Source organism: Nesoenas mayeri, assembly GCF_963082525.1.
Source record: "Nesoenas mayeri genome assembly, chromosome: 14".
NCBI lineage: Eukaryota > Metazoa > Chordata > Aves > Columbiformes > Columbidae > Nesoenas > Nesoenas mayeri.
The window spans coordinates 12,433,954-12,497,739 of NC_137556.1; the positions used below are offsets into that span (position 1 = coordinate 12,433,954).

General features: G+C 36.3%; 1 protein-coding gene across 1 annotated transcript; it reads left to right on the forward strand.

Moving 5' to 3' along the window:
• Window positions 1–366: 366 nt before the first annotated feature.
• On the forward strand, window positions 367–40,000 carry GABRA1 (gamma-aminobutyric acid type A receptor subunit alpha1; the record flags this gene model as incomplete). The annotated part of the gene is made up of 10 exons (XM_080353458.1): window positions 367–424; window positions 2,805–2,892; window positions 6,601–6,713; window positions 16,436–16,503; window positions 21,676–21,896; window positions 23,490–23,572; window positions 28,202–28,345; window positions 33,383–33,535; window positions 36,050–36,252; window positions 39,692–40,000. 10 exons carry the CDS (start codon window positions 367–369, stop codon window positions 39,998–40,000), a joined length of 1,440 nt encoding a protein of 479 aa, XP_080209584.1.
• Between the last annotated feature and the right edge of the window lie 23,786 nt (window positions 40,001–63,786).

Sequence of the window (63,786 nt, forward strand, 5' to 3'; positions counted from 1 at the left end):
GTGCTGCATCCTCTAGATTTCTAGGTAGCCTTCATTCATATTTATGCCTTGGTTAAATATTTGATCAAAGGTTGAACGCTAACGTACATCGGTTATATTTTTAATGTACGACCCTTCAAATAGACTGTTTCGTAAACTGCAAGTGTCTAAAGATTCTCAGTGCAGCGTCCCCCCCCCCAGCCGTGCAGCTTCCCCCCCAAATAATAACGCTGCAGATTGTAGAAGGATTTGAGTCTGCAGCCAGAGAGAAAGGGATTAGGGCGAGAGCACTGGAAGTTAAATTGTGCTGCATATAAAAAATGGGCGGATTGGTCTCTAGATGAGAGCTTGGTACCACCTTCCTTTCTAAAATAAAATCTCTCTGGCATGAAGTCACAGCCTATTTCACATCCGGTTTACCCTGGGACGTATTACTACTGTCTTGGTAAAGAGAAAGCTTTTGTTGTATAGCTGCGGTCAGAATATTGGGAGGAGAAATTTGGGTGCTAAACCCGGAGGAGCGGAGCAGCGGCGGCACCGGCGATGGCCGAGGCGGAGTGAGCGGCGGAGCCGGAGCCGCGCAGCCTCCGCGCGGGCGGGCGGGCAGCACCGGCAGAGGCGGCAGCGGCGCCGCGGACCCGCGCCCGAGGGGCTCCCGGTAAGGGCGGCTGCTCGCTCGCACACCCGCGCACACCCCGCACACCCCGCACCCTTCTGGGCGCTCCCGGCTGCGGGCACCGCGTCCAGGCGCGCAGGCGGCTCCTCTCCCCTCGCTCCGCAGGTACCGCCGGGTCGGGCTGATTTTTTCCTATTTCTCCAGCTTGAAAATCCGCAGCGATCGATGGGCATTTAATTCATCTTATTTATTTATTTTTTAGCGTGGACTGATTTCTACCGGTCGCTTCGAAAAGGTTTTTTTTGTTTGGGGGCTTTTTCTTTTTTTCCTTTCTGAGGGAGGCGATGCGATGGGAGGGGTGGCTTTCTCAGGGTGAGGGGGAAATACAAAGTTGAAATGCCGGGAGGAAAACAAGTCTCGATTTACGCCTCGGAGATGGGCAAATCTCTCACCGGGGGTCAGAAATGCATCAGAATGCCCCCTTTCTTCCCCTCTCCCTTTTTTTTTTTTTGTCTTCCAGTGGGCGCTGCTGAAATTCTCCCACAAGTGTGGCTCTTTCTCCCATTTTGAATGGGAAAGCCAGAGCTGCTTTTTGACAGGCGGTGCGGGCTGGGGGAGGCCAGGGTCTGGGGGCTGCTGGTGTTTAACGTTCCTTGAAAGTCTTTGTTAACATCTGCTTTTTCCAGCTGCAAGAAACTTTCCTTCTCCAGGATTTATAGTGTCTGTACGGGTTTACTGAAGCGGGGGGTGGTATTGAGAGGGGGGCGGGCGTGGAGCTCAACAGATCAAGATAGTTCAGAACAATTCACTTTCGTTCTTTATCCCGAGGAGCCTTTTGCAAAGGCAGAAGTTGGCAGGGCCGGGAGAAGGTGATTTTTGAAGCCACAGAGGTTGCTTTCCCTTTGTAAGGGGGCTGATCACAGGGCAAGTTAAGATGCCGTCTCGTCCCTGAAGATATTTATCCACGCTTTTCCTGCCACATGCAGCTCCTTCCTATCCAGTTAGATTAGCTCAGCCCCACTCAATGCTTATCTACCGATCATTTGGCTATAAACACATTAATTATATCTCATGGCTTACATACCGCTTTGTAATGCTATTTTACTAATTCAAATTGTTCCCGAGAGTGTTCAGTGAATTGGGGTACAACAACATCTCCGTCTACAGTGCTTCATTTTCTTAGGCATTTAAAATAACTCCAATTCACTATTGGGGGAAAACATAGGCTTCGTATTTTGTTGCCTTTCTTTAATGTGATGAATACTAAAAAATTACTGTATTCCAGCACACAGTCTACAGATATGTAAAGGGACCTGCAGCATCTTCTGGGCTTACCGATTCCACAAATATCAGCTAACTTTGTATTTTATGGTTTATTAGAAAGCGAAAGAAACCTTCTGAGTTGTGCTGCTTTTTACTCAAAAGTAAACTGAGAGTAACTCGGTGAAGTCTGGAGGGAGAACAGGAGACATTTGGAGAGGAGAAGGATGCTAAGGCAAAAAACATTTCCTAGCAGCAGAGATTGGTAGAGATTTAGGAGATGGTATGTAGGTTGTCAGTACATGGTTTGATCATGCATTGTGCACTTTAGCCCAATAAAAATATTAGTGTACATATGTAGCAGCAGATCACCATCAGAATCTGATCATTTTACTCCTTCTCTGATGCTAATATTTCAGGGAAGAGGAGAATAGTAGTATCTGCAGAAGAAAGTTACTTCCACCACATCAAAGCAAAGCAGGGGCTGTGAGGGAAGCACCACTCTTCTCAGTCACACTACCACACGCCGGCACCTTTCAAGAGGTTTGGAAGGACTTGGGAAGGTTTAAGTCAAACAAAAAACAATTACACTCAGTTATCTGGAAATGTTACGGAGGTGCCTTGTCACATTTTCAGCACAGGAGGAAACTCAGTAAGAATTGCCACAGAGTTTGGAGACAGCAGCTTCAAGTCATAGTTAAAGTTCCAGAATAATGAAAAAAAGAATACACCCTTACCACAAAATGAATCCCACTTTAAGCCTCTATGTCTAGAAGTTAAACAGAAGAACAGCCAAGGCCATGCTCCCTTATTCAGACTGACATGAGCTATATTATTGTAAGGTCATTGCCTGACATCAAGTTGTTCTGCAAAAGTTTCAAAAATGAGACATTTTTTTCCACAGTACCTGTTTTAATGTAGGGGATGTTAAAGATTCTTTTTCTTCCAGTTTCAGAGCCCACCATGAAGAGACTCCTGGTGCTTTGTGACTGCCTCTGGGCCTGGAGCCTCCTTCTCAATGCATTGACTGAAAGAAGGTGGGGAGATATTCTTTTAATGCACCAACCATTTTAGGAACGTTTAATTTAATATAGCAGTGTAAGACAAATACTGCATAGACTGCACTACTACTATAAGTGTATTGAGGGAAGTTAATCCCTGTTCAAATCCCAGCTAAATCTAACTAAGGGAAAACGGAAAGAAAACCACAGTTTGTTTGCATAACACCTTTTTTCAATATTGTCAAGAAAAAAAAAAAGCCAAAGCTTCCTGAAACAAATTGAAACTCACCTATCTCTTAAACACCTGTGCAATCCTTTCTAGACTTATATAATGACTGCTCAGAATTACAAGTTTCTTTACAAGAAAAATGTGTAATTAAGTTTTTAAAAATCTCATTTAAGTGCTATTTAGTAACTTTATTGTCCCTGAAAGCAAAGGCAAAAACTACACTTCTTGGTTGGTTGGGATTGTATCCTAACTTAGTAGATGTTTTTCCAAATCTGAAGTAGACCTTCCTGGTGAAGGGGCTCTCCTTGGATGAAGGAGAATTTGTAAGCTCAGACCGCGTAATAGTTTATGTTTGAATGACCATGCTGCACTGAATGTTTATGGAACATATGTTGAAATCAAAATTTTAAAAAAGCATTAGTATTAAGAACAATTTCTAGTCATACAATACCTCATCTAACAACTAGTAGGTTAACTAAAGACTACAAAGCAGTTTGGAGCATACTTGAAGTACTCTCTGCAATTCAAAATTCAGTAAAGGTGTTTAAGAAGACTCACAGATGTATTTCTGTATTTTAAAAATATTGATGTCCTGCCAGTAATACTACCTAATGACCAAAGAGCAGCAGAGATTTTGTATTGTCAATAGTGATCCCTAAAACATGTTATTTGTGCCTTGATCTCCATAGTGTCTCCTTATGCATTCGCAGCTCTAGATAAACTTATCTTCTGGTTACTTTGGGCAAAGGTTCATCTGCAAAAGCATTTTCTCTAAAAAAAAAAAAAAAAAAGAAATAAGAATTAAAGCAGGTGATGAAAGTAACAGCTGCTCTATTGAATAAACATGATGTTTTAGAAGCAATACCTTATTTTGATAATATATTAAGAAAGGTGAGATTTGAAGTATTCATTAAGAGACTTATCTGGCCTAGCTAAAGAATTTTGTGAAAAACTATTATATGGATATGTGTACATATATATATATACGTACATATATTTGTTACACCTATAATTTATGCATGCGTGTTCTTAAAGTGAGAATTAAAACGCATTTGACTAGTGTTTAAAAATTATATGGTGTGTCACTATTATAATGACCTGTAGATGGAGTTAGTGCACAGTTTTTTATTATACTGTGGTTTAATATGAAAACACAGTCGCATACAGTCACTTTTTCCTCAAAATGTACACACCTTATATGAAATATATCTGTTTCTAAAGCCACTTTGTCATAGTAACTTCCCCTACCTTTTCTTTTGGAGTGCTGTTCATCATCTATGATAAAAAACAATTTATGAATTAGATAAAGTGCTTGTGATACAGAAAGGCACAGTCTTTCCATACCATTCTTCTTGTCATAAAAAAACCAGTACTAATACTATTTTAATATGTATATTTTGAATGAAAAATCACGACTGCTCTGGAGTTACAGTATACTTCATATGTACACAAATGTTCAGATTCTTCCTGTTGTGACCATATGTCAGTTAAAACCAGCCCTAACGGTGCTTTTTACCTCCGATAAAATGGTGGGAAGAATAGGTAAGGGTGCTGACAAATGCGACATCCAGAATGGAAGTGGTGAATTGTGTTGCATCCTTTCCCACTGCACTGCCACTGCTCCATCTTTCTGGCGCCTCATCTGCAAATATACTCATTTGTTTACCACTAAAATTTCTGAAGTATTTTTATATCCTGTCACCTTAATGCCGATGACCTTCTACTATCCTTGAGACATGTATGTACAGCAGCTTGTTTACTGACAATGAGTGTTAATATAAAATTTAATCCAGCGAAAAGTCCTGTATTGCAATTGTACATAAGGCGTACAAGCAATGATCCTTTGAAAGATAAAGCTCAATGAAGGCAGCAAGAGAACTTGTTATTTGGTAACATATAGGAAGCAAAAAAGAAAAAAATATTAATGTCTGTGACTTGACATTCAACTGCAGGTATGAAAAAGAAATATAAATCAACCTTTTTTGTCTAATTTAATGAAGGGTATACCTAGATGCTATTAATAGTATTTTTAAAACCTGTTAGAAATTTTGTCTTTTTCATTAGAAGGATTTATATGCTTTAAAGAAACCTTGAAAATTGTTTTCTACAAATTCACATCCTATTGAAATTAAACAAAAGTTAGAAAAACTTCTATGAGTACCAGTTCTGAAACACATTTAAATTTGTAGTGTTATGCATTCCAACCTGTACTGCAAAATAACTTGGAAGCATTTCCAAAGTACCTATAGTCAGGGTATCTTTCCTCCTTCTCTCTTTATTTGATACAAGTGGGGTACACAAAGGATGTCTGACTGATGCGGCTTACAGAAAATAATTTCTTAGGTATTTTAACAGAACCAGATCATTTTATGTAACTCAATATTCCTCATAAGATGGTCTTTGCTGGTTAGAGCAGGAACTGGCAGAGCTGTATGGATAACAAGCTACCCAATGGAAGAATCACGTTTGTGACTAGACCTGAGCCTAAGGGAAGTTTTTTGGCACTGCACTGTTTACCCAGTTCAGTAGCAACGTGTGTGACAAAATGGATTGGAAAGCAGCATTTTCGCTTTCAATCATGATGACTACACATGTTTATAATGGAAGTCTTCCCAGAAATGAATGAAAAAAACTATACTGATTAAGGGAATCATCTGTGATGGGGTATTTGATAAAGATTTCAGGTTTAAGAAAAATGTTGATTCTGATGTCACCTGCAGCAGAAAGAAACCACTAAGCCCAAGATTTTCATTCTCATTTGTACTGCTGAAACGAAGAGTTTGGTAGCTGAGTTCAAAGAGCTTAATTTCATCCTTGTCCAAGCAAAATTTCAGGATCTTTGGCCGAGTTAGAGATATGCATTAGGGATCTGTAAGTGAAGCTTTATAGACATGAAAGATTTCCGCATCAACAGATGGTTTCATTACATATTTGTAAGGAAAAGTTGGAGGTATTCTTCCAAATCTAATTGCTAAAGGAAAATGGGAAATAAAATTAGGCAAAATTATATATTTATCTATGAAAATGCACATGCACTTGATTTACGTCTATATTCATAAAAAAGACATCTCCGTATATTTTATCTTTGTTTTAGCATTTATTTTGAGTACTTAAGTGTCAGTGTTATAAATTATTGTATCTTTCATTGTGTGCAAACTCTTTATTATGAATTAAACACATTATCTTTTGCTGACAAATGAGCCCTTTACTGAGGAACACACATATTAGAACATCATAACCATTAACAAATAATGAGATCAACATTAAGGAATGAACACTCTATTTGCTCACTGTTTATAGAGAGGCACTGATTTTCTATGAAATTATAAAAAATGTACAATTTCAGAAGAAAATGTTTAAGTGAAAGGACCCTATAAAGCACTACTATCTCGTTTTATGGAGGAGATTTTGTGACCACAAACCAGTATAAGCAAGATTAACAGATTTTGGAATTACTGTTTTATAAGGTTATTAGTGGATTACTGTTTTTCAGTGTTAACTGTTCTGTATTTCAGCTATGGACAAACCTCATCACAAGATGAACTTAAAGACAACACCACAGTATTTACTAGAATATTGGATCGTCTGCTGGATGGTTATGATAATCGGCTGAGACCAGGACTAGGAGGTGTGTTGCATTATAATTTTCAAGGTTACATGTTAGATAAAAATAATTGAAAAGGTTGTTATTTTTCCATTATATACTTGATTTCATTCAATTTATATATACACATAAAATAACGCTGATAAGCAATAGCCTCTTTTTTCAACTATGCCATGCCATCTCTGTCTTTCACATACTCAGTCTTCTCACACTTATACCCAAAGGAAGAAGAAGATGGTTCACAATTCAAGAAGACCTCTGCATACACATTAAAACTTTAAATGTATGGAGAACAAAAGAAAATAAAATACGATCTATGACCTGACAAATGACAATTTATGACTCAGGCCTAAACAGCACATCTATGACTATCTTCATAAGAGGATTTGGTTTTAAAAGTGAAAGCATCAATCAACCTTAGTCATAAAAGTCTCAGAGAAGTTTATAAGACTTTTTTTCTACTTTGGTATGTCAGGATTTGTTTCTGTCACATTTGTTCTTCATAGCTTGAAAAAATATCTTTTATTCTTCTGTCCTTGGTACTGAATCCATGAAAAGGTATAAAACCACATAGCAATTAGATCTTTATAAACGTTATTACAAAGTCCAGCCTTTCTCAGCATCCCTACGTTCACTCTTTGATTTGTTTTGCTGTGACACAATCTCAAAAATGGATCTTAAAACCTTGTTGTTCACAAACATGAAAGTTGTAGATGTTCTAAACATACAAGCAGAAACCTGTTCTTTCCAGTGCATGGAAAGGCTGGATTTACTTATTTCAGATTTCTTTTGGACTCTTCAGGTAAAATAAAAGAAAAAAGCAACCCACCTCACAAGGTATAGTTCCAAACCATTTTCATATAATAGCTCTTAGAAGAACTGCATTATAAGAATAGGGTATTACATTAAGAATTCTTATACAATATCCTGCAGATGAAATGGAATGTAATTAAGAGTAAGCTTATTCTGTGGTTTGAGGCTATGCTCTTGCAACAGTTCTTGAATTGTGAGCCAACTTCTTCAATAGTTTGACTTCCCTGACTTCAAGGAATGGCTAAAGATAAAATTCTGTTTATAAAGTGTTAATTAACATGTTTAAAAAGGGGTGGTCTATAAATTTTTGTGTGCAATTTCAGATAATACACAACAAAATAAGAATTGCTTTCTACTTTTACCTACTGGTGCCATTGCCTGCTTATTTGTAAACCATTGGACTAGTGTAGAAATAAATATTCCTTAATCTTTGATTAATGAAACTGTACAGTTCAGTTAGCTACTATATCACAGTAAATAAGCATAGCAGATAAGGCAATAAATAAATGAAACTGTAAACTGTGTAGAGTCTGGTACATGTCTACAAGAAATATCTGAGCATATGATGATTTCTTATATGAGCTTTGTAGCTCTTATGACTTGTTTAACAGTTACTAGGAGACCAAACAAAGGGAAGGCTTTTCTCTCATTCTTTGGATTGCAATTTAGAGAACTAAGCGTATCAGCACAGAGCACTCCGTATGTGTGTTTATACATGGTTCTGGAGCCAGACTTGAAGGGTGTAGTGGGAGAACAGGTCTGCATACCTCATGAAAGGATCATCCAGGCCAGTTCAGATTTACTCCTGACAGAAAGATTGTTCAATGTAACTGCTTTCATAGGAGGAAATTACTCTCTCCACAAACTTTTATAGCCATTTGCATCACTACCAGTTAAAAGCAAAAACAAGTGGAGCATGGGAAATACGGGGTGGAGGGAAGGCAGGATTGGAGTAGTTTCTCTAACCAAGGCTTAGAGAAGTTTAAATAATCTTCGCATCCCTCCTTTTTTGAATTATATTGGATGTTCCTACCTGTAGACAAGAACCCTGAGTATCACACTTTCCCTGCTGCTCAGTACGTTATAATTTCACAGTGTCAGTTCAAGTGAATTTATCTGTTACATTTGTCAGCTTTGAATGCTATAACTAAGAGTACTAGGAATTTTAAAACATTCCACATCTGCTGAAATTGTGGGCAGTAACCTAATGTTTAAAATCGAATACATTAAGAAGTAGGTTTAACCTCTTAACTGTTGAATAACGCTTTATTCAGAAGACATAAATTATAGATTTCAGAAACTAGGCACAAATATCTAGGTCATTGTTTTCAGTTCTGATACCAATTTATAATAAATGGTTTGCTTAGGAATTTTGAAATTCACCTCTGGAAATCCTTCTTGCTGAGGTATTTAAATATGAGCTAAGAACCTCAAGAAGACTGAATTTTGACACATTTGATATAGATACTTTGTATAATGGGGAAATGTATTCTGAAATATTCCATATGTAAAAATATCCAGTGAGGAATCTAAATCAATATGTCAAATACAGCATGATTTTTGGAGCTGGAAGTTCAATAGCCTTCCATTATAGCATGATTTGTTGCTGGAAATTTTAAAATGTATATGACAGAGCAGTAGTTTGATTTTTCTTCCCAACATCAGTGATTGCTTCTTATTAAACATTTCAATCAGAACACAATTTTTATCTAGTTTAAAAAGAAAGTTAGGAAAGCTACAATATAATAGTATTTTAAAATACATATAATTAGGTCTAAAACATTCATTCCATATTAGTGGTGAGGTATCTATCAGAGAATTTAGGAGACTGGAAACCCTCATACATCTATGTTATGCTGACACATTTCATGCTGTTAGGCATGATGTAAATCTGTGTACCACTGATTACACTAAAGCACCCTTCCAATTATCCAAACCCATCTATCCTGTTCTTTCTATGCCTTCTGAGAAACAGTAGACGAAGTACAACTTTGCATGGTATAGTCAATTTCTGCTACAGAAATGGGCATATTGCAGAAAACTCCCTGCTTAGCCCTGGACGACCTCTCCTTCTGTAGTGCAGTTTTTCAAAGATATACACCTGCAGAAAACAGAACTCTACGCATGAGCAGAAACACAAAAGAGAACCAATTTCTCTCTTTCTCGCCTATGGAAGAAAAGGCAGCTGATAGAGTTTATTTAGCCAGTTTGTTTCTCCTTCATTGTGTTTATGTATATGCATGAAGAATTCAGTGACATAAAAGGTATGTTTACTGAAAAATTGTAACAAATTGTGAAACTGATTTTAATCTTACTCTGTTCGCTTATAGGAGTCATTTCCTCCTTTTTGAAATAAACATAATGACATTTCTCTTTCCCAAGTTTGTAATAAGTGTGGCAAACTGTTTCATTATTTAGTAGAAACATCCTAGTGAGGCAGATGAGGTGCCACAAAGCCAAGAACAAGCACCTGGAGAGATCTCATTACAAAGATACATTGTTGGAGCTATACTATGTATTCATTGGAAAGCCAGGTTAAAAGGTGGAGAATTGAGATAAAACGAAATTTAGAGGTCTTGAATTTTGAATTGCTCTTTGAAAATGCATGGAATCACTACTAGATTAATATTAAGTCCTCCCTTGCCTTTTTTGGATCTCCTTTTGAGGTATCACTTCAAAAGAAAAGCTAAAAGACACATATTCTCCATAACGAGTATGAGAAGCAAAATTACTATTCATCAGATTATCCAGTAATGCCATATCTGAAATGAAGTGAGCAGCTCTGAGCATTTTGTCATTAAATGAGGAAGGAAATAGTTCTCATCAACAAGAATATATATTAAAAAAAAAAAAAAATTGAGTAGGTGACCCAAAGAGAAAAATTATAGTGATTGAATATGCTCATTATTTTAAAAATAGCATTATGGCTAAAATTTATCAGAGTTTTTTCTAAAAGACAAACACAGCACTATGTTATGCATTGGTGCATTTGCACCTCTTATCAAGAATTATGGATATAAATTATGTTTTTAAATGTTTGCCTCCTTCATATGTGGGCATAGTCACTTAGTCAGACATGCTAGGAAATAGCATCTGTTGTACTCATCCATAAACATGGACAAATAACTACATTTACTGTTATTTATACCTGGAAAATGGAACTTTCAAAATGAACGTAAAACCATTCTGAATCACAGTAGAGGAGACCTATTAAATCTACTAGTGGATAATTTACAAAAAGCAAGGAAGAGGGATTGCAGAGAGTAACACATTGAAGCTGAAAAAGAGAAAATCATGTTAAACATTAAGCAAAAAATATAAACACTGAAGTCATTTAGGTAATAGCATAATTTTCTGTGGGAACTATCAGGATCCTAGAACTAGCAGTGATCAGAAATAGGCTAAATAATAAAGATCCTGTTCTTTTTTCAAATACACAATCCTGAACAAAATAAAGGATCAGATAGTGCTGGGAAGGAGTCAAATAAGGAGGAAAATTCACCTCAAAGTTTGGTGATATCTCCTAGTACATCACTATATCCAGAGCAAGACTTTAAAAGAATTGAAAAGCAATGAAAAATGGTGGAAAAAACAAGTTCCTCAGATAAATGACTTTGCCATTGCCTTTTTTCCTGGGTTGTCATCATGTGGGTGACAGAGGTGAGCCCTGGGATGCTGCCACGGCACAGAGAGGGCAGCTTGCATAGGGCAGCCTGGCTGGACCTGGTGCAGAGATTTGTTAACATGACATCAGGTGGCAGATACAGATTTTTTAAGACTATCACCTTTGCAGTGCACACATCCCCACTCTAAAACTAAAGGATAGCAGGTAGTCTGTGACCTTTTAACTTAGAATAATTGTATATGTGGTTTATCCCTTTGAAAGAGATTTTGTAGTAGAAAGGGGTTTTTTTAATACAGAACTAAGAAGGACAAGAGTGGATTTGATGATGAAGACCAGAATGTTCCTAACCAAAATCTGCTTTTATAGTTGGGTCCATTAGATCATCCCAAGAAAAATATTAACATTACTTCACTATTGAACAGACTTATGCTTGGTTTATGTTATCAGTAAAAGCTATTTGTTGATCTCTCCTGTGTGATGTTTGTTAAAATTGAGTGTGAATGTCCTTAAGGGAAATGTCAGTCTATTTCACGCCATTCATTACTTCCGCAGGATGATTATATTTAAAGTGATGGAAAATAAACCTGACAGTATTATGTTAATTGGGTTCTAAAATTCAGTTTTATTATAATATTATGTATAAATATATGATGAACATACCTCTTGGTGATTGAGGTCCCAGTGGAAATTGTTGTATTTGAATCCATATCAGAGTTAACTTGAAAGCTTAGAGAAAATATGGTTTTGGTCTGTGTGTGTCATAAAAATTGAGTTAAACCTAAACATTTCTACTCTAAATGAAGACAGTCCTATACCAGATCCCTACACAGAATTCTGTAAGTAAAGAAGGACTAGATGCTATACTTAAATCTCTACAAACTGAAAGGGCTGAGTTTGGTCTTTTTTTCCACACAGTAGACAACACATTGATGCAAAGGCAACTGTAAAAAGCCATAGAAGCCCCTAAGAAAATTGATTTTATACAACAGTAGGGAGGTAGGGAGGATATGAGCAGCATTGTGCTGTTAATTGGCATGGAGAGAGCTGCCACGACACCGCGTAGCTCTCCGGAAACCCTTCCTGGCAGCACATACAGATGGGTAATCACAAGACAGGTCGCTTTTCACCCTTTTGGTCCCTACTTTTACAAAAACAACAGCATAACATTCTTATGAGTGTATTTGTTGTGCTTCTTCAATCAAAATACTTCATAGGATGCAGAGTGATTAGTCTGTATTACTTTTTTTTAGTAATACTAGTGTAAGCTATACAGGCATCTAAATTCTTTCATTCAAAACTATAGGAAAAGTCGTCTCCATTTTAATAATTACAGCACATACTGACACAAGACATGCAGAAGGAGCAAGTGCATTACCAAAAAAAAAAAGATAAAACTAATTTAAACCACCAAAATATGCACTTCAAATAAGCCTTGTGCTCAAATACCAGCAGGTCAGAAAGGGAAACAGTTAACATATAGTTTCCTATAATAAATAGGCTTATTTCCTGCTGTTTAAATAAATCTGTTTCTGTATTTCTTATTTGGTTCTCAATTTGTAATCCAATCACAATTCTAGCAATAATGAGCTCCCTGGGAGTTTAAATCAAAATATTTATTGTTATTAATTTTGAGAGTTTAGGTTAGCCTAGCATCATTAGCAAAACACAGTAGTTGTAAACAGCAAAATTACAGTAGTTGCCATTGACTGGTGCTTTCACAGCCTGATGTGGATCGATTGCCTGAGGCCGTGCTCCAGAGTGTCCAGGTGTGCCACTCAGTTGCTATTTTGCTGATCAGTAAGCACTTGGACTCTATGGGTGCCTTACAGTAAAACTAGTAAGTCATTAATAGTATCTTTGGGTTTGTTTTGTGTTTACTGGAATTGTTCTATATTTTACAGATATCCCTATATTACTTTGTGAGATAGATGTTACAGCCAAGAGACACGGTTAGCCTGTCTTTACAACTGATGGATTTAGCTTCAGCAGTCTGATCAGCTCCTTAACCTGAGCTTGTTTTGTTCAATAACTTAGAATTTTCTGTAGTTCTTAGAGACATTGTGGAGGTTTTGAATATAGCTCAGGATCTGGGGTTCCTGAAAAACGCATTCTGAGCATTTGAAGCACAGTTTAAGCTTTCTCATGGCAATCAAGCTGCAAACTGAACATGGTTAACCTTGATTCTAAATATATATCCCAACTGTATGAGTAAACACATGTCCTATGCAGGAGTGACTCACAACTTCTGAAGCTCTTAACAAAGCACAGTTGAATCATCTAATTAGTAAAACAGTAAACAAAATCTCAAAACTTCCATATGGCTTTGGAGGGACTAAGCTTTTTCTGTGTGTTCAATCACACTTTTTTTCATTGCTTTTGAAAATGAGGTACATATCAAAGAAAAAATAAATCATTTGGTGGTGTGTACAGTGGTTTTATTTGAATTTGAAGAGACCTGGGATTAGGTGTTCTGCAAATGTGCAATCAGTATGAAGATAACACAATCTCTTATGAGTGCACAATCTGACTTTCTATTATGATTTATGACTTACATGCCCCTTAAATTATCTCCAATGTTATCCAGAAGTGATAGGCATCACTCATTTTTCCACTACCTTGGAAATCTTCCATCTTACTACCAAAGCCTTTAGTTTCCATTTCTGTGTTCTCAAGTGATTTCCTTAAGCCTCAACCTCTCCACTATGACCACATGTCTCCCAAAACTAGATTCAAGATACCACTACATGATATGCTGCTAATTCAAAGAGTATATTCTGTGTTTGAGCAAGGTAAATCCATTAGCTATATTATATTAAACAGAAGCTCACTCAGAGCTGGTTCTCTGAGTTTACACCAGTAGGGATGAATGCATTGCACCTGAAGAGCTTCTAGCATCTTCTGTCCCCTAATGACACCAGTGGATGTGCCTCAATGGAAAGGAGGATGGAGAGATGTGGAGTCAGAATGAAAGATCTTTAAGAGAGTAATTTGAATTTTACTTTTCAATATGAAAAACACTAATAGGTTTTATGACTATATTAGTTTCTCAGTCTTAAGAAATGGCGAGTAAGTAGCTGGAATTTAAAGAATCCATTCAGCAATGTTCTACTGGCCCTCGTGAAATCTTCATCTACTTGTTCTGCCAGCTCTTTCATGCAGATCACAGCCTCTTGAACTTTGGTGAAAGTGACAGGCTGAAGGACAGAAGAGTTCTTTTTCCAAGCCAAGTAATTTCTGGACAATCATATGATTCTTCCAGTAACAGAAGATTTTTTTCACTAGATTTTAACTTCTTTAAGTCCAGAGCCAATTAGATGTAAAGAGAATACTTAAAATTACTTTAAGCCAGGTGAAGAGCTTGTAAGCAATAATAAGGTCATACATTAATTTCACAGCCAAGTACCACCTGATTTTTGCATTAACTTGGTAACAGAATACAAGCATCACTCAGTGCATTACTGGAATGGCAGTAGGATCAGACCTAATATAACATCTGGATTATCACTGTCTCACAAAAGGACATATTTTATCGTATATATATCTCAAACGTTTATATAAAACCTATTACATTTATATATATTTAGAAGTTGTAGACTTTTTAAATGGAAGTGAAAAACCTGTATATGCATTGTAAAACACTAATTCTCAGAAATTATGCATCAAAACCAGAAATTTATGTTACTGGCTGCTTAACCTTGATTCCTTATTTCACTTCTGTTAGAACATTCTTGTAAGATGAAACAAATCATACTTAAGCAGTCTAAAGTCTATTGAAATTAGAGGGTTGTATTAAATTACTTTTCTATTTTAATTATTTTCTAATATTTAAATAACATACAGATAGCTACATACATACATTTCTTAGTCTTACGAAAACTTTTTGCCTGCTGCGTGACTTTTACATACTATACATGTACATTTTGTTTAGTCTCTTTAGAATTACTTTTAATATCCAAAATTTCTCAATTTTTAAAAATTTATTTGAGAAATGTATCACACCTTCCACATTTGACATTTTTACCAAAATCCCCACATTGGCCTGTATAGCACTATAGTAAATGTATTCAGATTTACACAAGCATAAATTCCGAAAGCTGGTGGGGTTAACGCCACTCAGCAGTGTTTGGATTCATGCCTCCAGGTGGTGTTACTCCCTGCAGCTATATTTAAATTGAGTTATTTTGATATATGCCATCCTGGGTGAATATTTTTGCGATGTGTGGCTTAGAAAATACCAATATGTTCACAAGTGACTGATACTCCGTGTGTGTGTATGTGTGTAGAGGGGGAGGAGAGGAAGAGGGAGGTTAAACTTGTGCATTTCTCAATGTGACTTTTAGCAGATCTGCAGAATTCAGATGTTTGGCTCTTTCTGGAGATCAGCACCATTTTAGGTATCTCAGACTCAGCATTTGTGACCACTAAAATAATGAGATTCTTCTGAAGTGGCAAAGGGCATTGTGCCGTGGAACAAAGGGACATCCTTGAAATCACAGAGAGGTTTACCTTTATGGTACAGCATATACATAAAATCTGTGCTAGGCACGTGTTATAGATTTCTGCATTATTCTTTGTACTAATCTATCACTGAGGCCTATAAAACAAATTTGGTAGTTTAAGGGAAAACTAATGTTAGTGCACATGTCAATTTAAAAAGAAATCTAAACCATTTACTAACTTGAACATTTATACCTAAGTCAAAAATTGTAGTGGAGAAGTTTAGCTGATATTTATTTGGAAAAAAGTTATCTCCTTTTTGTTTATTGCAGTTAAGGGTAATACAGCTATTTCTAACTCATACCAATAAAATATCTTTATGTTTCTATACACTGAAGTGTATTCTCTCTCTTTTCTAATTCCACGTTTCTGTGTCTCAATGCAAAATACATAATTCATAAGCCCAAGGTTAATTATTAGAGACCTTCATTCAGCTTGTCCAGAAACACTGAGTACCTAATGAGACTTCTGAATATTGTATAAAATACAGAGTGCTATTTATATTGTCAGGCAAGAAGATTTATCAGAGAGTGAAAAGATTTACACAACAGTGGAATTACAGCTGCTGCACTGTGGTATCACAAGCCATGTCTCAAAGAAGTCCTGTGGAAACGCTCTGATAAAAAAAGTGTTGCTGACAATATTGACTGTGAAATGAAATCTAGAAGCAATAAATTATCATATTGTAGACCGATTTTAGAATGGCTAATCAAGGCCAATAATTTTTCTATTTATTGTGAGAATTGGTAGTGGTTAAATGCAATGAAGACTGTTGATAGACACTCACTGTCCTAATTTCCTGCTTCATCAGAGCGTGTAACTGAAGTGAAGACTGACATCTTCGTCACCAGTTTCGGGCCTGTTTCAGATCATGATATGGTAAGTGATGGCCTGTATTTCTACTGCATTCATTTTCTCTTGTCTTTTTAATTTGGAGGCTGAAAGATTCATGCAATAACTTATTTAGTCCTTTTAAGGTTGCTTTTGTTGTTGTTGTTGTTGTTGTTGTTTTTAAACCCGTGATTCCAAAATGCTGTCAGCTTTTATGTGCAACCATTCCTGCTAGCTGTGACTGCATTTAAGTGCCCTGAAATTAGCAGCCTCAGTGACTCTAATTATGTGTTTTAACAGACCTTATATTTGCTACATAATACGTTATGAAATGCATTAGGGTTTGGATCTGTATTCTTCTGAGAATGATTGCTCAGGTCCTTGCTGGCACATCACTGATCCAATTTGACGAGTAAGATCATCATCTTAAAATGCAATTAACACTTATGCCTACAGTGTGACATCTGTACAGTCTAACCTGTATTTTTATATTAAAAGCTACTGATCAATGGGAAGTGACTTTCCCAGATCTTGGCTGCTGAAAGAGAAGATTAATGAGAGAATTAGTGTCACTTCTCCATGGAATTAATATTAAAATCAAATTGCTAGATAACTGCAGGGGATGGAAAAGTTCAGAAAACTGAATGAAGATGCTATGAGCCCTGGTCTTGAGAGAGATTAAAAATTGTGTGAAAAATATGGATAAGGTACTTCAAATTTTGCATATAAATGACATCTTCACAAGTAGGTTCTTATTGACAGGGAAAGCCTGGTCTGCAGCTACTGGTATCTGCTACATCTTCTGTTAGGATGAATGCTGGAAACATCCTTATTAATTTAAATGAAGAAAACAGTTCAGCCTTGTGGCTGGCTACATTTAGCTAAAGACATTCACCAAAAGAAATAGCGGCGGGGGGGAAGAGAGAAAAATTATCACAGGAAAGGAAACAAGTTCCATTTCTTACCACAAAATTGTCAGTGGTTTAATTGGAATTAAAACAGTAGACAGGCCTGCAATACCAGGTTATTACAAGTTTCTGACTACTCAAAACAATGTTAAAGGATGGAATAACAGAAAACTAACTTTTGCAATGTAGTTTATTTTACTAAATTAACTTTACACAAAGACACAATTTTCCCAATTGCTTGGAAAATAGCAACTATAAAACCAGAGTCAAATACATAATTGCAACTGATGCCATGATATTTAAATGAGAAAGAATAGCTTGGCCAGCACAGCCGTTTTGACAGCTTCAAACAATCATGTGACTAAAATATACATATTTTTAATTCAATAGTCTTTGAATTAAAACTGTAGCAGCTGCAGTTTGAAAGTGATTGGAGGTTGCTCCATTTTTGTACAGTCCTGTCTTCTTGCTAATTTCCTGAAAATTAACATAGTTCAAAGTATGGACGTAGATGTTTGTGGGAGGTGAACAAAAAAGGAATAGATATAGGCACGTTAATGTATGCTTTGCATTAGTATTTATTAGAGTTTTCTATAAGTCACCTGGCTAAGTTATCATTTGCTCTGTTGAGTCAGATTTACTAGAAAACTCCGACTGTGAATGACAGTCTAAAAAACAAATGGATGTGAATGCTTTCCTACATGTAGACCTTAGTTTAGAGTAACTGACAGGCTTGCTGAACTACCTGGGACTATAAAATGTTTGGTCTTCAGCATCTACTCATACTTTGTAGTTTCAGGTGACTTAATTATTAAGTAGAAGGTAAAGCTAGTTTTGCAGCCACAAATAATCTTCTTTCATAATTAGGAATAGGCATGCTGGAAAAAAAAGTTATTGACTTCAGGTTCAGTATAGCTGAATTACTACAGCATGAGTGATCACTACCTACCAAAAAAAAAAAATCTCAAAAATAATTAAAAACCCTACCACACTGGCTCCTGATTTTCACTTAAACAGGAGAAAGAATTCATCAGTCTCTTATTTGAGTATATGACCAAAGAACACACAGACAGGTGTTCATATGTTTTTGAAAACTAAGGAATTACAGAAAAGTACGTAATGCAACACTCCTACTCACCTCCCCTAAAAAGTAATGTGTGTGCAGCCTACTCACACCTAACTCTTTTGCTTAAGGAAATAAGTGTGAAAATCAGAGAGAGGAAGATAAAGCGAAAACTGTACCAGAATATAAAGTTTACATTAATATCAATGTACATTTAATGCAAAGTCCTCTATGCATACTACAGGTTGGTTGTAGTAACCATCCTTTGAGGGCTACCCCAAATTTGCTCCAGTGAGCAGATTTACAGTAAGTGTAGGACTGGTCTGTGGGACTTGGTGACAGGGAGGCCTCCCTGGCAGCTGCACCGACCCACCGAGGGAACCACGCACTGCTGCCTGAGCCCAGGATTGAGGGCTGAGAACTGGCAATGAGCTGCTCCAGCTGACGCCATATGTTATGAAACTGCAGCCCCAGTGAGACATCCACATACCTAGACCATCTGTTTGCAGGAATCCAGAGATGCAGTTATATAGATAGTAGGCTGATATATCAGGGAGTACATGGTGTTCCTACCCACTCTCTCATACACTCTTTTAAGAACAGCATAGACATAACCTGTTATTCTATAACTAGAGTGTCTTGGTTTGCTCTTAAACTTGTGAATAAAGTTAAACAGGAAAAAAACCCACACTTTTTTAAAAGAAAATCTTCTGGTTTTGGAAGAATTTTGCAGGTTTTCAGACATGGTCTCTCAGATGGTGGATTGAGCTAATGAACAGATCAACTAATCAACAGGCTGCTCTCACATTACTCTCACTTTTGTAAAATTGTTGGTGTATTTTATCTGGAATAAGTAGAATTTTTAAATTACCCTTTTTTTCACAAAGACAGATTTTTTTTTTCCTACTAAATCTTTGTTCCCACTTCTTCTGCATTATAAGCTCTTCAGGAACGAATTTCTATTTTACTGCCTTCCTGTACAGCACCTTGTCTGATGTAGACTAGAGTATGCTCTACCCTGTGAATAAACAGCCTCTGGGGAGAGATATCAGATGAGTAAATTTGAAAGCATTTAAGTCAACATATAATAAATATTCAACCCCATACAACTTATTGCCAAGGTGCAGATAAGAATCTTCTTTCCTTTCCAGCACACTAAGGAATGAAGAGTCTCCACTGTGGAGAATTTATTCCAAACTTCACCTTGGTCATATGTTTGCACGCAAACCACCTCTATAGTACATGGTTTGGAGAAAATCCTTCTGTTCTGCACAGCATCCTCCTGTAGAAGAAAGCCCTAATCAGAGTATCTGATGACTTGATCTTGAAGATCAGCTGTCTGTTGAGGATTCATTTGAGGAGAATTATTGTACATGTTAAAGTGGGTAGTGAAAGCTAAGGACTTAAGAAATCTCAGCCAAAATGAATTCATCCTATATGGTCCAACAGCCTGGGATACAGAAAGATTCAGTCTGTGCCAGGCACGACCTGTCAGCTGCTTTTTAATTGAATTTTGTCTTATGCTGTCAAGCCCCTTATCAAATCTCTCAGACTCCTTGTTCTTTTCCAGCACAAGAACCTTGTGTTGATACAAAGTGAAGAACCAGACTGTCTTCTCGCAACCTGTACCACCTTCACACTAGCCTCCTTCTTTGCAGTTGAAAGAGATAAAAAGGGACTGGCTTACATGCACACAGAATGATGTCCTTTTCTGAGCATGTCTTTTACCTTCCTCGTGTGTGTAGGAGGAAGTTTTCTTTGGAGCTAGTAAAACATGGAGGAAATCCAATATTTTAATGCCATCTATTGCATTTTAAACCTCCTTCTCTCCTACACTGCTGCACACTCAGGACAACATCTTGCATGTAGTTCAGCCTGAGGCCCCAGCGCAGCAAAATTCTGAAGCAAGAAGCTGGTTATAAGTATACAACTGCTGTCACTAGAGCTGAATCCAGGCTTCAGCAGCTCACTAAACACATGATTAGAAAACTGGAAATACAATTAAGTATACATCAAAATTATTTTCAGGTCTAGGATGTAAATAAAATTAGAAATAAAAAAATCAAAACTCAAAAAAACCCAAAGTAAGACCACCCTATGGATTTACAACATTTCTATGTCCACAAGAAATTTATTTAGGCATTTCATGCCCTACAATCAGGAAGAACACACCACTAGTAAGAATCACCATTCTGCATAGTTGCACAAGAAATAAACATCCCACTACTTCTTGCATTGCATGGAGCATTGCCATTCATCAACAGAAAAATCACAGGTCTAAAGGAGTGTGCCACAGAGAGATTTTGCTTACTTGTTCCAGAATGTTTCTCTTTACTAACATATTCCTTGAGGCAGCTCTTTCCCTTATAGCTATGCGTGCCTTCACACAGAGGAATTTTCTTTATTTTAGGATTTGCCATCTCCACTGGCAAGAGATCCCAGCAACGGTTCAGTTTCTCAGCCAAAAGATTATCATTCAGGGTATTTCTGAACACTGTTTGGGTATCTGCTTTTGACATTTCTCACAATATCATAGCCATGAATGATGGCAGGGGCAGCATAATCTCATATTGAACTTTTATGTCAGAGTGGAATCTTTCCTGAGAAAATACCAGACTATACTGCATCCACAAGAGTTTTTCACATTTTCACCCCACATACATCAATATTTTATAGATAATACTTCACCATGTTTTTCCTAATCTCACCTTCTCCCTCTTAAATTTGTTGCTATTGCTTTAAAACAAATAGTTCTTTCATTTTGTAGTGAGTGTTGGTTATTTTGGTTCTCCCCATGTACACCGTGTCAGCCACTGCACCTCTTCCCCTTTGGCGCAGTCCTTGCAAAACTGAACTATAATTCTTGGTCCAAAGCTGTCCTTGTTCTTCCTATGCTGGACATATTAGTCACATATACCCACAGCTTCAAAGTACAGTTTTACAGAAGGTGAAAGAAAACTGAAAAAAGGATGAATCATTTTGTTTCCACTATATTTTATCTCAAATTCTTGTCAACTTTTGATATACTATCTCTAACATTTATTCTGTTGACACAGTAATGGTATTGTAACTGTTAAATAACCAGTTTCAGGTACATTGTAAGTAATATACAGAATGAACATTATGATAATTACTAATTTTACTATTATTCATGTTGCTTCTAGGGAACAGTAAGAATATACTTTTCAGTTTCTCATTTTTCAACATATGGCATCATAAGTGTTTTTCTTTTTTTCTGAATTGATGTAGGAATACACTATAGACGTATTTTTCCGTCAAAGCTGGAAAGATGAGAGATTAAAATTCAAAGGACCTATGACTGTTCTCCGGTTAAATAATTTAATGGCCAGCAAAATTTGGACACCTGATACCTTTTTCCACAATGGAAAGAAGTCAGTGGCTCATAACATGACGATGCCAAATAAACTATTACGAATTACAGAGGATGGGACATTACTATATACAATGAGGTGAGCCCTAAAATACTATATCCTTCATTTAGTTTGCCAGTTTAACCTGTTACAGCATAATTTTCCAAATGGAAACAGTTTCCTTTTTGAGAATAATTTGATTCCTGCTTAGTAATTATTTTCACAACAGGCTATGGAGTGATGGACAAACTGAGACATTTGCAGTGTTTGTTTTGTTTTCCCTCCGTGCTGTGCTACCTTTACTCTCCCTGGATGCATCTTAATGCTTGATTTTAAAAATAGATTTATAGTATTAGCAATCCTTAATTTGGATTTGCTTTCAAGGATTCCATCAGCAAAGTATAAAAAAGCCTGAAAGTTAAATACAATCTAGACTACTAGATTACAGGATCTTTGGATCCTATAGAAAGCAGATTCTAAGAACTAGCAGATGCACACAGAATTCATTGCCTATTCTTCACATTTCTTGTGCTTGGAAAAACAGAGCATGATAGTCTAAAGATAAATATTTCTTATTTCATTAATAACAACAAAAACAATTAACTAAAGCATTTGGAAAGTTAGGAGAAAAAATTACTTATTTAGTGGCACCACTTTTACTGGAAATATGTTATGGTCTTCTGTTGTCAGAAGAGGAGTTAGATAAAACCTTTTGAAATAATGATGACACATGGTCATGGAAATGTGCTGGAGTAAAAGAATGCAAATTAAACAATGGGGGAAAAAAAAGGCATGTTTTCTTTACAGAGCTACATGTCCCCTATTTATATCTCCCATGGAATCAAACAAGGTATAAAGTGATTCTGTTGACTCAAAGTCAAGATGGATATGTTAGTATGTAGGTGAACACTGAGTTTTCTTTTAACAATTTGAAGATGTTTTTAAAAGAAGTACAAGAATTGAGAGAAAACAAAGTCTTGAGGCTTTAGGTCGTCTGACAAATGTGTTCAGATTATTCTGCAACATCTTTCAAGACTGCGTAGGCTGGGGTAGAATCTGCTTGGCTGGTAGTTATACAAGTCCACTCAATTTTTTCTTGTCTTCCTAAATGCTTGGCTGTTAGGGATTTAATCCACAAGAACACTATCTTGGCAGCACATTGTTCACTTATATATCCTTTTTTGACCATAACCATTTCTATTTGCTCACCTTTGCAAGCTCCTTAATGGAATCTTCTGCCTAGTATTCAAGTATTATTGTTCATTCCTTGCTGATGTCTGGTATGTGACTGTTTCTAGTTTATTTAATCTCTTTTATTAAGAAACATGTTTGCACTCAAGCTGATAGCAAAAAAAATTATTTCAGCAAATGTCTGAGCATCCAGAATGGGCCAATTTAATGACGGCAGCAAGGAAGCAATTCCAGCTTCTAAAAGATTTTAATCCTCATGCCAAGTCAGAAGTCTGAGCATGTTCCTGCTGTACGTGGCAGAGGGGCTGAGCCAGTCTCCCTGCTGTGTGTATACAGGCCCGTCAGCACCCCCAGCCCAACAATGCAGGTCCCATTCTAGCTGCTAATTAATCATATAACAGATATTATACTATGCTTATTCAATGTGTCTTAGTAGAAGTCTATTCACTATTTCTTTGAAACCAGAATAAATGTGTCCTTTTGCTCATTAATCCATTATAGATTGACTGTGAGAGCAGAATGCCCAATGCATTTAGAAGACTTTCCTATGGATGCGCATGCTTGCCCCTTGAAATTTGGAAGCTGTAAGTTTATTTCAAATAGAGGTTTCTCCCTTTTTAGGCTACTTTATAAGAGTATTCTGCAACTGAGAAAACCTCAAGGTTTTAATCTTGTGTATTTTTCACTTTTTATTGCAGGCTTGTATTTTTATTCATATATATATATTTATACTTAATATAATGGAGCTCTTTCGATGTGTCTTAATATCCTTCAATATCATGCCTGGACATTCACAAAAGAGAAAAATTACAGTGCTCCAAACACCTAGAAAAGTAGTTTGTCACACAGAAAATGCCGTCAATCTTATAGTTGCTTTATTTTGTTAAAAGCCAAAATCAATGTTAGATCATAGATCAATGAATTGATTTAGTCAAAAACAATTTCCCTACCATAGTTTTGGCCCGTTTAGAACAAAATTTTGCCTAAGATTATAAAATATTCATATTACAATCATGCAACATTTCTGGAAGTGGAAAATCTGACAAATCTCCAAATGGAGTCCTACACTTGCAGCATTTGTAACCTTCGATTAGGGAACATACTGGATGAAATGTAATGTAATTTAAATCAGTGTAATAACTGACAAAGCTTTCTGTAAGCTGAGAATGCTCCCCAAAACTTTCATTTGAATAACAACCAACCTGACACTGATACTTTTAACTTAGCTAAACATAGTATTGTTTTAAAATTAAATATATCACCTCCCCAACTCTTTAAGTAAGAAAAAAAAAAAAGAGCTGGTTTACTCTGGTTGATTCAACAAACAAGGAAGACAAAAATGTGTGAAAGACGTAATAGTGTACAAGATGTTTCCTCAATGGCTATTTTTTTCTAGTAGAAATGGGTCGTTTCACTGATAATGGGTACTTAGTGACTTGATCTATTTTAGAAGTCAACAAATAGAACACTCAATTCATTCTTCACATGTTACCAGACAGGGTGATAATTTACTTTGGGCTGAATAGCTCTGTGTTTACCATGAGAAAGGACCGATGTTTTGTCTTTAAAGAGCTACTAGACTTAGAGAACAAAAAGCTCATACAAACCTGGGGCATAACTGACAATATCAGTTTACTTCTTGAATGTTACGCTTTCTTACACGCTTCCAGTAAATATTTCCAAATCTCCTGGGAACCAGAAGGGGCTGGGCGCAAAGCCTGACTCCAGCTAAAAAAAGAGCAATGGGTGCAATGGGTTCTTGATTAATAACGTGGGATCTGGGCACCTGAGATTCCAGTCAGGTCAGGAGCAGTTGCAAGACTGAATTTCTGTGGAAATGCACACTAAAGTGTTTCTGCAGACTGCCTGCTGCTTCTGGGAGGTGGGAAGATGGCTAATCATACATAAAACCTGTTAATGAAAAATTAAACCATCAACAGTTTTTCAGCAAATGTGAACTACTAGTCTGAATGTTTATAGACTTGGTAAGACACCACATCTGAGCATCCCCGAGCCACAGCCTGAACACCAGACACTCCCTAGTCTGAGAAATAGTTCCCATCTTTCTCCTACATGGAATTATTTCTGGCCCAGTGTGTCACAGATTACTCTGTTGTTGGTTCACACGGTGCATGGCTTTCCAGACTTCTAAGGATCTTGCCTTGACTAAATCACCAAGAGACGCAGAAATTATGAATGAAAAGGGATAAGGATTTGAATACAGCTGCAGAACCACACCACGAAGTAAAAACAAGATAGAAAAAAGATGTGCAAGTCTATCTGCATATCTTTTGTATCTAAACTGATTTCCTTTTTATTGTGCAAATATTTTTTATCATAATATATATGATTTTCTTACGTGAACAAAAAAATTCAGTGATATTTCTGATTGAAATACTATTCCTTACACTCAAGTCAGAGGCCATAACTGGCATTTCAAGCTCAGAGCGCAGGCATGATCTGCTATGCTTTACAGGCTATTTTCATCTTTTGCTTTGAACACTAACTGGCTATCACGCCAGGTATCCTAAGCAGTACCCAGCAAAACAAGTGACTCCAAATGCTGGGAAGGGCCATAAGACAAAATCAAGGAGTTTTCAGGGAAACTTTGCATTTCCCTGCTGAATTCAGGTGAGCTTCTAGTCTGAGATCCTCATGAGAAGGTGTTCCTTCTGTAACATTGATTTACCGCAAATATTGCATAGGGAATTAACTGTTCAGAATAGGGTCTTAAAGCTGGACCCCTCCCCTCCTTGTCATCAGATTATATGTCGTAATCATCAGGTTATAGAACATTTGTCTCAATATTTTGTTATCCATATAAACAGAAATATCTCCTACAGGACAAATGGCTGGACCCAAGCAACATATGAAAACAGGACTCACCATTGTACACTTGAGAAAAACAAAGGAAAACAAAACAAAAACCACACACAACAAACAAAAATCCCCAAACAACAAAAACAAACAAGAAATAACCCCCAACAGCAACCCACAGAGTTTTTAATTGCCACTTTTTCATTAGAAATCATATTTAAATACATTTGTGACCAAGTGTGATCAACATTTGTCAATCAACTAAAGCAATTAATCATCATCATCTTAATCGATCAAAAAAAAAAAAACAACTGAAAAATACCTCTAATTGTCATGAAAGCCATGCTTTAAGTGCAGACTGTAATATTACATTTAGTAGCTCCCCAAAGTAATGTTTGCCCAGCTCTGTTTGTTATGAATAAAACTAGATAGAGTTTTTCCATGCCTTCCACTGTTACTCATCACTTGTTGGAGCTGGATCCAGAAAAGCCTCAAATGGAGGGAGCTGCACATCACCTGTGGACTCTGTCTGTTCTGTAGAGGCCAGCGAATGTTTGACCCAACTCCAAGACTAAACTGATTTGCCAAAATAAGAGCTTAAGCTAGAGGTTATTCAATGCAAATTTAATATGACAAATGCTGAAGAGATTCTGAAACAACAAAAAGTCATATGTTGGCAAAACAAAATCAGAAAGGCAGATGCTCTCCTCAACTCTGACCACAAAAATCTGATTGTCAGTTTCAAACTGAGGCCACTCTGGAAAGCAGCAGCAATAGGAACAAAAAGCTGAGGATGGAAGCTAAACAGAATACCAAATCTGGCATTTACAGAGCAGGGTGAGCTCATTTCCAGCACTTATGAGTGGACTCCCTTCCCCCAACCCAATGCAGCGGTTTGCACCAGCGCAGGGAATCAGTCTCTCTCTTCCAAACTACTCTCATGCTCCAGAACAAGTAAAATGCTTGAAAATTAATATTATTATTGTCAGCCCTTTTCTATGTGACTAGATTGGCAAGCCAGTTCAAGCCAATTCTTGTACTTACTGTGGCCTTTGTTTTGAACGTCAGAATTTTTAAGATATAGATTTGCATTTCCCATTGATTCAGAGAAGCCACATACGTATATGTTACAGTGCTTTGGGAATATGAAGTCTGAGGGTAAAAGCAGCCTTACGCTTCAATAAAGCAGGATCAAATGCCATGCAATTAATTTACCAGTGCACTCCATCCAACACCACCTCTTCAATTACTGTTATCTCTTACACTGCTAAGAAAGTTACTAACTCATAAATGAGGTCAAGTGATCTAGATTCCTCCTTGTTCTTTCCTGCTTGCCAGTCCGGAAAAAAAGGGAAGATGTCATCCTGTAGGTGGGAGTCTACTGTCATTTTTAGATGCCCTAAGATGTCCCATCTGGCTTCCAGCTGTCTTTAGTGGGTGCAAAGTTTTTGTAGGTTCTGATCACAGGTTCAGTCCCATATGTGTCTTGGATACTCTTAGATATGAAGAATGACACTAGATGTTTCTATGCAGACAACTAACTCCCACCTTAGCTGCTCAGAGCGAGAGCTGTCAGACTCCAGACTACGCAAAATGACAGAAAAACTTTACAACAGGACTGAGACTAAACCAATATATAATTTGATTTCTGAAATAACATAAATAACATTTTAATAACAGCACAAACTACCTGGATGGCATATGTATTATGCTACTGAATTATCTGTATAACATACTAGACTCCTTGGGTTTAAGAGCCCCTAGTGTCTTTCTTTTGCTTTGTTCAAGACTCAAATATGAACTTGAGTGTGAGCATTGCCCAGAAGTAATCAAAGCAAAACCACCAGATTTTGATTCAAACTCACTCGAGCCTCAGAAATGTCTGCTATGCCTGTTACATAGCAAAGACAGTGCAAGGGGGGAGATAACCAAATGGAGAGCTCTGAAGCAACTCTGAGAAGGACTTATTTTCTTACAGTGGCCCAGACAGCACCACACTATGACAAATTGAAAATAGTGGGGCTCATCTTTCTTGATAACAGTTAGAAAAAGAGTTGGAGTCCTTTCATGTCCGTGAAACTCCACATCTCACTCTCGCTTCCAGTTACTCAGATTTTACATAGGTAGGAGTGATGTAAGGGAGAGATTTTCATGCCATTAAGGATCAACCTTAATCCAGCCCTATAGTAGATATTTAGCTAAACATTGCATCGATACACCTATAAAATCAGTTATATTTCCCATACATCAAAAAGTTCCAGTAAGCTAGTTGTGGGTTTCTACAGGTAATTAAAGAGAATTTGATCTTCAAATTATTGCTGAAAATATTTTTCTGATAAAGCTATATAGCAACAGAAGGTGCAAAGCTGAAATGAGATGTATTTGTTTTAAATTAGATGCTTATACCAGAGCAGAAGTCGTGTATGAATGGACACGGGAACCAGCAAGGTCAGTGGTTGTGGCTGAAGACGGCTCTCGATTGAACCAATACGATCTGCTTGGACAAACTGTGGACTCTGGAATTGTACAGTCCAGCACAGGTCTGTGAAAGAGGCTTTTGGGGAAGGGTCAGATTTAACTGCCAAAATGTAATTTAGAGCAGGAGGAAAAATATAAAGACCAAAGAGCGAGAAAGGTATATTGTAATATATGAGCTTCCAATTAGGAAAACATGACTCTGAAAAGGTAACACATCCTGGGATTACTTTCTTACTACAACTGCTGGTTAAAATATTTGAACAATTAAAAAGCCCCCTATAGTGACAGATCTAGCCAGAGAAAAACAGTAATTTACATTGTAAAGAAGCACTCCTCACATCCTTATTGTATTATCTGCTTATTATATAAGCTTAAAAAAAAAGTATAATATGAATCCTTAAAGATCATATTCCTGGAAGCAGTGAAGTTGCTTTTGCAAGCATATAGTTTCTCAAGGGGGTATTCAGAGAGTGAAAAAAAATGTTGTCATCAAATGAAAAGCCATCTGGAATATCCAAACAGGATTTAGGTGTCTTAATGTTAGTATCAGCTTCAAAACTGTTAACAGGACACAGAAATATAGCCGACATTTATAGTATTATATACCTGTAACCTTGAAGGTTGCTAAAGTTTTATTTTTCACTTTGCGGTGTTTGTTTCAAGATTTTATTTTTCAATTAATTTGGAAGGGGCACGAAGACCTAAATACAGTAATAAACTGAGCATTAGGCATGAACAAGCACTGAAAGGGTTGACTACACTGTTCAAGGGACTGAAAGAAGCACAGCATTAGAAATTGTATTGCTTTGAACACACCCGATGTGACCGAACTAGAGAAGTACACTTACACCTGCATAAACCAAACTTCCTAGTGTGTCTTTCATAAAGTCAATGAATATTTACAGAAAAGTAAGTCAAGGCAAACCCTAATTTGTGACTAATTTTTTTATTTAGCTTACCAAAATATATTCATATGCTCTATTAAGCTCCCCAAAATTTCTCACAGTCAAAGTCCAGGTTACTTCTTGGAAGATTCTGTTCAGTTGATGTAATCATAAAAGTAAGCAGAATGGTAGTAATAAGGACTTTGTATAAGAACAGTATCAACACAACTGCTCCTATAGATTCACTGCTTCCATTATTGAGCACAGGCACATGCATCAGACAAAAGAAAAGCGGAGAACTCTTGGCCTGGCCACAGCTAGAAATGTCACCATTGACTTTCGTGGAGCCCGTAATTCACCCCAGCTGCCCTTTGCCGAAAAGTCAATAGGATTTGTGAGGAACTGCAAGAATCTCAAGCTCTTTGCTCTTTCTGTTCTGAAGCTACTCACTCAGAGGGACCTGGGTAGCCTGTGTGCCTGCCCCTTGGCACTCGGCAGCAATTCTCTCCTTGCGTTATAAGGGCAGCAGGATAATCAGAAGAGACTTACAAGCCCGGGAACATAGCTAAACCAAATAGATAACACCAGATATAGTTCAGGGTAATTAGACAGTAATGTGAAAAGCAACCTATAAATTGTTAGGAAAGGCAGATTATAAATTTTTAAACAGAACTGAAGGCAAACTTAAGTGTAAAAGTTCTTCATACATTTCCATGAAGAAACAAAAAGATATTTGTTTTGCTCATGACATTTCCTAGGTTTGAATTTTGCCTTCTTTTTCTACTTGGAGAAAATCTTCACCATGCCTATCTATAAAGCTAGATGCAGTATAACCAATATTTGCTGAAATAAAGATTGTATTGTCTAGATGCAGGAAAAAAAAAACAACAAAGAACTAAATACAACAGTTATCCAAACTAAAAATAAGCCCATTGAAGAATTGTTTAAGTACCAAATTTGCAATCCTCTTTAGCCACTACTTGATAAGAGTATACGGTGATAGAATAAACACATTTATTGCTTGCAAATTCAATGTCTCAAGGAAAAATTCTGCTTGATTTACTTAGGAAAGACAAATGCTTTGCCTTCCACAAAATAATGGTGGATCAGGTTGTGATCCCCATTCAGGTGGGTGGGCAGCTAGTCTCAACAGAATCCTCCGGCACATCTTTGTCCTCTGATCATCTCTGTATTAAGATATGACATATGTAAGGAAAATTATGAGATCCCTTTTCTGCTTTCATAGTTGTGGATGATGGCTCATCTGGCAAAAAAAAAAGATAAAAGGAATTGAAGACAATCTTCTCTTAAAAGTTTTCAGCACCTTTATTTGGCAAGAAAATTAAGCTCTCATGCAGCTGATTCCATGGATCATTAGAGGAATCAACAGCATCTTGGGCAATTTTAAGCTGATATTTGGAGTTGTCTGGAATTCTAGACATATATTTTCCAGGACTTTGGGGGTAACTGGGTTACTTTAAACATTCTCCAAACTATTAAATGACTTGGTGAATCCCTAGCCAACATGCACTTGCAGTTATTCATCTATGCTGGCAATGCAATGTGCAGGTACTAAAGGCTTTAAAATAGTATTCAGTAAACAAATAATAATAATTATTCTTGCTGCTGCTTTGCTTAAGCAGAGCGTCATCCACTTTTTACTTGTATGAAAGATTCCTGTCACTCTCCAACTACTAACTCATATTGACACAGAAAGATTAAAATTATCTTTTTTGTAAGCACCTTAATAGATGCTTAAAGAGCTCATATAAGATTCTATTTCCATAGAATTATTTTGCCACCTTGAAAACATTGCTTTACATTGAAAAATCATCAGGATTTATACTCACAATGATACATTTTTAATTTTTTTTTCCTGATGATCTGTAAATCTACTGAGAGGATGCTGTTTGTAAGGGTTTTTCTATTGGGTTACATGACATAAGTAGTAAATGACAAATACTTTGTCTTAAATTGATGGCAAGGAATACATTAATTCCTCCCTATAGTGATAGAAAAAGTATAGTCCCTACCTCAAACCTTGTGTCTGATGTGATGCACATTAATTTTAGGTGCTTACCTAATAAGCTGGGTTTCTTACAAATAGTTCATGCAACACTGAGTAATAGGTTTGATGTGACTTTACTGAATTATCAGCTGTTGTCTTCTAAGAACACAAGTTAGTTTACACCACCTGAACATCTGACCCAATGATTCTGATACGCTGTAGAATTACAAACCTTTGAAAACAAAATTACAGCATAATTGCTGGGAAGTTAGACAGTGGTCAGCAGCTGCTACAAATGTGGTTATGCTTTTCAACTAAAAGCCATAAAATGTGGGAAGCTAAAGATACAGTAGATAATGGAGGACTTTCAAGCACTGCATTTATTTAAATATATCTCAGAGATCTAATATCTTCTAAATGGTTGCAGTCCATTGGTACTTTACAGACCTAAAAACATGTTTTGTCTTGTAACTGAACTGCAGGCTTTCTCCTAGGCCTATGCTTTGCCTGGTTTACTCCTCATGGCATTACCTTTAGCTGACTTCTAGCTTGGGCCTGCTGCAACGCTCAACAGATGAGAGTAATCCCTGTCTTTTTAATTGCCTTTATGCTTTGAATCTTGTTCTCATTTTCCAGAGGTTAAAAATACTTTGATAATTTAAGCAGCTAAATAAAGCTTCAGACTACAGTGGCATGTTCACTCTATATTCTTAGCTTGCCATCTACAATCACTGAATTAATTCTGACATACCGTTGTGAGCATTCTGTATCTGATTGCATTAAAATAGCTTCCCACGTGATATTTTAGTAGATAAAATTAAATTATTGGCTCTTCTAGCCAAGGCTGGCACCCTTCATGAGATAATAGTCTCTGATACAGATGAAAAGAAGGTTGTTTCAGGGAAGGTTAAAGAAAGGTGGGCAAAATTCAAGCAATAATGCCCACTACAGTACTTCTGCCAGTCCTGTTTTTGAAATAAAACTTTCCTTGTATATCCTTTGCTTTACCTCTCAATTTATAATTGATTCTCTTTTCCCACTTTGCTACTGTCTTTTATATCAAAACATACCAGGAATATTGTCACATTTTATTTATAAGCTTTCCTCAGGGTTATACATTGAACTAGATTGTTCAAATGAATGTTCTTCTAGACTCTGAATTAAAGAAAAGGGCATTTGACATGCTTGGTGCATAAGCAGTCAATGTCTAGACATGGTTTTTCAATCCAATTTAAGTTTTCCTGAACAAAAGCAAATTTCTCTTTCCAACTGCCTACATTTTAAAATAGAATAACAGTAATTTCACATGTCATCTCTCATCTAGACAGAGGTTTCCATCCAGTTACATATCTACTTGTCTCTTTCCTAAGATAATGTTTATTGCATAATAAGAAAAATCAATCTACTAAAAAAAAAAAAAAAAGTCACAACAATAGGTTTTTTCAATCTTTTGATAGCATACTGTTTTTCAAAATCCATTTTCAATGCTGTAAATAATGATCTGAAAACAAGGTATTATTTGCTGTGCTCTGACAGGTAAGATTTATAGAGTTATATAAACACTTAAGATTCCTTTCAATTGCAATTAGAATACCCAGCTCATATGCTCTTGTAGCACCTAAAAAGTGAGCACCAGTGAAAATATTCTATGTTATTCCTGCATTGTCCATTTACTTCAGGAGAGAACAATCATTTAGTGAAGTCCTAAATTAGCAGAACAGGGACACTTAATCTTCAGAGCACATAAAGCACAGACAGTGGTAATGCAGACACAATCACATCAACAATTACATCTTAAGCCTGGCCTGACTGAAACACTTCTGAATGCCTGTCTTGATTTAGTTTTATATGATGTTTACATGTGTATATTATGGTGGGTTTCTATCTTCTAATGGAATAAGACCTTTCACAAGAGCCACCAGTCAATGCAAACTTTCATTCACTAGTCAGCATAGATGAGAAGATGTAAATTTAAATAGCATTTCCCAGAACTGTCTAGTTTTGTATTGTTAGTGGAACTTCAGAATCTGTGCTATTGAATGTTTCCCTTAGAGCTGACCCAAGTTGATCTGAGGACTTACTTTTTTTTCTTTACAACAGAGGTAAATATAATTTAAAAAAAACCCCCAAAAACTAAACACTCCCTAGAAAGCCCTCTAATTTGTAATTTATAAAAGCTTTAATGTTCCTGTTTTTCTTGGTTTTAGGGGAATATGTTGTTATGACTACACATTTTCATTTGAAGAGAAAGATTGGTTACTTTGTCATCCAGACCTATCTGCCATGCATCATGACAGTGATACTGTCACAGGTGTCCTTCTGGCTTAACAGAGAATCTGTTCCAGCAAGAACTGTATTTGGTAAGCAACACCAATAACCTACTCAGCAATCATAAGCCAAATAGATTTAAGAAATTTTATAGTAAAACTAGTCATGCGTAACACAACGTTGGAGAATAGCATGAGCCTGGACATCGTGCAGTACACATCAGTTAACATGTTTCATTGCAAACATGTAGCAGAAACTGATTTAAGGTCCAAAGTTTTTAAAGTGTTCATTAACAGAGATCTGAAAAAATCTTAAGCAACCTATTACAGTTTGTCTTTTCCAAAACAGTAAGTATAGGAATAAAACATTTCTGACAATGGCAATGACGTTCATGGTGGTAATTGTCCAAAAGGTTTTAATCGATGGGTGTTGGTCATTTGACATCCTTAGGTCCTTTGAAAGTTTTTGTTTTAAAAATCTTTTTCATCATTTTTTGCAGGCTGCTGCTAAAGATGTCCTGTTGAAATCACTGACAATTTATTGTGCTTACAATGTTGAATAGATGCACTCAACAAATGCAATAAGAAGGCAATCTGTTTATACAGATGGTCCCTAGCGTTTCAACCACTGCTTGCAAATACCTATCTTAAAATTAGAAACAAACAACTAGTCTATTCTTTGGAGATATTAATCCAAGTCAAGTAAAACCAAAAACCAAATTTTCAGTTAGGGAAAACAAAACATTAGATTTCTGCTACATGACCTGCCTTTTTGTGATGTTCAGGCAGAAGAACACACAGCCCTGTTGACTTTCACGCTAGTTCCCCTGTTCAGGGCACAGCTGGGGCAGGACACCATGGGCCATCCTGCTTTGCCAAAAAGAATTTACCCATTTTCACTGGACATAGCAAAGCCACAGAGCCACAAATCCTGATGTTGAGAAACACAGACTCTAAAGCTCTTGTTGAACAAGAGCTATTTTTATTGACCTTTTCTGGCACTCTTCACAGCTGTATTTTAGTTTCCCAGTGCCTCTGGAAATCAACCACAGCTTGCATAGCCTTAGACCTCATGAACCAAGTAGAGGCTTTCTGTTGATATACGAATGTGCATTTACAGGAGAATGGTTTAAACCGCAGTATAAGTAAATTAGATTTACATAATATTGTTTACATTAAGATCTAAAATTAGTTCTGAATTTTTATCAACTTCACTGAGAATTAACCTGGGCCTGTTATGAGCTGCTGTAGTCAAAGCTATTGAAATTTTAGATGGTTTACATCTTTGTGAACATGCCATTTAAAAAGAAATGTCAGATGATCAGTTTGAAATGGTACACATTTTCCCTAGGTGGAGAACAAAATTTCCTAGTCTCATAATGAATAATATATAATACTGCATGATGTTCAAGTTGCTATCTTCACAGGCTCAAAACCCCACACATTTCCTTTCAGAACCCAGTTATTTAGTAAACAGCAGTTGTTTACTGCATTATTATGTATCAAGATAGATTTTTCATTGCTTCATGGCAATGTTTCAGAAAATTTTGCATGAGTGTATATACGTACAGAAGCACAACTTACATCTTTTAGCCCATTCAGTATCACAGATAATAAAAATCAGAAATCCTGTTTTGCTACTACACAAGAGAAACAAACCCACTAGTAACGAGTCAAAGACAAAATTAAGTTGCCTCTCAGGGAAGAGAAATTGCTTCATCATTAGGCACTTCACACCAGCACGTAAATAAATTGTTCATTTTTTGGCCTATTTTAGACCACTGCACATTTTCACTAACGCTCAGCGCAGCAAAGACGAACTCGCAAGATACATTCAATACATGACATTGCAGTTGTCAAGGTAACTTGTGGACATGTGATTTGATGTAAATGTCCTGCACTTGCAGATTTATTTTTTTCAAACAGCTGCAAGCAGTGTGAGTTCAGTACAGTCCTGCTTGCTCTTTATGGCCAGTCAAGGGAAAAGGTTCATCAGCAGTGAGAAGCTCTGATATCACAAATGCAAATTACATTATCATTGCTTTTGCATAAATTATTTGCTGTTTTCAGGGCATCAGTGAATAAAGGGACAGACAGAACCATCATTTCAAATAAATGCAATATCACATAAAGCTTATTGCATTTGAGTACAAATTTGAAGGAGCACATACCAAATAAGCTGAATGAAAACAAGCCCTTTTGTTTTCTGCTAAACACCTTAGAACTGATGCAAGAAAGAACTGAAAAAGTTAAATTGTTACATCTGTAGGACAATTTGCAGGGCATGAACAAGGAACAGCAGCAACGATTCTCCAAATGCCAGGAAGCTTAAAGTAACATCTAGTCCACAACTCAAAATATTATTTCATTTCACCTTTAAACATATTCTACTACAGAAACGTCAATGAATAAAGGTATAAAAGATGTTTTTAAGATCTGCAACTTCCATAGAACTTGAAATCTGCTACCTTCAATTAGCAACTGATCTTAGTTGGGGAAGTTTGTAAGAATTAGGGGGGAAGACTTTCCCATCTATTTTAACAGTTGAGAAGTGAAGCACAAAATACAGCCACTAATCCAAAGACACACAAACTTTTTGCTTTCCAGGAGTGACAACTGTCCTGACAATGACCACTCTGAGCATCAGTGCAAGGAATTCGCTCCCCAAGGTTGCCTACGCCACTGCCATGGATTGGTTTATAGCTGTGTGCTATGCCTTTGTGTTTTCTGCGCTCATCGAGTTTGCAACAGTGAATTACTTCACAAAGAGAGGCTACGCGTGGGATGGCAAAAGCGTAGTTCCTGAAAAGGTAACGTCGTTTAATATCTATCCAAGCAGGTCATACTATGCCATGCTTGGTCACTATGTAGCGTTTTTTTAGCCCATTAGAAATTCTTGTTATTTAGAATAGTAAGTACCTACTCCAATAGTGTTTCCTCATGTGTTTACACACAGCATTTCTACACATAAACAGTAATTACTTAGACACAGAGTACTTAAATACTACTTCTGACATACCTGATGATATTTAATGTTATTAATAATTAAAAATTTCACTGAGATTTTGACTTGTGCATCTGAGTAGAAAGACAATAAATTAACTTTCTAGTGTTTGAGGAAAAGAAAGTATGGATACCCCAGTATAAACATAGGAAAAAAAATCTTGTGGCTACTGTATCTGATAGTCTTCGAAGGATATTGCTCCCCAACAGGAACTTCAATAGGATTGCTCTATGATCATGACCAAATATACCACCACAGGACTTTTTCTTTCCTTCTCTTTGCCTCCAACTATTTCCCTATTTTTAAAAATAAAAATATTATTTTTACTTCTTAGTCAACAGGAGAAATGGATTTGTTTTGGGGGAAGTACTGACAGTTGCATTGGGAGTGTGCAGTCCTGACCCACACCTCCTGAGTGCAACAGAGACGTCACACTGAGTCCCTTTGCTCTAGGATCAGACCTGGTCTGTAAATCACAGGTGTATCACAAAAATGTTGACAATGTTTAGAGCATGAAAGAGAAAGTAAGAAAGCTTTCCATTTCCTATGAGTTATCATGTCAGCTGCTTCTGTAAAGAAGCTTTTTGCTTTTTTTTTTTTTTGAGAGAGAGATCTTGTAAGAGAGTTTTAACTTGCCTAATTGGTCATTATGAACATTCACAGACTAGAGATTCAGCAGAACAAATATTTGGAGGAGCAGATGTTACTCATTGGTATGTGAATATGTGTATTTAATTCCAAAGTGTGTGCCTATATTTACATATATATATATATTTTTTTTTATTTTAGTTGTATAAGTCAGTAAGAAAACAAATAAATTTAGGACATATACACAATGACAACTACTATGAAAGTATTGTAGAACAAATAAATGAAGTAACAAAGCAAATTTACAGTAATGAGCTGCTCGGCTGCTGGTGAATATTGAGTTTTCAGTTACTGATGATACTTTCATTGAAAATAATTTGATTCTTTGGTGTGCTCCTATCTTCATGAAAACTATTGCAAAAAATAGGCTGTATCAGTGGAACAAAATCCTTAAATGTTAAATATTGCCGTGTTAATATAACCTACCTTGTAATATAGTTACTATAATAAACCATTTCATTTGTTTCAAATAAAATTATATTTTCAGAGAAAAAAAAACAAACCCCACAACATTATAAACACAGTATTTAAACACTGCTTAAAACATTGGAAGATTTATGGCTTTGCATTCCTCAACAGGTAAGGGTCTTTATGCATCATTTGACATAAGCCAGAAAGGACATTCTGGCCCCTGGAAGCGCAGCATTATCTGCAGACATAAGGGAAGGCAGGCAAGGCAAAGTAATGGCAAACAGAGCATCGCACCGTAATAAAATTTAGAACTCTAATTAGCTGTCATATTACTTCTTAATAAAGTTGAATTTGACATATGAAACATTAGGACCGTGACTGATGTCAGGACTTTCTGTGGATCAGATTCCTCATGACATTTAAATCTATAGAAAGGGTCTCCTCCAAGACTTCTGTGCAGCACTTCTTTGCCTGCCAGATTTATTGCTGCTCCCTAAAGTATCTGGTTTCATACTCAGCAAGCATGTAACAGCCTTCCAGCTCCGGAGGAAAAGAGCAGACAGACAACTAAAAAAAAAAAAGGGTTTTTTTATTTCAACCTGTTTGTTTTTCCTGTTGAACAGAAATAGCCTAAGACAATTTGAAGCTTTTTCTCATCTTCAAGCTAAGCTGAATATCGTAATAAAATCAAGAACATCTACATCATGGTCATTACGTGATTCCCTTTTCTTACTAAGCAGCAGAAATGTAACATTTCAGCCTTCATTTCCTTGCTGCGTGGAGCCCCAAGCCATCCTTCCACAAGCCTCCCTCCAGGTGCACTGATGCTTTGGCAGATTCCATTCACATTCCCCAGGGTCCCGCAGCAGCCTCTCTGCTCCCTGAAACACTCACCTCTTGAGCAAGTTTTTACCAAACCCTGCCCACTGGGTGGTCTATGTAGCTATTGATCTGTAGTTGATCTGCCACAAAAAGTACCACGACTACTTAAAAAAAAAATATTGCCTCTGTGGGACAGCTGCTTCTTGAAAACAGAGAATTCTATTTGCTATCTTGGGAAATGACAGAACAGATCACATTTTGCTGATATTTTTGTTTTAGCCATTTTTTCCCCTCATCTAAGAGGATGAAACAGATAACATTTTTCTATTCTTTTTGTGGCAAGTTCTGCCTAAAGATTTTCTAAGCTCTTGGGATTTTTTTGTTATCCTTTTTTTTTTTTTTTTTCCCTGTAATCAGAGGAACTTGGAGCAAAGAGCTGCTTTTCTTTATGCCTCCCCAATGACGCACATCATCTCTCTTTTATGTTAAGCCTAGTGCAGTGGCTGGAGGAAGGGTTCAGACTGCCTGCAACAGGGACTGTTGAATTCCAACTCGTAATTTCAGATGTCTAAGATCAAATTTTTTCCTACATGTAGATTGCAGAAGTAGGATACTAGAAAACATAAGAACCTACAGGAAAAATCTAGATATTCTTTCAGATCAATAAGTTCTTCTTCACTAAAAGATTTTCAGTCCATCCTTGCTTTAGCAACATAGGCAGGTGGATGCAAAAAATCATACAGCTATTGAAGTCCCTGTATGTGCAATGACATTTCAGCCATTATTGATCCAATTAACATTAAATTTCTATTCCATAAAAAGCATATACATTTGGTGTAAACCATTAGTGAACAGAATACTGGCAGCTTTGCATTTTATTAAATAATCTACTCTCTTAGTGCATGATCACATGATTTTTTAATTGTGTGGTTTTATGTATGAAGGATCTTAGAATGCATCCTACAGCATTATTTGTCTTAATATTGGAAAGCTACATTAAGAAATTCAGTGTCTTCTGAAGGTTTTATCCTGGTCAAGAAGCACAGTTGATTGGTTTGTCAATGTTGATTACCATTAAAGACAACTTTGTTGATCTGTGAGACTACCTATCAGTATAAGTCCTCATTACAGTTTATCCATCATCTAATTTGGTTCGACTAATACAAGAAATGTAGATGGATGATTTTTTCTTTGTCTTCACCGAAATATTTTGCATGAGGTACGTAACCTGACACTAACATCTTTCTTACAGCTTATTACAATTTGTGGCATAAATCAGATTAACTGCAAAGTTTTATAGTGTTTTTTCATAACCTTATCTGTTGAGATGGTAGTGCAAATAAAACATTTTCTTCTTTCTTCAGCCAAAGAAAATAAAGGATCCTCTCATTAAGAAAAACAACACGTACACAGCTGCTGCTACGAGCTATACCCCTAATATTGCAAGGGACCCTGGGCTGGCAACCATTGCTAAAAGTGCAACAATTGAGCCCAAAGAAGTTAAGCCAGAAACAAAACCTGCAGAACCCAAGAAAACTTTTAACAGTGTCAGTAAAATTGATCGACTATCAAGAATAGCCTTCCCTTTGCTTTTTGGAATCTTTAACTTAGTCTACTGGGCTACCTATTTAAACCGGGAGCCCCAGTTAAAAGCTCCAACCCCACATCAATAACTTCACTTATTCGTATAGTTCTGTTTTGTCTTTTGCTCTGGGAATTGCTTCCCGTTTTCACATATAGTAATTCCCATTTGCTTCATTGCCTCTGTCTTAAAGAAAACACTGGTTTCTTTATTTAACAAAAGTTAAAATATAACTGTATATTTTAAAAAGCTATGTGAAAAAGCTATATACTTTGGAAAAGTCATTCTGAAAACGGGAAAGAAAGAGTTGTAGAGTAATTAAAAGGGAAAGGGAAACCATTTGTAGATAGCTTAGTACTGAATGTCCCTAAAAGGCATTGTATATGTAAGTGAAAAAGATATTTTTATTCAAAGGATTGCGGGGAGTGGGAAAATATTCTTTATGATGTTCCTGATGCACATACTACACCATACCATTTATTCAACCACTGTTTATAATCTTTTCAAGGATGTAAAGCTTTCCATTTGCTGAATGCCATAAGATATACTATTTTACTAATCCCTTTTCTCTTATATATTCCAAACCACCTGACTTATAATATTAAATCATCTTTAAAGAAAAAGGAAAGCTACTCACTCTAGGTACAGTTTGTCACTGTAGAGCACATAAGATCTAATAGTAACAAATGCTTTAATCTGCTGTTTCACTGCACTCTCGTTCTGAGCATTAAGTTGTCACTAGAATAGATTCAAAAGCAGTTGCACAATCAAGTGCAGATTCCAAGTTCTCTCTATCAGCTGTGTAATCCAAACGATTCCTGGTTGCTTTTACAGAGAGCTGTTACTCATCACTATGTTTTAAATAATTAACAAAACAAAAATAAATGGAAAGACCCAAACCACAACAAACCAACAATTTTTGCAAGCTCTAGATACATTGAATGTATTCTTTTATAAAATGATACATTTAAAAGAAGCTTTAGATTGAGATTTATGGATAGCAGAAAGACAAAATATAGTATTTAAATAATATATGTAAATATGCAGCATGAGATTGTACATTTTTTTACTTTTTTAAAGTTGTGTTCTTAAAACATTGTGTAGGATTCACCTCTTAGCTCTTAATATGTTGTTAAATGCTCAATAAAACATATTTAGAGCCTGAATAAAACAAACAAACAAAAACAGTGGTACTGGAAAGCCTAAAAAAGTAAATACACGCAAAGTACTTGTAATTACTTCCATTTGTAAAGTGGATAAGTGTACAGTAGCTTGCAATCTGACAATGTCATCCAATGTATACTATTAGATTAATGACTGGTCTGCTCAGGTCATGCATAAATACTAAAGTATGGGATTATATTTGGTAGGTAAAAATGGTGAAATATTTGTGAAGACAGAAGTTCATCTGTATATTACTGCTATATTTGCTGATACATAACTGTTACAATAAGTGATGTAATATATGTAGCATTAAATACAAAAAAAAGTCATACATAAAAGAATGTACAGGAAAATAGATTTTATTGAGTAAACTTACTACATTTCATTTTTACTGTAGCAATATATTTGTAGGAACAATATGTAAGGGCTTTAAATACGAGATGTCCATTTTGCAGGTATTGTGCTCCCTTTAAAAAAAATCCTAGTCAGTATCATTACTGCTGATTCTTAGAAATAAAATTTCAAATAAAGATTTTTCAGAGATGGGAAGAATTGTGGATATTTGCAAGCATCAATTAAAAAAAACATAGTAAATGGCACTGAATTTCAAAACGATCCTACTCGAGCCTCTAGAGAAAGAGCTTCTGAGAGTGAAATATCATAGCTAATGTTTTCTAAACTTTCTCAAATAAAACAAAAAGTTGACGTTATCTACAAAAGGGAATAGTTAATGTTTTATTTAGAGACTTATTTTTTTTAATAATGCTTCATTGTCTAACATTTAGTCCTGTCTAAACTTGATAAGTTATCTGATTGGATTTTATTTAAAAGGGGATGTTCCATCTTCTGGTATCATGTGTAGATATATGTATAGAAAAAAATAAACTATGGCTCTTTAACTTCTGTGTACTTGTTTATCTTGTTATTTTTGGCGTTAAACTAGTGTGTTAATTTAGGGCATTTTCTCTTTCTAGCACTTCATAGCTACCTTTTGGTCTGCATTTTGCACATTAGATGTGAATTACTTAACTAGTCTGCTTTTTGCTATGCAATGATTGCATTATACCACCTCTTAGTTAGTCTATGCCAATAGTATTATACTGTATAAACTTGATTGCACAGTTTATCAAAGACAAGGTATTCTCTATGTAGCTTTTTTACAATGCTTTGCTAAACCATGTAATAATAGTAAGTCTTCCTTGAAAATAATGATACACTCTTATAGAGGACAGTTTCCGTTTACTCCTGGGATAATTTTAAAAAGATGACATTGAATGTTTATTGCACTTCAGTGCAGTGATGTGGCAATAAAACCTAAATCTAATAGAGGTTGTTTATGGCAGAAGCATGTATTGCTTTACAGAGTTTAGCAAAAGCTCTTTATTTTATGTCAGACTGTAATTCTATTATAATAATAAAGCTAAAAATGTTCAATAATGAAAGTGAATGTTTTACTTTGGTTTTCTTTAGTTACTGCCTTCTATTATACATATTTCAATAAACTGCTATTCATTCAAAAACTCAGTTGCTGAGGATTTGGTAATGAATGCAGTTTTAATAGATATAATTTTCTGTCCAGTGTTTTCAAGGGGCAAATACAACAGGAATGCTTTCAAAATCTGATTTGACATTCAAAAAAGATAGTTCTGCCTGTACAATGTATATCCAGTAAAGCTATTAATTGAATCAGATGAAGAATTGTTAAGTTCTAGTTCCACAACAATGAATATGACACAGGGTAGGAACAGAATAAAATACACTGTATCCCAGATAAAATGGCAGATAAACAAGTGAGTGAGTAAATATGTGTGTATTTATGTTATAGATTTCACTGATTAAATAAATGCACAGATCTAAGAAAGACTGATATCTAAGAAAGACTGATAGAAGAGAACCTCGGGCTGTATAAAATAATATTAATTCACTTAATGAATCATGGGGATAGCATTCAAACAAACAGATGTATAGCTTGAAAATTTTAATTCTCAACTCTTCATTTTTCACCACATAGAAAAACACAGAGAGGGAAAGTCATTCCAGTGCATCCAGCCCACAGAGTGTTTTGGAAAAGTTCCTGGAAACCAAGGCTCGTGCTCTTATACAGGAGGAAACCACCAATTGCAGACATACAGTTTTGGAGGATCCAAAGCAGGAGAGGCCGATATAAATGCATGTACCTCTCTAACAACATTCATAGTGTTCTTAAGCATGAGTTCAAAAGAAGGATTCTTCAAAATGGAAGGAAAGATTGTGTTAAAACAGACTTAGATTCTATTCTTCTATTTTGAATGAGAATAGTGCAGTCTCAAACCCTGTTCCTTGCCTCCTACTACTAATTCCACAGAGATGAAATCCCTATGGAAACCCACAGCATTTTCTGGAGGAATATGATAAAGAAAGTGGCGAGTGACACTGTTTGAACACCCACCTCCTATGTTCCCATACCAGATGCAGAGCATACATGGGGATTCTCACATCTCCTTTGCTACTGCTCCGACACTCTTAGGCAGAAATCTGGGCAGAACACACATCTCTGTGTTTGCTCTGATGTTCCATCAGCAGGGAAAGCTTCTCATGTTTTTCTTGGATCATCCCTAGAAGTTACTGTAGGATTTTCTTAATGACCAAGAACTTTTTTTACAACATCAGCAACTTTATTAATTATATTCTTTCACTTAGACTATGTGAGACTTGAAAAAGACTGATTTCCTTCTCTATCCTCTCCTATTTTTCACCAATAAAATAAATAATAAAAGCTTATGAAACAACCTAATGGCTAGAAAATGGGGCACACACGCTTCAGGAAGCAAATAATAAGAGAACTTCTTTTAGCCTGTGCTTTGTATCTGAATGCCTGTCCCAATAAATTACTGTGACCAGGGAAAGTAAAACTTTCTCTTAGAGGCTGCAAAAATATCAGTCTTAATTTAAAAGACAAAAACTCAAAATCTTCTCAGACTTTCTATAGCAGATTCAGAAAAGTAGAAAAAAAAATCCTTCTGTTCTCCATAAACATGACACAGCTTAAAAATGTGTTTGCAGTCTTAGCACACAAATTTTGCAAGTGAAGTATATTATCAGCTTGTCAAGCTGTTGCTGTCATGTTACATCTGATTACAAACTACGCAAAATACAACAGGAGAGGTAAAAGCTTTGAAACGACAAGTTTCTATAGCTCATTCTCTCTGGCTGTAGGCCCATACAAACAGGCAGGGTGACTTCACAGCTGCTGATAAACTTATTTGATTAAACTCCTTCAGGGCATTTGAAAATGCTCTGAGAAGATTTTGCACTTGCAGCACAGCTGTTACACGCCTTTTACCCAAAGACTGGAGACATTTCCCCTCAAAAACCTGCAGACAGACAAAACAACCAACAACGGTCACTGCTTTCCTGAACATGTTGTCAAGGGAGGAAAGATGTATTTGCTGGACTCTTCCTCCAGTCAAGGACATTTGAATGCAAATGGGTATTATTAATTTATTTCCAAATGTCCTCATGTATGAAGTATTTAATTAGCCCGAAGTTGTACATGCCCAAGGATCTGAACCAAGTCTAAGATGCTAAATTTGTTTAGAAGTGTCTTGTTAATGGCTGCCCAGAGTGTGCATCTTTGCTACATAATAGTTCTACATGTATGCCTCACGTGCTTAATACTAGCTGACTAAAGCGACTCACAGGAGAACATAATTTAGCTGCTATGGGATTAATGCAAATTTCTTTAAAAAACCCCACATACTTAGAACTCCTATTTCATTACTGCCCATAGCAGCAGAACCACACTTCTAAACAAGTGGTTTGTAAGCTTCTCTGTTGTGGTGGTGTTTATTGATGCAACATATATACCACAAGGATTTGAAAAATTCCAGAAAAAATAAACACAAGAAAACCTTTTATGGTCATCTGAAACCAAAACCAAAACCTAGTGAAGCTACAATAGAAAGATATTTTTCTCTTAAATTCCTTTTTTATTAAATACCTTACAAAAGCAGAAAAGTGGATTTCAGCCAAGAATCTTTTAAATGAATGCACTCTTTGAATAAAGGAAAAAGCCCAAAGAGAACACAGTAAAAATCTCTGCCAATTGTTAGGACCTGAAGGACATAAATTTAAGGAAGAAAAATAACATTTTTTCAATTTAAACAATCAACTAAATTAAGAGGTCACTTCCTTTTTGGACTAAATTGTTGATTTCTACAGCTCCAGGAGACATTTCAGACAGGGTTTTGCTTTGATTTTGTTTTCCTACAAAAACTCATGAAATTCAACTCCAGTTTTCGTCTTCCTCTTGTCTGAGGGCTGTGCAGGCATGAAGAGGTGAGGGGCACACTCCTCAAAGGTGATAGTGTGTATCTCAGGAAATTACTGTGTGGGAGCCTTAGATCAAACTTTAGTTTTAAATGGTGATATACAATATTTTTGTAACTAAGCATAATGCTCAGTTAAGCCTCATGGACATGACAAAATAATATGCAGTTTAATGTAAAATTTTGTGAGCTTGATAGGATTTTGTTTCTTCATTTATGTGACACAGCTAAGTCAAACTTAAAAGAAAACTGCTACACACAGCTATTCGGAAGAAAGTACCTATTGTCAGTCTAGCTGATTTCTGCACTTTTCTGTCATCTCCTCCCTAGCTTGTCTCACCAAAGCCTGATTCATAAGGAATTGGGCTAATTTAGACCAAGAAAAATGGGACCTTGGGTCATTAGGGCCTTTACCAGCTTGTTTGTGACTACCCTCTCTCCTAACTATATTGTCTATGGGAGGATGAAGAAAGCACAAATGAAGTAACTAGACCAACACATCCCATTTCACCAGTTTAAAAGGACACAGTATTATGAGAACAATATATGTGCTGATAAAAAGTTAAGCTGTCTGCAAATACAGAATTTTCACACCTGAATGCACTTCCTTTACATCCATCTCCCCCCGCAAATGATATCCAGACTCCCAGAGAAGGCAAATCTTTTTGCAGTTCCACATGATACTTCCAGAGAACTCAGCCATGATTTCACTAGCAGCTTTCCAAGAATGCACAGGAGTTGTATTCTGGTCATGGAGTTACTATATAACTCAAAGGTTATATTAATTTGTAAGTGACTTTAACCTACGCCTTGTTTTCCAACGAAGGTGGCAGGGCTGAAAATGTCTGCTTCCATTTAACAGTTTACGAATAGAAAGACTTTTTTGCCTGCAACACCCAAAAAGTACAAAAAAAGCGCAAAAATTAGGCTTAGGAACACTGAGACAGAAGAGAAAGACCATTAGGGATAATACGGAGAACTGGTAAACTGGAAAGTTTACTTTCAGATGCTTATCATAGCTTTAGTCCTGATGATTAACCATCCATCATTCACCTCCCCATCCTGAGACAGCATTGGCCTCATCCTAGCAAATGACTGAACAAACAGCAAAAACCCTTTCAGGTGGATACCAGTAGAATTAAATGAGTGCTTAATGCTTCTGAAAATCTCACCCAATATTTCAAGTCAGGTATAGAATGACTTTAAAAAGTATAATTATTTTTTTAGCATCACCAGTATAACAGAAAGCAAGAAATATATCATTAGATTTTGCAGCAAGTTCTGCTAACAAAATTTTTTGAGCCTGGATTTTGCCAGAACATGAGGCTAAAAATCTTATGCTTGCAGACACACGAACAGTGCCATAAATACTTAAGTGGTAAGTCACACAAGCATGAGCTTCAAGGCTTTGAAAGAGAAAAAGAGTTCCTGGTTATATCCACACCGCTGCAAAAATATTTTCTTAATTATATAACAGAACTTATATTTATATTGAAGGTACTCATAGATCTGCATGGAGCCATTTTTCAGATAAATTAGAGACACAAGTTAATTATTATCATCCTGTATCAAGCCATGCAATGGCAGTAGAAAAAAACAGAAGTTCAAGTAACTCAATTCTTTGAAGTATTTCTATCACATTATTCTAAGAAGTGACATAATTTAACTTTTTATTTTCCTAAATATCATCCTTGGTTAATTGTAAAGATATAAAAAGCATGAATATTAATTTTGTTACAGCCTCAGGTTCAAAGGGAATAAGCAAGCTTCAAGAAATATAACTGTATACATAAAGAAAAGCAGTTTTATCTAGTTACTGCAAGAAGTAAATGGAAAAGAATCTGTAAATAAACATGATCCATTTATTTATAAATGTCTAGAGATAAGAAATAATAATAATTCTCTGGTGTGGTACAAGCTGATATATTTATTACTAAACACAGTGTACTTAACAACAAGAGTTGTAAGACAACAGACTGTTTTACTACTGCCTCTTAATGGGAATTACATGAATAATGAGTCTCAGGAGGCATTTACCAGTGATAAAGATAATATTGGCTCTAAAAAATGTCAGATAAGCTATTACACTTCTGTATTGCAAGCAAGCTATAGAGGTTATTACCTATTATTTAGTTTTATTATATCTAGTATTTAATAGCTGGGAATGCACGTTTAAAAGATAAGAAGACTAATGACATGGGAAGGTATTGTCTGGGCAAATGGCAAATAATCATCTATTTCTCTTCACATCATAACTGTGGTTGGCCAGTGCACATCAGTGAACTGGCTTCAAGGTCAGCATGGAGAAGGATCTTGAGCAGAGACCAACCCAGCAGAAACTGAATTGTAATGCACCAATCCCAGGTCAAAAATATATCTTATTTCTACTATTACTAGTTTCCCTGTAGCAACAGAGAACAACTCGCCTGAGGTTTCAACTCTGCCACTTGAGCCATTACATGGAGCGCCAGCACTTTGCACAGTTAGAATGAACACACTGTTCTCATCAGTGTACATGGAGAAAAACATGGACACAAGGGAGCTTTGCCTATACAACAACAGAAGGAAACGAAGGCAAGAAGGCTGTGAAGTCAGAGGTGAAGCAGCTTAACACAGGCTAGGAGAAGCCAGCTAGCAGTGACCATCATGTGCATCTGTATTGTGGCTAAGGCAGTTGTAAGAGAATTTTAAATAAAACAAGAATACATTTTATGGAAACACTTTTCATCCCAGCACGTTTATAACAACAACAACAACAACAACAACCATCAGCATCTAAGATTTTTAAGTTAATTAATTCTCACACAGTATATTAAACTCTTAGCAGAAGTCTAAAATATGTTCAAAACAACCTTAGGTTGTGTACTTACAGGGTACACACATTCCCTGTCTTTCAGGGGATTTCTTCATGTGGTGATTGATTCCCAGCTGTAATATATTTCGAAGAACAGTCTCAACTCTGTGTTCATGAAGCTGTCACTTCTGATGTCCCAGAAATCACCAGTCTGACTTACATTTTTTCTGCCACTCATGCCACCGCTGGCCAGTGTGGTGCAATAGGTCAAGGGGCATAACTGTAAAGATATGCCAAGATGAGGAAAATCAATTTTGGAGCCCAAAAGGCAAAACTAGTGATGCAGAAGATTACTAAATACTACCAGTTGCCTTATGGCACTTGAGTCTTCCAAGGAGGACACTGTGAGGCTGCTGTTCAGTAAATATGAAATAAGGTCTTATGGCAAGTCAGAAATAACAAGATTTTTTTTCATTGCTCCTAATTACTATTTGCTTGGGGGAAAGATTGGTAGAGTGTATATCTGTATAAAACACATTAAAATATTTCTATGGCTAACATTACAGGAAGAGTGCAAAACCTGCTGACCCTTAGATAAATTTGCATCAGCTCCGGGACTCTGCCAAGGGCAGAATGTCCTTGGGGAAAAATAACCCTCTCTTAAATATGTATATATAGAGCTTAAACTGTGGGATAATGAGGGGAAGTCTCTCAACCCTAAAGAAACAGTCCGAAACCTCTAATCAAATTATTAGAATGCTGTTAATACATATATATATATATTTTAACTGAGACATATTTATACATATACATACATATTAATTTTCTCCCCAACTTCAAGTGGTTCTTCTTTCTACCATAGCTTCAGTGTTGATTTGCATTTAAACTTTGCCACCTAGTCACCTAATAACACAACAGAATTCACGTAGAGGATTCAGTGTTACGTAATTTCCTGAGAAGTGTAAACAGTACCGTAATTTCTCCTAAACTTTGTAGAAATCAATGGAAAGTTTTGGGTTTGGCACCCACTTCAAACTCACCTTTTTTCTCCAAGCAGTGAAGTGTATTAGAAGCTCAGGTACAATATCCCACCACTCAATGGTTGCACCATCTGCAAAGATGGTGAGTTTTGATTTCTTAAATTCTTTTCATAGACTTCAACCAGATGACATAATTGGAAAAATTCTCTTATTTGCCTCACTGTAATTATTATTAATAGCATTTTGATAACAAAGTACAAGATCCTCTAGAAGTATTTTCTTCTGATATGGTGTTTATTCTTGCTTAGTACATTTAAATATCTTCACTACCAAAACCCCATGTGTATGACTGCTCAGTGCTGCTGAGACACAGACATGACAACTACTGTCACCAATGTACCTTCCAACCCATTTCATCTGCTCTACTGGATCACACCTCAGATTTGCTGTGAACACATTTGGTTGAGTAAGCTGTGAGCTTCAGCAGAGCTGAGGTGTATCTGTCTCTATATTTGTGGCATAAGTGGTAAGCACAATTTTAAATAAGCCAGAGTGAGCACCCCATGAGTGATGCACATCTCAGTGACCTCCAAAACTTTGTTCCAATTTCCCATGCAGATAAATGGTGAGCTATTCAAATGTGTGAATGGCAATGATGTACCTAACTTGGAAGTCTGATTGTAAATGGATATTTCAACTTGTGCTACATGTAGAGCTCTTCATTCTGCTCTGTTACACTCATTTGCCATCTTTTCTTCCTCCTTTCTCACCAAAGTAACTGTATTATTATATAGGCATAATTGTTTTTCAAGCTGTGTTTACATAGACAGAGTCAGCACTTGAACTAGGAAAACTAAAGTGGCCAAAGCTGATGACTGGGCACATGACGGCCAGATACTGCTTCCTTAACTGTGCTTAACTGCTGAAGTGCAGGTGCCTAAATGAGTTTGGGTCTTGGACCATATAGGCTGAAATGCATTTTTCATTTTTCACTCTCAATGTATCTTGTTAAAATAATGAATAATGGAAATTATTTCTGTGTGATATTAGCAAAACATGTGAACTAGAATTTCCTTGCAGGTTCCCTTTATTTTGCCAAACCTTCAATTACCTGCTTTTGTTTCACTCTTTGCCATGACTTGTCAGGGCTAGATATAGGGAAGAGTCTCGGGACAAAAGTGAGATGACAGATTGTTTCATGCCATAAGGGACCATGGGATTAAAAACCAAAGAGTTGATGGAAAGATTTAATGGCTGCAGGCAACCTACATCAGGATTAGAGAGCAATAGTCCTGGGACAGCAGTGCCCCAGAGCTGTGACTTATAACAAGTAGACATGGCCTAAATGCCAAAAAAACCTCCATTTAGTCATCTCTGATCAAGTCAAAGGAGGCAGTAAAACATAAAAAGGAATAACCAAGTAGCTGCTGCCCTCCTGCTCATTTTAAGCACCTTATCCTGAACTAACACTGCCTTTGGATTTGACAAAAAAATGTAACTTCTAGAGCAAAAGTGTTTTGTCACTCTCTGTAAGATGTTGTGGCATCACCAAACTGCATCTGTGGCATGAATACCATGAGTACTCTTCTTCTCTCTCTCTTTTTTTTTTTTTAGTAGGATAGTTTTACTTCATATGGTAAATTGTACTTGGACTCAAGAAATGGAAGAGAAGGGAGGGGAAGGTCATGGCTTTAACTTTGATTATACTGGGAAATTACCCCAGGTTTAACAGATGATAGTCACTCTGTAAGTATTGCTCCTTCTACAAGCATCCAGCCAGCAAACAAGCTCCCAACCCCCAATAAAGAGATCTGAGGATGCTCATGTACATTCCAGGACTTTACTATTTAGCCGTATCCATTTTTGATTCGTGTTGACAAACTAAGATCCAAGTAGTGATTTCATCTAAGAAGTCAGGGCCCTCTCCAGCTACCTCACAGAACCTTTGTTATTGCAGTAATTGAGCCAACATATATATAATTGAACTTGGATTTAATTCCTGATTTATACGTAGGAAAGACGTGAAAAAACAAGAAAAAGCAAACACAAAAAACATTCCCCTGCCTTAATCAAGGTAATTGCCACTATCACCTCCTACCTGGTCAAAAGATCTGATAAGAAACTGCATCCTTAATTAGGAAAATCAGTTTAAACCCTCCAATTTTGGACCTGCATTCAGAGTTGGAAATTACGTGGGTTATAGCTGTTGGCTTTTTGCACTTCAGCTCTGAACAGAGATTTAAATAATTTGATACAGCTTGCGGGTTGCAAGTATGATGCCGAGTCATGTGTGAAAAAGTGCATGCTGGAATTAGACTGGAATAAAAGTGAAAAGGTTTTACTGACATAGCATTTTCAACCCTAGAGAAACGGGATTTGAGGGAGATTCAGTGGCCATATTCATAACTTAGGTGGCAGTTTTTAAGGCTAAAACTATCTGCATAACCTTATGAGGTGATTAAAGACAAAGCCTCAATTAATGAGGATTGTTATAATATGATTTGTAGTGGATTAGAGTATCATTTTACTTCCTGGGCTCAGATGATGGAAATAGCAGATGAGTGCACATCCAAGTAGGATACTTTTATTTAGGAATAAAAGGAAAACCTACAAGCCAAAACTGGGAAGATAAAACTGAAAAGCAAGCAAGAAAATTACTGACGTGATGTCTAGGCTTATGCTGCTGCACACTGAGCAGGGTATGGATTTAGGAGCTACTGCTGGAAATTTACAAACTTCACTCCAGTGCACTGCTGTCATGAAGGAGGAAAATCAAAATCAGAATCAAAGCTCCAACGAAACAGATATGGAATATAAATAAGAAAAATAAATGGTGATGTTGTCTGTTCTAGTCTCACCTACAGCCTGAGGATGTAAATACAGAAATTCTGTTCATCTCTGGATGAGAAAACTGAGACAAGGAATGAGAAGAGGTTACCCAGCAGCGATCGAGTAGCATAGCTAAATACACCACATTAATTAATAGCAATCAAAATTCATTTTTACAATACAGTAAGTAAAAAAAAAAATTAAAAGTGTCTCTGATAGAAAAGGAAAGATTAATGTGTGGCAAGAACAAGGAAATCTGTGCAGTTATTCAGACAACTAAACATAAAATTATATATCACCTGTTTCATTATGACATAGTAATCAAGCAAGTTAACTAGATCAATTCATATTATGCAGCAAATTCAAATTAATTGGCGTATTGGGATATTTTTTGTAAAGGTAGAATTATTGTTTATAAGAAAAGCCACATCCCTAATCCAAAATGGAGGAAATTAATCTGCTTCATCACCAGATCCTGCTGACATGCAAAGTGTAAACCTCTAAGGGCTAATTGTTGTTCATATTGCGGACTGCTGAGAAGCATACAAGCAAACCGATCTGGGAGTCCTCATTGTATGCCATCTTGATTGTCAACCAATGAATTCCAGTTTAAAGAGGTATTTGTAAATGCTTATTTAGATATAAATGCTTATTTGGTCTGCCCTTTGCAAAACAAACGTTTCAATTGGCACAACAGATAGTCCAGAGCCCCAGAAAACACTGTGGCTTACTTGAAACAGGCACTATAGAAATGAGAGGTCTTGAGGAAACTACCATTAGCAAGGCAAAGCTGCTGAGTTTTGCCCAGTGTCTCCTCTATGTATCTCCCTCAGACACATATACTCAGAATAGAAAATTTATCTGTTAGGCTTTCCTTTTTTTCTTGTCTCACTGTCTCGGTCATTGCTTTTTCCCTTGTCCTTTCAGACACTGGAAGATGGCCAGACACCAGACTGGAAGCTCACTTTCCAGCTTTGCTGAAATCATCATCCAAGTATTTGAAAGGGATTGCATATAACCTCTATATAAAATTAATCTCCCTGCCCCCAACATTCCCTTGCCACTCTAAAATACAAAATAAGTCTCTCCTGAATCCCCATAATAATGAAATTGCTATAGCCCTTGTTATATATAGATTTAAGTGATCTCAGCTCACTTGTTGCATCACTCTACTAGATAATCTTGCTATCACAAAGGGATTATCATAAATGGCCTGAAAAATTATGTTAACCCACAACAGCTTCAGTGTTGTTATAGAGTAGAGACTTCTTGAAGTAGTTATTTCTATTAACACTTATTCATAAAAGGAAAATCTGTACTTCAGGGAGTTCCCTTTTCTCTTTTTCTTTCGCCAGATCTTATTTCTTCTACATAACAGGGACATTCCTAAAAAACAGATACTACCTAAAATAAAAAAAATACTGATTTCTTGATTCTGTTTCCTAATTTTGACTTCAATATACCAGAATTCAAGGTTAGTTCTAAGGCATTTGCTTTAACATATAAGAGAATCCAAGTTCTTTGCACAGTCACACTCCAATTAGTTTGTGATTGACAGCTGTTAGACCAGTTCATCATCAGGATTCTGTATAAGTGATATTTAAAGAAACTAAAGAATAAAAAAGCCATAGAAAAATGAATTTTGGTAAGTAATGAGGCTACTGGTAGTTCTTTGAGACTTTTTTGTGGCATATGTTTCTTCATTGATTTCTAAGACAAACATCCAAAGTAATCAGCTTTTCCATACCAGAGACATCTAGTGAAGTCTATACATGACATCATCTGGGAATGAAAAATTAAATTACTTCACCCAACAGAACTACATACTTCAGAAAGCATATGTAAAACAGCTTGAAATACTGAAAACAGCATATGCAAAGAAAGCAAACATACACAAATACTTAAAAGACAAGTGTACTATAATTTTACAAAAAAAAAAGGATCTTAATATTGGAAATTAATTTCTAAATTAAGAGTACCTTACTTTGTCAGACTTCTGACAACACAATGTTTTATATATGTCTTCAAATAAAGGGGAGTTAGCAGGAACTGCCACCTGTTCTTCCTGAACACCTCATAGATCATCCCTGAGATTATTCATTCTTCCCTTTATTATTCATATCATAACCAGAGCCCGTGCCACATTGTGCCAGGTACTGCCCAAACACAAGCTGAAGGAGTGTGATCTGAGTTTTCCAGCCACAGTTCAAAACTAGTGCCAGATGTTTTGAAACAAAAAAGCACTATACATGTAACCATCAGTGCAGCTGCAAATAACCAAATACACTTTCACACTGTCTCTAATTTCCTGCCTGCAACACCTGGTTCACTAGAACAGGTGTTAGCGCTTCAATTGCTGTCCTTCAGAAATTCTGTACCCCAAATTTGGCCACCAACAACCAGCTCAGTCTTCACAAGAAAGAGAAAAGCTGTCATGGAGTAACAAGTACAGTTGGGATCACCTCATTCTGGGCTGAGAACAATGGCCCTAACTATCACTTTCTTTGCTTAAAAAGTATATCTGTGTCAGCCACCTCCTTCCATGCGTTCTCATGTGGAGAAAAAGAAAAAAATAAATATTCTGAAAGGTGACACCGTTGGTAATGGCCTTGTCTTACTGTGCTGATTTCACCGTGCTCCTAATTGTAGCATCAATAGTCATAATTAAAATGTCACCAAGAAATTAAAAATGTTCCTACTCAGCAACACAAATAAAGCTCTGTTTATTCAACCAGAAGAAGGATTTCTGAGAGAAAATACCCTTCTCACATATATCCAATGAGCTCATTTTCTAGGGAGGATTAACCAATAGGATGTGTGGGTGGAATTTAATTATTTTTAGTGAGATAAAGTAACAGATTAGCATACACTGTGTGGATTAGTAAATAAGTAATTTATTTTTCTATAATTAAGATCTAACTTATAGCACCAAGTAAGATAGGTTGTGTTATCAAGACACTGTAGGGTACATTTTCTCCAGCATTCTTGAGTTCCAGCATGTAAGTTTATAATCCAGAATTTAAGGGCATTTAGAAAGAGGAGAAGATACAGTTAGAAAATGAGTGGGTACAAAAAATACTATAAGTTTTCATGATATTTACATAAAAAGCAGGCTTTCTATTCTGAGTTCAGAAACATTTGAGCTGAAGCAATCCAACTATTTTCAGAACCATAAGAAGACAAAATTAATAGTCTTTTATATCTATTCCATTACTTATGTTAGGGTTTTTTTAAAAAGATAAGTAAGTATAAACTGGCTATATCTATACAATCACAGAAAAACAGTTAATACAGATTGCATAATTGTTCAAAGATACTCATAAGACTCCAATATCATTATGCATGACCATTCAGTATCCCATCACAAAGCTAGAAACTGTTGGCACAAATTCTGGGTTTTTTTTCTATGGTTTTCTTGCTGGGATTTTTATGTCTCAAGTTTCATGCAATGTTTCAGATGAATGAAAGCTCTTTTATGTTGATCACCCATAGTCAGCTTGTTTTTAAGCTACATATCTATGTCTGGAATACAGAAACTATTGCGCCATGGGGCAAACACCAAACTATGTTAATAAAAATTGGGAATTTTTCAGTTTGGTTTCATTTGAACTGAAACAGGCCCACAGTTTAAGGCCTACTTCATAACATCATTACAGAATCACAGACTGGCTGGGGTTAGAAGGGATCTCTGGAGGTCACCTAGTCCAACTCACCTGCTAAAACAGGTTCACCTAGAGCAGATGGCACAGGAATGTGTCCAGGCAGGTCTTCAATGTCTCCAGAGGAGGCTCCACTAGCAGCTATACATATACCACTCCATTAGTAGCTATACAGTTGGAGCTATTGAGCAACGCTCCAACCATACTTCAGAACTTAAAGCAAACAGGAAAAGCATCAGCATCCTAAGCAGCTCCCACTTTGCTCCTGCCATGGAGCTGGAGGGACCAGGCAGCGTAGGCACGGCTATAACCAGTGAATAACACAAGTTCGTATCCTCCTAAAACTAATTTTGTGCTACTGAGATAGCATTTACATTTGTAATCAAGCTGTTAGCTGTCATTTTGGAAAATAAGTACATAAATAATGATTGATCATGTAAATTAGAACACCTCATAATTTGCATACACTCTCTAAATAGATCACAGTTTTCAGTCTACCCGTGACAGGAAGGTGGGGAAGGTCACACTGTTCCCAGTGCCTTGTACCACTAGATTTTGAGGAGCTGCAATACTATCCACCCTTTTAATACCCACAATAACCATCGTAGAAAGGACAAGTCTACTACCTTTTGACATTCAGGAAGACTGCAATTTTACTCCAGGTGTTTTCTTTAATTTTTAGGTTTTTAACTTCAGATTCTTTCCCTTCTGATATTTTTCCTCAAACTCCATGTTGCTGACAACAAATCAACCAACTGGGTGTGACAAAAATGGTCAAAAACCATTAGCCACAACTGGCGCAAAGATAGAAGATGCATTTGACTTGCACTTTTTCAACTGAAACCTCAGTATCTAAATGATCATAACATCTACATGCTGCTTCTCTCCGATGTTTTCATACCTTGTCTCTAATGCTTCTCTGGGTTTAATCATCCTTGTTTGTTTTGGTCGATACATATAGGTGCAAGGTGCTTGAAAACAATTACCCAAGTTGTCAGTATGTTTGATTCTTTCAGGAGATGGCAAAAAACTGGATGTCAGACATGCCATGTCTGCATTAGACAAACTACTGGGCAAGCAGTCAACAGCACAGTGGCAAACGATTGACTCCAATCTGTTTTCACATCGCTACCTTCCTTTCCAAAGGCAAACATAAATCATGTCATTAGTTATTTAGCTTAAATCAGTTAGCATATTCTAGTAATATTTGGCTGTATCCAACTGCAACAATATTTTTTCTAAAAATATATTATTCCTTTTCTGCAAGACAAAAACATTTATCTTACGTTGAGCTATGGCTCCCCTACCATGAAATTTCATTTCAACAACCGTTATTTTACAGTTGTCTGCTGCTTCTTTGCCCTAAAGCTTCAATAATCTTTTCTCAGAGTTAACTGCAGCTACTCAGAAAAACACAGTGTTTATACCCATACACCTTGTTTTGTTACTAGGGCATCATATTTGCCAACACAAATGACCAATAAAGAGGTATAGTACAATCTCATTACCATAGGGAAGATACATTAAGGGACTATATTGGATTTTGGCTACGTCACCCTTTTCAATTAGTAGTTTACCAGATTCCCAGACACAGTACCCCATTCTTGTAGAATGGGACAATCTTGTATTACTAAGTGTCTAAACTAATCATAAAATGCTTATTGCTCTTTTGTAACCTTCATCTAAAGAAGATGATCTTCAGATAATTTTGTAGGAGCAACGACAATTAACTGTGGTCCTTTTGTTAACACAAAATACTGTAGCTGAATATTGGGCAAAGAATTACACAGATGTGCCATTTTACAAGTCGGTGATCTAAAACCGGTTAATCTGATTTCTCTGATATTTTCAGTCTATATATGGGGGCATCTATTGACTTAGTATAGAAATCATAATTCAGCAAATATTTCTTAGGCTGTTCACGTGTTCAAATCTTTTTTTGAGATTCATGACCAAGGTTGCTGCAAAATACACTAGATTTTTAAGTTGCATTTTCTCTATAACGCAATCTTTTTATCTTACTGATCTAGGTGATGCAGGTTCTAGGAGAAGATAAAATGCATTATGATATGAAAGAGGTTGTTTATCTGACAGATATTTGCAAACATATCAACTGACTTCCAATTTCCTTGGATGTTTGATTGGAAAGGTGTCATCCAGCACTCCATTTGACTTGTCTTTTCCCCCTCGCTGTTAAAATATACAAATAAATCAATATCCAACAACTTAAAAGCAGTTTATATTCTCCTTATACACAGATTTCTTTGCAACTTTTTTTTATTCCTACCTACCTTCTGCATTTTAACTTAAGTGCTATCAATTTAAAAAGACTGCTACTTTCGTTTACAAGAAAATAAAAGATGCAAAAGTTCTGGTCAAAATAATTTAATTCAAAGGATTTAAACAGAACTGAAAAAAAATACAACCCACAACACAAACAACTGGTCAGGCTACTGTAACAGTTAGTGAGGAAAAGGCTTCCAGCATATGGCATAGCCAGAAAGACAAGAAATCGGAGCGTTAGCAATGCATTAAAGTGACTATTTTTGTAGACACTGAGTCTGATTTATCGTTCAATTTCACTCCACAATCATTGGTCACACCAATACGAGCTGAATGCAAAGATTACAGAAAAAGATTACAGAAAATACCAGACAAGAATGAACCAGAGCCTGTATCTCCTCTGCAGTCAACTTCTGAACAGTTTAACTAATTTAAAATATCATTTTCCCTGTAAGGAGAAAAAGGGAGGGGAAAAAAAAACCACAACTGATTGAAGATGACATAAAGCACCAGCCTCCTATTTGGAACCAGTGAGTCTCTGAAAAGGTGAGGATTTGGAAGCATCATCAAGGAGTATCCTCAGTTTCCCTTTTCCTGTAATATATTCTCTCCTCTGGGAGAAGCTATTAGATATTCTTTCTGGTCTTTTTCCTTTTTTACCTGATTTGGTTTTATTCTAGACAGTTTATTTTCTTTGGGAAAGGAATTGCTTTCCTTCCACTTGTACTTAGCTGCAGTGCTTTGGTTTGCACTTGACTAAGGCTTGTGTGCCCAGGAGCCAACACTGTACTCAAAAGGTTAGAAATTCCACTGTGGAAACTGAAGACTAAAAGGTCTGAGGCTGAGTGGGTCAAAGTCATAGTGACCAAAAGGAAGAAATCTTGATCAATATGTGAAACCCATATGAGTGTGAAATAGTTACACAGGAAACAAAATGAAGAAGAATAAAGAACTCTAACACCTCTATTAGCTTGGCCATATTTTTTGTGAGGACAGCACTGTATATGCATAGTCTTAAATATATCTGTCTTTTTTTATTGCTTGGATCCCAAAGAAAAATGCTATTTCAGTACTTCTGTTTTAGGGGAGAAAGGGAAATCAGAATGCAGAAAAAATAATTCAGTGTATTTGGAAAACCTTGTGACATATGCAAAGCTCTCTCTCCTGATCTTCCCCTGTCCAAAAGTCCCCAAATATGTAATTGAGCTCAGAGTTCCACAAGTTTAATGTGTAATTTTTCTGTTTATCACCTGAGGTAGAATACATTGGACAAAGCTGAGCAATCAGTGACCCTTTAAAAACTGCTGTTATTCTCTGCTGGTACTGGGTTTGCTCATTTCAAATCCAATGCAGGGAAAACTCCATTGACTTGACAACCTTTCTCAACCTTATCTCCTGAACTAATGGAGCTGAACTCTGATTTTTCAATGAAAGAGACTTTTTGGAACCATGATTTACTGTCAGCTCTATTCAGGATGGAGGGACCTCATTTTGTCTCATTTCCAGCTTGCTCAAGCACACTGGCTTGCAAAGGTCATGTCAAACTTCACAATTACTATCCCCATGCTCTCCTCTGATGAAAAGAATAGGGGAAGAGAAGAGACTTAACACATGGTGGGGGCAGATGAACTGGAAAACATAGGGGGAAACAGTCTGTGAGAAGTTTATGTAAGGAACTTTCAGAAAGAATACAGTACATCTTATAAAATGGGAAGTTTATCTGTGCAAGTCTCCTTAAAGACAACTTACCTAAGATTGTGATGTATAACTGTTTACTATTTGCCAACTATTTCCTTTGCAAAGAATTTTCTGAATTATAAACAATCTTTCCAAATACCAGCGATCTCTCAAAGAACAAGACAAAACTCTCACTGGATTCCTAATTTTAGCTGTTAACATAGTTTCCTTCCCACATTTTGAAAGAGTGATTATGGAGTATGTAAGAAGGAAGGAAAAAAAATATTTTACAAATATGTTTGCCAATGTTTAATAAGCCATTTGAGTAGGTCACCATGTTAAATTTGAGCTCCCTCTCAGAAGTAGAGAAAAATCCTTTAAGACCTGACTGTAGGCTTTACTGCTCTTACCACTGTGCAAACAGATAATAGCCTTTTCCAAAGAAGGTCTTTTCTTTTCAGCATTGATTTTATCTTGTGATACTACAGATACAGAGCAGAAAGCAGCTCATTGTTCATTAATCCTAGTTCACTCCACTACAGTCCTTAAACAGCTATACACTAGAGAAGAGATCCACTATTTCAGCATGACAATCCTAAGAAATTCAGCAGCTTATAAAATTCACCAGCAAAATGGCTTTTTAGACTTAGTTATTTTGAAGAAATGTAGCTAGTTCATCATTTGACAGCTCAACATGACAAAAAGACCAAAGCAACCAAGACCCTAAACCATGTTAGTTTCGTTTCTGGGATTTAAATTATTACTTATATTATCCAGTATCTTTAGGAAGAAAATGTGAGTACTTTTACTCACCCCACAAAGAACTGAGGTGGACTTTTCCTTACTCTCCCCATTTCACAGACTTATTTCAACTAGAAAATTCAAAAAGTGGATAAAATTGTGATTCTGTTGAAGTCCGCTATAAATTTTCATTGACTTTGAGAGGATTTCGTGCTTCAAAGATACTATATGCATATATGTGTAATGTTATTCCTGAATTTCCTGTATCTCTGTAGGAACAGGAAGCAAGCATAAACAGGTAGACTGATCTTCACATTTCTCAATGGTCCTTCTTCAAAGATTCTTATATCTTTGAATTCTTAACTTTGAAGTGTCTAGATTCAAGGGAGCCAATACGAATCTCTGCAAGACATTAACCATTCTAAGTTTTTTTTGAAGTGCTCTATTTATAGCAGTAAACTAATTATATGCAATTAGAACGCAGAAGAAGACTCAGAAAAAAAATAAGCTGATAGGAAGCTACAAAATGTTTTAAATACAGAGTTCCATCTTTCAGTCTTGATTTTTTTAAACCCTGCATTGTATAAAACAACTAGATAATTTAACATTGCCAAACAAATATAAATGAATATATATGTACACTTTAAATTCATTAACTTACAACTTTGTGTTTCCTTTTCATGAATATTCCAACAAATAGTGTAACAGGAGAAAAATTGCAGAAGTTGCAATGCCAATAAGAATATTACAGAATATTAATTAAAATGTGGTCATAAAAACAAAGTCATATATATGAGTATTTAAAAAAAATCTTTGTATTTCCCCAATCCAAAGAGAAGCACATCTATATCTGAGTATTTGGGGTTAGATCAGTTAGATTAGAAAGTAAGGAGAGCTCAAGTGACTTTAGCATGCTTATGTCATGTTTTCTTTTAAAATAAATTCTATCACTAGTACTTCAATTGGGCTCAGATAAAACTCTGTGAGAGACTCAAATGACCCGGCTAAGTGGACAACAGCAAGATCCTGAAAAATCAAAGATTAATCCACAAGCCAAATTCCAGCCATTCACTTAAGCCCCAGTGCCTCATGATGTTTGCTGTACAAACATATTTTCTGCCTCTCTCAAAAAATTATAAAATACCAACCTTCATATAAGAGGAAAAAAAAAAAAATCCATTTGTATAGTTTCACTACTTTCAAAGAAGTTGAACTCATTTACCCACTCAAGTCTCTACTTCACCTCTGGTGCTGGGACCAGTATAAGAAAGGGGAAAAATGGCATAGTAATATCCATTAGTTAGGTTGAACATGGCTGTTTCCAACATAGCATTTACAACCAACACTGTCCTTTAAAGTTCCTGTAACATATATAATTATAGAAACACATTTTTTCTATTAGCATTAAGAAAGGACCTTGGGAAACAAAACCAAGTCCCTGCTGCTGGCAGAGAATGTCTCTGCTGTTCTTCACTCCTGGATGCAAAGGCTGGTATTGAAAAATGAAAACAGCAGCCTAGGGGCTGGGAACGTCATCTGTCTTCATTAACCACCATCTCCAGTGCTGTGGACTCAGAGATAGCCTGAGGGGAAACAAAGTGCCACAGAAAAATCTCTTCCAAATAAATCACATTTTTAAAGAAACAGGTCAAGCACTCGAACAAATAGCAGCCAGCTGTTAGTGTTAAAAAGAAGAAAGAAATCCAGCCTTCAGTTTATATGTGTACTTTTCAAAGCTTTGCAGCTTGTAATGGGAAATTATTGCCATTTGGAAGGAGAAAGCAACCACCAGTAACAACCCTATTTGGCACAGTCATATATTATGTCAGAAATCAGAGATGCTTGGGACAGGCATATAGTTTACTATTCTCATCCTGGACCACTCAAAAAATTCTAGACATCATCATAGGTGTGTGTGATAAAAGGATTTTAGTACTGCACAGTTTGGTGGCTGCTTTCTGTTGATCCATGTACCTAGCAAATTTAAATGATGATGTGTGGTTAGCAAATGATTCCTCTTAAAAATCCTTCATACTGTAATTGTAGAAAAGCTATACAAATGAATGCTGCTGGATTATTTCACAGAGTGCAATAGGACCACTACAACCTTCAAGTCTGACTTTATGTAAAATGGAAGCCAGAGGGCCTGACTTATTTTTGCCTCAAACATACAAGAATTTGTTTGGAAACAGTGATTTTTCTTCAGAATCTTCAGGTATTGACTTGTGATTTTTAAAAAGCCCAGAAATTGAAAGATATGGAGAACCACTTTTTCTTCCCAAGTCAGGTCCCTAGAAGTTAACTTATCTGCCCTATTAAAATGTTATCCCTGATTTTCATTCTACCTTTATACAGTTACGTTTTCCATATATTACAGTCCTGGTGGCTTACTCCCCTAGTATTCAGATTTTTATACATATGCTTAATGTTTCTACCATGAATATTTCCATCTAGCTTTTCTTTTTAGAAGTGATGCATAGGTTTCCTAACTCCTTTTAATTCTCTCATTAAAAATACTAGATCAATTGACTAGATTAATTGAGCTTCATACTGTAAAAAAAAAAAAAAAAAAAAAAAAAAAGGAAAAAAAGGCTTGTTGAACATGATTTAACAAGAAGAATAAATACTGAAAGCATCTTTCAGGAGGCAGTATGTTGTTTACCAGTTAAAAAAATTAACTTGTTAAAAAAAATTAACACAATTTTTTCTCTTGTATTTTTTTTTTTTTTAACCATTCTGCTTGGTAGAAACCCTTTTCTAGCTGATATAAACCTAGTTACCATGACTGTATTTTTTCTAGCTCAATATAAGCTGTCTAACTCCACTTAGCACCAAATCAATGCCAAACACTTCTGCCTACTCATGACGCTGAGTATATCTTTAGGATTCCTTTATATCAATCAGTTCACTGATCTTTCAGCTTCCAGCTTCGAGTGACCGTGCTATTTCCTCACTTTGAGGGTCACGATAAAAACCAGGAAGTTATCTGAGCTGTATCTCCCCCACTTAGAGAGAGATGCTGGCATGTTGTTCATGATAAAAAATAGTTATTCTTAGAACATGATCTTCTCTGGCATCCACCAGAAACATGACTTGTCTCTAAAAAAATAAAAAGGGATGTCATCGCATGGACTGAGAAAAGAGTGAGCTGTGCTGAAAAAAAAAAAATGACTAATCCTCATTTTGTGGGTTTTAGCTGATGTGATAGTCACCGCTGTACGAGTGCGTTTCAGCGCTCTGCACAGACACGGCACCTGCTCCCACAGCCAGAGCGGGCCTGTGGAACGGTTGCCTCCTGGCTTGAGCTCTGCTTGTTGCAGAATTGCCCCTCAGTAATTTCTAGTCTCCCAAAAACACCACTGCAATTGGACTAGCAACTATCACCGTCTGCAGACATTAAGACACCACCTGTGCTATACTCCTCACTTGTCAGCTCAAAGTAT